The sequence below is a fragment of the Phalacrocorax aristotelis genome, chromosome 3 (genome assembly GCF_949628215.1).
Source record: "Phalacrocorax aristotelis chromosome 3, bGulAri2.1, whole genome shotgun sequence".
Lineage (NCBI taxonomy): Eukaryota > Metazoa > Chordata > Aves > Suliformes > Phalacrocoracidae > Phalacrocorax > Phalacrocorax aristotelis.
In genome coordinates this window covers 92,084,192-92,155,036 of record NC_134278.1, presented here as the reverse complement: position 1 = coordinate 92,155,036, position 70,845 = coordinate 92,084,192, and the positions used below count along the sequence as shown (strand labels likewise).

At 45.1% G+C, this 70,845-nt stretch overlaps 4 protein-coding genes across 4 annotated transcripts in view; all 4 read left to right on the top strand.

The window, feature by feature from the left end:
- Positions 1-1,475, top strand: part of LOC142055659 (uncharacterized) — a 35,656-nt gene extending 34,181 nt beyond the window's left edge. Inside the window, 3 exon segments of the mRNA XM_075089777.1 lie at positions 308-974; positions 976-1,033; positions 1,036-1,475. Coding sequence (XP_074945878.1) covers positions 308-974; positions 976-1,033; positions 1,036-1,475 — 1,165 coding nt within the window.
- Positions 1,476-19,909: 18,434 nt separating this feature from the next.
- On the top strand, positions 19,910-43,424 carry LOC142055658 (syntabulin-like). The gene is given in 9 exon segments (XM_075089776.1): positions 19,910-19,916; positions 21,249-21,348; positions 23,991-24,194; positions 25,189-25,338; positions 26,557-26,594; positions 26,597-27,213; positions 27,215-27,260; positions 27,263-27,662; positions 43,310-43,424. Coding segments are annotated over 9 exon segments (1,677 nt in total).
- A 340-nt stretch (positions 43,425-43,764) lies between these two features.
- Positions 43,765-48,750, top strand: LOC142055657 (myelin and lymphocyte protein-like). Its single transcript, XM_075089774.1, has 4 exons — positions 43,765-43,851; positions 47,283-47,450; positions 47,632-47,766; positions 48,718-48,750. Exons 1-4 carry the CDS (start codon positions 43,765-43,767, stop codon positions 48,748-48,750), a joined length of 423 nt encoding a protein of 140 aa, XP_074945875.1.
- An 8,186-nt stretch (positions 48,751-56,936) lies between these two features.
- Positions 56,937-70,845, top strand: part of LOC142055656 (syntabulin-like) — a 16,565-nt gene continuing 2,656 nt past the window's right edge. The window contains 7 exon segments of the mRNA XM_075089773.1: positions 56,937-56,943; positions 58,276-58,375; positions 61,019-61,222; positions 62,217-62,366; positions 63,590-64,238; positions 64,240-64,297; positions 64,300-64,590. Of these exon segments, the coding sequence (XP_074945874.1) occupies positions 56,937-56,943; positions 58,276-58,375; positions 61,019-61,222; positions 62,217-62,366; positions 63,590-64,238; positions 64,240-64,297; positions 64,300-64,590 (1,459 nt within the window).

The following is a 70,845-nucleotide window of genomic DNA, read 5'->3' as shown; positions in this document are numbered from 1 at the left end:
ACTGGTTGGACCTAACCCAGAGGCCACCACTTTCACCTCAAAGTGTCCAGGATCACAGCATAGCCCACAAGGCTGCTGGCTGTGTGGCAAGGTTGATGACTCCAGCTAGGAATCAGCCAGTGTGTCTTGGCAGCCAGCTGACATCTCTGCCAGTTCTCTCAGAGGTGGCAGCAAACGATGCATGGAGGAATTTGCTTCTTCCTTGGAGCATCTTTGCAGCATAGCCACCCCAGTGAGGTGGAGCCTCACGTTGACTCTTTAACTAGGCAGTCACCAGAAGTGTTACGATATTTTTATTTTGCTCCAGGGAAAGAGAAATCGAAAAGCTCAAAGCTCAGGTGGAACGTATGAAGGACGACTGGATCGAAGACGAGTGTAATCATGTGGAGATGGAGCTGAGCCTCTTGGAAGCAAGGAGGGAAATTAAAGAACTCAAGCAAGTTATTGAGAGCATGAAGAACAGCTTGGCTGAGAAAGACAAAAAATTTCAGAAATACTTCCTAGAAATAAGCATTGAAAACAAGAAACTGGAATCTTTGGTGTCGAGCATGGAGATGGCCCTGAAGAGCTCTGTGAGAGATGAGCAGCGCCCGGAGTACACGTGTGACTCTGAGGGCAAGCCGTTGTGTACCAGACCCAGACCCAGCCGTTGTGTGCCAGACAGCCCCACCACAGAGGACCAAGCTCTGGAGGAGCTGGCAGATAGTGGGCTGTTTCTTCATGAGGACACAGCTAACGGGACTGATTTATTTGAAGAGAGTTTGACCACCACAACCCCTGAGTTGAGTGAGCCAGCTCCCTCCAATTCTACTGTGAATCAAGAGATGCTTGAAAATGTTCTGGATGAAAAACTAACTTTTTCCCAGGAGGAGGAGGAGAAAGTCAGAAACATGATGGTGGAGCAGACCATCCAGACTGATGTGGTGCCATATAGCCTAGAAGGGGAGCAGTTCATTCAAAACATGTTCAGAGCTCAGAGCTCAAGATGCCTGTCCTCTAAGCCCGCCTTCTTCACTGAAGGAATTGGGTCAATTTCTCTTGAAAGCCTCAGTGATTCTGGTATCGTAGTGGACTTAACTCCAGGTGAGCCAAACTCGACCATCCTTTTGTCTCCTGTGACACCTCCATGCAGGAAGGTGGAGCACGGAGTTAATGAAAACCATTTTGTGGAAGAACTTGATTTTACAGAACCTGATGATGATGAAGTCTTTGGGTACGTCAATACTGTTTCTCAGACAGGAATAAAGAAGAGATACTGGAGCAGCAGACTCGCCAGCGATCTGGCTGTAGCAGCCCCTGTTGTAGCAACTATCATGCGGCCTTTCAGTACTCATGGAGCAGGAACAGATCTCATTTACAGTACTAGAGCGTTGTTTTGCAGTTCTGTCCTAGTCCACCGTTTTGCTCTTGACTATTTGATTTGCCCTATAAATCGGTTTGAAAACATGTTACTTGTTTCAGAATGGAAAAGGTAAAGCCTTTCTACAGGATGTTTGTAACTGGCGTTTTTTGAGAGTACTGCTGCCTACAGAAATAGTCCTCCTGCTCCCAGTCACCATGTTCCCCACCCCCCCACCCCACCGTGCTGGTGTCTTTCTGGTGCCAACATATCTGCACAGTGAACATGACCAGGGAGATCAAGGAGAATACAGTGAGTTCTCTTTCATGTTTGTTTGCTGAATGTTAATTTGTTGTTTGTTAAGCTCAATGAGTTTCCCTGGCTGCTTCACTGGGCAAATATACCAGCACTTTGCACTGGCTCAAGAGTAGCGTGAGACATGCACGGGAGCAAACGGCCAGAGAAAGGTGGGCTATTTCTTTAGGCAGCACTAACCTAAAACTTTTGTGAAATTACAGTGTTGAGTGACACGGAGGCTTGTTCCCGCTAAGGATGTCACACATGTATTCCAGAGAGCATGCTAGTGTTATCCATTCGTTGTCCAAAGAGTCAGTTCAATTTAGAGGTAAACCCCCTATTCCCCAGGCAGTTTCCAGCACATTGTTTGTTCCTGTCTTGTGTAGTGTTCTTCTCAGTTGTACAATTGCTTGAGTGTTTCACTGGTCTTGTGTGTTTACAGGGACTGTAACCAAAAAGGTACTTTGTTGAGAGTCTTGAAACGTGTTAGAAAGATAAGTATAGGTGTAGGTACAATTTGAGTGTTAATGTTGTTTTAAAGTTTTAATGTGTTGGAATGTTGTAGTCATATGAGCCCTTTGAAATGTATTGTGCTTTAGCTTATTGTTTATTTAATTGTTTCATTGTAAATTACCTTTATAATCACAAGTTCAATGAAGCCTGTTAGAAATGGTAAATGTGTGAGTGTTTTATTGTAGCAAAGCCATATAAAATAGCCGGTCTCAGCTGAGCTATTGGGCACAGGCAGAGCTGGCGGAGGCACTGTATCAGGGCATAAGGAACCATCAGGACCCAAAGAAGAGAATTCTGCTGAGAAAAACTTCATTACAGCTCCAAGCATAAGCACTCAGGCAGAGAAAAAGGCTCCAGTTGGTCGGTGGACACACATGCCACCTGCATGACTGCACCCATGCTGAGTTAACAAATGCAAGTGCCTAATCTTTAATTCAATGCAATCTTCCAGAAGCTTGTAACTGCTCATTTCTGTGCTGCCAGGAGAGTGTCAGTCTTCCCGGCATTTAACAGAAGTCCAGAATACCTTGTTTAATTAATCTGAGAGCCATGCAGTCTCAGTGTGCCCGCTGAGATGCCACTGTGACCATCAAACCAGAAATTCTTCCTGTCCAAAACTTGAAATCCGTGCATAGTTCAGAGGAGGGCAATGCTAACCAACAGGCGACATAGCGGTGTTTGCCTGCCTCCACCCAACCTTTCAACAACACCTCTGGCCGGTTAAACCTCACTGGCTTCCTGTTCTCCCCTCCAGCAAAGCAAGTGTAATATTTCTCTGTGCAACCCAGAGCAGAAGAAGCCTAGTGAAGCCAGACAACGCCATGCACTGCCCTGCCGCTTTGGGGAAGAATGGAGTTATTAGCCACAAGGAAGGAGGAATAGTTGGCCAGCATGTGGGGAGCATTTGCAACACTCAAGAGGGTGACATGCACCAATGCTTACAGAGGCAATTCAGAGACCTTTTGCATCCTTGTAATGCCTGGGTTCTGAATTACTTGTGTTTGCAACAGATTCCCTAGTGTTCATTAAGCATTTCACTAAGGAAGAGAAATCGAACAGGCATGTTGATGTAACACAGGCTCCAAGAGTTCACAAAGATGAGAACACGAGAGCGCCTTGCTTCCTCTGCCAGCAACTTCCTCTTCCACGCTCACCTACCTTGTTGGGTTCCTGCAGGCCACTTGACTTGCCTTATGACACTACTGCAATACATAGTTGCTGCAAAGTCACTTTCAAAAGCTTTTCTTTTAAGTACCTGGGCACAAGGGCCAAAATTAATAGGTTGGCGGGTGGAGGGGATGGGACTGGAACACATGACACAACATGCCTTATTGCTACTTCAAAGCATGTCTGTTCAAGGCTGAGAGCGCAATATTTTATATGGGATTTTACCATCTTTATCACAATTTTGGGTCTCTCTTTAACAGCCACTATTGTTTAAGTGATCTTTGCTTTGAGCGGTGGTGAAATGGAGCATAGTTTAGAGGACTAGTTTAGATCTTCAGTTCTAGGAGAGAGATTCACCTGTGACTACGTGGGTGTCTTTTGCAGCAAGCAGGCAACAAAGCAGTATGAACCTACACTTACATTTAAAATGTCAATAGGCTGAACTCATTTCAAACCATGTTTTGGACGTGGTCCATGTTTAAGACACAAGGCGCTAACACCAGAATAACGTCAAAATTGCTTCTTGCCCTTAAAAATCTTCTGTCCGCTCAACTCTCGTAAGTTATTTAACTATGCTCAGCAAGAGAGTTCCCGTCACATTCCTGATAGAAGTCCGTGCTCTGATCTCTACCTGAAATACAGCTTGCTTCCAAGCTGCCACCTTTCCTCCTCCATCCTGCAAGCATGTAGACAGCTCAAGGTACCCTTTGTAAGAAGAGGCCTGAAGTACCACGATAAATGCTCCAGTCCCAGACTTTGTGGGACTGGCCTTTGCTCCCCGATCCACAGAGGCTATCCCAGTTGTTGTGACAAATGTACCACCTTGATTTTTCCCCATCTAATATTTGGCTTTACTCTTAGTCATGATTCACCTGGATCCTGCTGCTGCTGTATGGAGCAGCTAGGGGAGGACCATTAGCCTCCAAAGAGTTCAATAAAACCTCCTCCTTTTTCTGAGTTGAGAAATTGTTCATACCATACTGAGGCAAGAATTGAAGTCTTGCCTCAAAGTGTGCAGGTGGGGAGGACAAGCAGGGCATAGGTTAAGGGTCAGGTAGCAGGTGGCTGCTTGAATTCATGCTTACAGGGTAGCATAGGAACCAAGGCGGCTCCTTCCCTGGTTGAAGCAACACCTATTGATAATCCCATTATGCATTTCTCTATTTCTCTTTCTAATCCAGGCTCAAAGAAGCCTTTCTTTAATATTCAGCTGAAGAGGTACCCAACATGCCTCTCAGCTGCTGAAAACACCGAGGCACAGGCACTGCCCACCGCCTCACCAGAGATTCACCTGCATGCTTACTTAGGTCCACCCACTCACAAGGCTCTTCTTCACTTCTGATCACTTCCTCATTTTGCCTTCTTTCCCCCCCCAAATCAACTACCTCACCTAAATCCCAACTGCTAGAAATGCGCTAAAATTGAACCACTGTTTTATTTATGTCCTACATGAGCAGAACAGGGGAGCATTTTCCTCCAAAACCCTTCAGACAAATGAACATGGGGCATTGCAAACACAAGCAACTATAGCGCAGGAAAACATATGAAACCAATGCATGCTGTTTTGACATACAGACTGCTACCTACGAGAGCACTGTACCCTTTCTGGCATTATGTCAGGACTTGGTAGAGTAGATGGGAGCAATTCCTAGAGCAGTTGTGCTCAAGTACAGGCAGGGAAATGGAGGGAAGAACAGCAAAACAGTGTGAGTACGCAGCAGGAGAGGGCAAAGCAACGCAGGAGGGCTGATGTGCAGGAGGTGGCAGCACCTAATCGTTTTTAAAACGGCTGAAGGCTCAAAAAACACGAGCATTCTCATGATGCAGTCAGGGGCTTTGTTTCTAACTTCTTAACTAGCCAATGTTTTGTTATTTTTAATAAATAACATCTATTTGCACCTATTTTACATTGTCTCAGAAATAGCAATAGTAAGCACTAAACTAATTTTTTTAGAAAGATGCGATGTCGCTTCCAACCTAAACTAGGCAACAGGTATTAGGTTTCCCTGCCCTGTGTCAGCAATAGGGAAAGAATTACGACATGTGCCTCCTTGCTTCATCGGTGTGGTTAAAAGGACAGACGCGGATTGCTATTAAAGCTTATTCACAGACTTTCTTCTTATCTCCAATCCACCATCAGATACTTTAGAGGTGTGTACTAGGAGCAGATTTGCTTGCCATACTGCTGTTCAGTCTGGACAGACTGTAGTCATCGATTCTACTCCAGCCAGAACACTTGCGCAGAAGATACACACAAAAGTGCATATTGTTGCTTTCTAAAAGGTATTTTAAAATTTCACATTTCTCAATGACTTCTTTAATGTCTGAAAATTGCTGTCAAATCACTTGGTCTGTGCAAGATTTTAAGCAGCACGACAAGCATACTAAATATTTTTTAAAACTTTTCTCCATGACAAAGGCCATTCAGATTAAGTCTTACTGTCTTTACTTTCTCAAGTGCTTCTCTTTTAAGCAGAACTTGTGTCTTACAACTTAGTTAAAAATTCTATTTTTCGAGGCAGAGGTGATCTAGTCCCCCCGCCCCTTCCCATTCTGTTACAACTTCACAGGACCCTGGATACACAGGGAACCCGTCTCAGGCACAGGATTTGCTGTCCCCACTCATCTGCCACAAGACAGCCCATGAATTCAGGGATAATAGCATCCGCACAGCAGAAGATGCAGGAGGTATTCACTGAAGTTCTGAGCTGCACCTAATAACCACATGGACCCTCCTCCTCCCACACACCTTGCCCTCCAGCAGACATTAACTTTTCTTCTTCATTAAACTACTGTTGTCTTCTACTGCCTATTTACCTTGCACGCTTTTCTGACAGGAATCCCACTGTAAATACATACAGTAAGTGTACAAAAATGGAACCTGAGAAGTGCTGTTAACAAACTGAGAATTTTCACACTTAGATGTATTCACAGGAGGACACCTTTTTTTCAGTTGTACTACCTATGCAACAAGTATACAGCGTGAGATTTTTTTCCCCCTTAATGTAGGAAGTAGAAGAATTTCTGCTAGAAATACAGATTTACCAATACAAGTAAGCGATTGAATTGCTCCCCTACGTTCACAACATTAGCCTTCGTAAGAAAGGAGCAGCACGCACCACTGCTGTGTAGCGATGCCCCTGCTGTTAACCACTGTAGTGTTGTAAAGGGGCAAGGTAGCACAGGGGCTGCAAGTGACAAAGTGACAAGAAATCCACTTTTGTGTTCAGCTGTAACTTGTGCTCTACCAGAGCGTACTCTACCAGGAGTACGTTGAGAGCTGTAGTCACCTTTAACAAGTAATTTTCTTCTGCACGCGTCAATATTATCTCCCATGGAAAAATGTGAAACATTTATAAATACCTTTATGGAAAGGCAAAAGCAGACATTCTCGATCAGGCAGGAAGCAAAGGGTTCTTTAAAACTGTTTAACTACATGTTTCGGGTAAGCATAGACAATACAGGAGATTTACCACACTCTTAGGTATTTCCATTCTTTTCTCTAGGCTTGAACTATTCATTAAGGATGTCTTTCAGTCAACATCCTTGCTCAATCACTTTTGCTGCAAAGAAGGGTGCTGGAATAGGACTATTGCAGGAAACTTCATTCCATCAAGGCATGATTTTCTGTGGGCTTTTTCTCTCCTTTAATAACCACCTACTAGTCGTTGAAGATATTCGGAGAGAACCCTGCCTTCCAAGATGCCCTGAAGAACGTACTGAAACCAAACGGTTGGAGTCCTAGAAATGCTGCAGCCCTAGAAATACTTAAATCAATACCAATATGTATGTTGTAGAGCTGAAATTCTCTTTTTCATTGGCACTGTGCCACTGATGCCTGGCTTGTGTCCGGACACTTCTACATCAGTTTTGTTTTCTTCTTCTTTCATTAGCCTTTGGGCTTCTTCCCCCATTTTCTTTCGTTGCTGCGCTGCTTCTCTTTTTTTTTTTTTCCCCTTTCTGCTACCTGTTGTTGTCTGCAATTAAAGAAAATGTGAACTGCTAAAGAACACGAGTCCAATTTTCAGCATACTTTAAGTTCCTGTCAGAAATGGGTTATAATTAATAATTTGCCCAAATATTTTACAATCTAAAAGCCACTCAGTTCTCAAGGATTCAGTGTGTCAGGGGGAACGTAGGACAGTTGTAAGGCCCAGAGCTATTTAGACAAATCTAATGCTTCAAGTAACAATACTAGCTGTCTTTTTCAAAATCAGACCAAAACAATTTGACTTGCCTAGGACATTGGCTTGTGTCCCTCCTTCCCCTCAGCAGAGGCATCAGAAGCTATCCTCTTTGTAATGCAAGTACTACAAACATTTTCTTCATGATCAGATGAGATGACAACTTCTAATGTTCCTTTTCAGGTATTCAGCATCTGTGTTGTATTCTATTGCTCAGTACAGATAGAAACAATAGCCTTTAAGGAAAAAAATATTAAAGTCTACAGTTGTGTATCCTTTTAGCATTACTTCTTATCACTGCTATAAAACCCCAGACATCATTACCTGCTAGCTCAGAGAATCTGTCGACAGAAATAGGTTTCTAATTTCAACAAATACATGGCTGACTAGAGCAAAGGAAAAAAGTAACCCCCAAATCCACTTGTTTTATTCCCCACTTCAGCTAGAACACATCACTGAGTGGCGCCGGGGCAACAACTGGATCCATACTCCAAGTGGCACGTTGCAGCTCTCTCCTCGATTGCATAAGTAGTAACAGAATGATGTTAGGAGGTTGCTCCGGCTTCGCGTTCAGTTTATTAGATTAGAAAAATCTGTCAAGCTGCTTGCAAGAGGACTTAAAAATAAAAATGAAGCTTCATTAGTTTGAAAAGGTGGAATTTAACACAGATTCGGTAAGAATATAGATGTGCTTATTAAAAGAGAATCAAGAATTCTCATTGACAAGGCCGTAAGGAGTTAACTTTCAACATGCCTAAACTACGCGTGCGCATCCACATAAGTGTGTAAAATGCAGAGAATTAAAAGCTGTCATCATTGGATGCAGCCGTGTCTGGTAGATGCCAACTATGGACAAACTGGGCACACAAAACTTAGAAGTATTTGAGGTACAAAGGCTTCATATTATCTTTGGACTGGGCAGGACAGGAGAGGGACTGCACTTATTCAGTACCTTCACGGTTTCCCTTCATTGATTATTAATGGCCAGAAGTTTCCCTATGCTCTGTTAAGCTGCTCTGCTGTCTGTCATGGAAGAATGAAATTAGTAATTTGCATCAGGATCTACCTCCCAAGTTAACGGAATTCCCAACGGTGTTTTTGAGGTGATGTCCCACTGTTGTACATTCCACCAGAAGGCCAGGTAGGTGACAGTGCTGTCAGTCTAGCATATGCAGAGTAATAATGTTTGCCACTTTACAGTAGCAGATTTTTGTATGTTCCCTGCACCTCTGAACCGATGCAGAAAGGAAGACGGTATATGCGCACTAGCCTGCATGTAAAGGCAGCGGTATTCCAAAAAGCCACATGAGGCGTTAAGCAGTGCTGCTATTCATTTGCAATTCTGAAGCGAGGACAGTCACAGCAGATCATGTTTCTGCCCCACCCTATAAACTGCACAACACACAACTCCTCTGCACAGAGAGGTGGTTTCCATGCACTCCGCTGGCTGAGTAATTTTATTGGACTCCAGTAGCATCCAAATGAGAGGAGACCTTCACATTACCTCAGACAGAGGAACTGAAGTCACTGAAAAATAAATACAAGCAATAAATACAACCACAAAGTGATTACCTTTTCACTGCTCTTTTACTTGGTCATTATTCCAAACATTGATCTCTATTCCAAACTTCCTATGCGTATTCAACATAAAGCTACGACCTTTCAGGCTCAGAAAAGGTTTCGTTTCTCAATAAAGAGGCACCTATGATGAACTACAGCCACAGGTGACTCATTCTTTCTGGGTTCCAAAGCAAGAATTTGAGCGGAGTTTGGATGGAATGATGCAAGCTGTTTAAACCAGGGAAGTATTCATTCCTGATGTCAGCCTTGCTTTGCATTCCTAACACAATTTATGCCCGGAAAAACCCAACTCATTGGTTAACAGAACACTAATTATAATCACTGTTAGCACACTCTTAGCAGACCTTCTTATTCCAGCGTGTTTTTACTTACTGTAGACCTACTGAATAACTGTAAGAAGAACGACTTCATACTATTCTTTTACTTCAACACGATTATAAATGCACAAAAAACATTTTCACACACGAGACATTTTATACAGTGCTGCTTATTCAGCCAAAGAGCATTTAGCTTGACTGTTCCTGTTGGGAAAAAAAATAAATTCGTTGGCATTTAGAAAGTCTAAAGGTGCAGATAGGTATCTACAATTTGCAGAAGCAACCAAGTTCTAACTAAATTCAATTAACTGAAAATCCAGTTTAAAGGAAAATCCCATTTTATCGTCCACTATGTTGATCACTGCCTGGAAAATTTGGGTGCATCTCAGCCCAGAATCTGCTGGGGAGTGGGGAAGAAAGAGACTACAGGAACTTTGCAGGCACTAGTAGCCTACTGCTCAGCACTGTCTTCCAGAACGCTTTGGTGTCCAGGAAGCCATATTGGGCTTATTTCAACTGCTACACATAAATACCAAGCCACCAGAGAAAAGGTCACAGGATATAGTCTTCCCTGTTACTTAACGGAACACAGCCCTCCATTTCTACACAAAAATGATTCCAGTCTAAGACACTTCCAGATATTAACTGAGCACCAATAGGTACCCAGACACAGGCAGCTAAGGGAGATCCTTACTTTTTCTGCACATGGATTTCATTCTCAATAAGCACTGCTGGAGTACAGGCAGCATTAAAACGGCTGAAGGCTCAAAAAAGCATGTATTTTTGTTCTTAAAAACTAGGATCACAGAAACATCTCCTGTGTCTAGTTTAAACGAGTTGAAGATGTTGTTGTGTCAGCTTGAGGGTTTCTAATGTTATTTTTAACTCTTTCAGAGGGAAATGAGCACGCACATGTCGCCCTCCGTGAGCGAGGATGCCGTGCCCAGGCTGAAGCCCGCGCTAACCTCGAAGCTTGCATCCCGGAGTTGAGCACAGAGAGGCGTCACCCTGTGAAGGCTTGGTGTGTTGTAGCAGCTGGTGCTGTGAGGTCTGGCGGCTGGCAGCAGGGGGGAAGCGGCTGCTGGGGGGTTCCCTCATTTGCATAGCCCAGCCCCCTCCGCGTGCATCGGAACGCCTGGGTCCCCCCTGTGGCAGTTTTTGACCGGTCCCTGCCAGTTGGGTCAACGGACCCAGCGCAGGCGGCGGATCCCGCTGGGGCTCCTCTGCCTGGGGTAAATCCCTCGGTATTTGTGATTCAGAAGAGGTGAAAACCGAATCTACGGGTCTCCTTAGACAACCTTCAGGAGCTGTGGGCTGCAGATGGGGGGGTGCCCCCCTTGTCTGCTCCAGTGACTGGTCCCATCGCTGATCAGAAGTGGAACAGCTTGAACAGGTGAATCTGCCATTTCTCTCCTGGCCGTTGTGGGAGCTGTTTCGGGGGTGAGGGAGTACCTTGAACTCACTGGTTATATTGACGAACTCTCGGTTGCCTAAATATGGGACCGAGGCTGGCTCAGACATGGGTGTCTACATTAGAGACATCCATGCTTAGTCAGATGAATCCCACCCCAATCTCCTGTGTTCCTCATCAGGTCTATGACAGCTCTGCTGTTAGCCTTTACTGAAGCCAAGTACGGTTTCTGTCTCTTTTCTTTTTCTTTTTTTTTTTTGTTGTTTTGTTTTGTTTTGTTTAACAGAAAGGAAACCCAGTCTTAGACATTCATTTGCGGAAGAAAGTTTGTGTTTGAAGATCACGCTTGGATCTTCAAGTAAGTCTAATTAGATGCCTCTTCCTCTCCTGTTCATCCCTCATAGGCTTGGGCACTGTCCGTTTGTCCTGTTTCTGAGGACCGCTGCCCAAGGCACCTAGCATTGCACATGGACAGCCTGTATCTCCCGTTGCACCGTGAATTTTGTTAGCAGGAGTGAAGAATTTTTAGGGTATAAGCTAACTGAATTGCACTGAAGTGAAAAAAGTGCTGTATAACTTCCAAGAGATAAGAACGGAATATAATTGGAAGACAAATATTTTCAGCAAAAGATGCTGAAAAAGCATCTTTGAAAAATTATGAGCATAGCGGTATGGTTTTTTATTTAGGATTTTTATATGTTTTAGATTTAGAGTTTGAATTTCAACAAATTGAGTTGAATTGGTGTGGATAACATATTCAAAGGGCCACGTATTTCTTTCAAAGAAGAATAAACAAAGTAGCACCTGCAAAGACTGTTTTGGCTTTCAAGTGTTTTTGTATTTTTGAACCCAAATCTGCAAGTTCCTGTTAAATTAAAGTGTTCTAGAAAAATGTCACAGATTGTATGATCCACCCTTTCTAAAAAATTATTGTTGATGTTGCTTGGTTGGGCTGAGGCCCCTCAAGACATATATCTCCTTTTGTTCAGAAGACTCTCGGGCTGCAGCAGGCACCCAGACATCACAGAGATAATAGAGGATCCCGAAAAGAAGTCAGCAAGTTACAAAGGAGGAATGGGCAAGTAAAAGGCGAAAGCCTGAATCCCATCTGTCCTAAGCAATGATCTGCTCAGCTCTGGGCTGGTGGCACAGGCCACCTACAATTCAGGGTCTCGGGCACAAATCTTGCGCACTTAGGTGCTTATGTCCTTCCTCACAAAGGAAAAGAACATTAAAAGGAGATGCCTGTTACTTAGTTCAGTAAAGGGAAAAGAAACTTCTACTTAGGTCTGTTTGCCTCTTTTGGAGGCTGGACTTGAGCACAAAGGAGACAAGTACCCTAGTAGCAGGCCGCTGAGCAGGCTGAGGGGATGCAGGGAGTCTGCTCCCAGGGAAGCTCTTCCACTTTGTATAATCTAGTTACTCTTGTATTGGGGGTTTGAAGCCAAGTACCCAGCAGGCACACCATAACTCTTCTCTCTCTCTCTCTCTCTCTGGCCCATTAATTGTCCTGATACCACTCCAGATCTCCTGAAAGTGGGACGCCAACTGTTAAAGGGAGATTCTCGCCTCAGGACGCCTGCAACCTCAAGCTCAGCCTCGCGCGTGGTCCGTGAGAAAGCCACGGCTCCAACTGCAAATCTGAGTAAGTAGGGGATGCAGATATGGGACTATTGCAGGGAGCACCTCAGCCGCTGGGCTGTTGGACAAGGTGAGACCTGTGCCAGCCAATTCACCTTTTAGTGCCAAATGCCTTTTGATAGAGATGCAGGTCTCCTGGGGACTGTGGGGACATGCTCCTCCTCCATCTGGAAAAGATGGCTGAGCTCCTGGTGTAAGAAGGGCACTGAGGTTTAGAGGTCAGAGTTGAGGCAGGTATGGAAGATGGCAAGAGCTGTGATCTTTAGTAAAAAAAAAAAAAAGTCTTTTTTATATTTAAGAAGCTTTTTTTCTCTCTTCTGCTCATTCGTTATGGAATATGAGTCAAATAAGAGAAACCGATGCTACACACACTGCACGCTCTTAAGTATTTGTTTTAAAATATGTGTGAGGTCAAGCTGGAGCAGGCTTTGCAGTTTGTGTATCTACTGCAGCAAATGAAGCAAAAGCCAGAATCCTGTGTTGCTGTTAAATGGTTTTCTTTACAGTTTTCCAGCTGTATTCCTCCTCCCCATGATAGAGTGTTGCCAGACTGATTAGAATACACAAATTGTATTCCCTTAATCTTCCTTCATAAACAGTGCCCTGTAATCCTGTCATCATTGTTGTTGACCAAATCAAAACATTAAAGAAAGCCTTTCTCTCAGACTGAACAAAGACAATCTTCAATCTAAAATATTTAGAATGCTTAGAGATATTTTAAGGCTTTAATTAATGTACTTAATTTAATTCAATAAATTTTAAATTTATTTTTAAATTTTAAAATTTATATTTTAAATTTATTTAATTAAATCAATTTATTTAATTTTAATTTTTAAATGTAATTTTTTTAAAATTAAAAAACGGAAAGGATTTAGTTTTAATTAGGAATTAGTTAAATTAAAGCAATAAAAATATCAAAAGACTTGTACCCCTTTTTTAAAAGAAGAAAGGAATTTGACAGTTCTCAAAATTTAAGCATCATTTCAGACAGAAAGTAGAAAATTCTGTTTTTCCATTAGCTGGCCATGTTTGAATTAAAATCAGAAATAGTTTCAGTGCTCTCTGAACTTTGTTTTTTGGTGACCAAATCACTCAGAAATTTTTTTTGTGTGCTTTAGAGTGACATCTTTTAATCCTTTTTGATCAGTATTGAGTGGATATGTCTCTATATTCCTTCTGTTTATACATCTGTATTTGTATGCAGGCATAGAAAGCTAAGGGAACGTCTTTATCTTAGCCATGCAAATCTGACTGATTTGGTTTCACTGTGGTATATGGACATTGGGGAAGTTGGTGGTTAATGGGCTCAACAGTGGAAACTCAGCCATAAACAACTAAGCAGGACCTTGCAGATAGCGGTGGCATTTTGAACATTTGCTTGCTTTTACGTACCTAGCTATATAAATCCTGGGGAAGCTGTGTTTTAGATGCCTTCAATCTCTTTTGGTCCTCACCTGTCGTTATGATTCCGAGATTAGGAAGAGCCTGGAAGAAGGGGGAAATGCATGCCCAGTCCCTGTTCCAATAAATAAACCACAATTATGAAAAGAAAATAAAACCCAGCATCTGATAGAGCAACTAGACAGAGGTTGCCCAACTTTGCCCAAAACTCTAGATTGTAGAACTTACTTTTCTCAGGTGTGTTGGGTGCAGGGGTTAGGCAGGGTCTCCTGATAGAGGCAGGGGAGCTGTGGGAAATTCAGGCCTGTTTGCATTCCACTATGTATGTAGCAACGGGTGACAAAGACGTGCAGGCACCCTAAACTGGGTGAATCTGTGGAGGAGCTGGAGAAGGCCCTGATAAGCTGAGAGGACAGGAACCCCATCTCCTCCCCTGGTTCTTACAGCTGGACGCAGTGCGTGTCCCAGGTGGTGTGATGGGGAGATGATGTGCAGCCTCCTCCCAGTTCAAAGCTAAATCTGGCCCTGCAAATCCCAGGTGGATCCTTTCTCCAGTAAAGCAGAGAGCAGAAGAGAGCTTTGCTTGGGCTGCTTTTGTGTGGACCCTGATGTCTTTTGTGTAGTGTGAAACACCCACCCTGGTCTTTGGAGAGGAGCCAGGCACCGAGCTCTTTTAAAGCTGACCTGCTTCTAGGCATGCCCAGAAACAAGAGTTTCACATAGCTGAGACACTCTGCTGATTGAGAGCGGGACTTCTCAAGTGAGGTGGCAGATAGGGAGAGCACTACTTCCAAAATTCCCCCCGTGGAGCTGGGGCCCTGGCATCCTTTCATAAATCCTGCTCCAGCCGCTGCAAGGTGGACATCGCTTCCCCAAGGAGCTTGAAATATATTACTTTTAATGTGTTGTAACAAAACAGTAGATGTACCTTATAATACCGTATCTTAGGTGTACTGTTATGTAAGTTGTGTTTAAAGGAAATGAAAATTCTGCAGAGTTTGTTTTGTATTTTATTTGGATTACAAGCCTTGTCTTGCTTCCATGTTGAGGCATTTCATTACAGGTCGTCTGTTCCTCCCTTCTGAAATTCTCTAAGTAATAGGAAGTTGTTGGCTTTCGAAGTCTGGGCACCTCGCACGCTGTGAGTCTTTGTTGAAGTTGGCAGAATACGGTGTGACCGCAAACCCTCAAGGATTAATAGGCTGAAAAAGCACAGGCTTCATGTCTGTCCTTAGTGTTCCTTAATGCTAAGAGTGCTACTGGGGGGAAAAACAAGCAAATGACAGCAGTCGTAACTTGACATTCATTGCTTTGAGACCCACCTTGTCTTTCTTTATAACTATAGAAATATAGTTTAGGCAACCTATCAATATACTGGGTAGGGTTTTACTGTTCGTTTCAGTAGATGGCACTTGATCTCTATTAGTTTTTTGTAATAATTTCAAGGTGTGCGTTACAGTAAATGTTTGACTAGCTTTATGACAAATTTTGCTTTTGATCCTGGGATTGCAGGGCTGCTTAGTTAGTTACCTCTCAGATATGTTTCTCATTCTGGTGGTTTTCTCTTCCCTGTTGAAAACATGTAAAACTGATTTAAAATGTTTTATGCACATTAGAATGAAAACCATGTGCCTTATATTAAGGGTGATTGTGCAAAAGCTTTCAGCTGAATCAGGTTGAGCATGTGATTTCGTGCGTTTGCATATATGCTGTGGACACATACCTGCAGCATTTGCTGCTGTGAATGCATGCCTGCGGGGTTTGTTGCTGTGCACCAGCCAGCCTCTCTCCTCCTTGTGCATTGGAACCAGATTTAGGAGATGTGTTGAAGAGGCCTCTGAAAGCCCTTTGTTAAACTTCTGCCACCAACATAACGGGACGGCTGGGATGTTGACCTAGTCTATGACTGAGTTCACTCCCTTTCTGTGTCCTGTTAAGTCATCCCTGCCAAAGATGGTGTTTTCCAGCTTCTAAAAGTACTTCTGACCAGCCTATTCATTTCTATTCAAGCACACCAGGTAGTACTGCCAGGTATATGAGAAAACTCCTGAGGTGACACCACATGCTTCCTTATTAAAGACTTGTCCGTAGGTGGATTTACACATCACGGACGTTTTTCCAAAACTGTCATATACAAGTTGAGTATCATGTTATACATCTATTGGTATTTCTTGAACCTCCAGTCTCAATGTTTCTAATGAGGTTGGAGTAGCAAAGTAGCATCCTTCCATCTCTGATCGAAAGAGCCTTTTGGTTTGAACAGAAAGATAAGTTGTCCAGACTGTTCTCTTCTCCGTGAACATGTGTTCCCCCAACAAAGGTCATTTCAGGATGAGAAGGGAAAATTGCTGGCAGCTGTTCTAAAGTGGTGTTAGAAGAGCTCAAACTGCATATAGAATCACAAAAAATAATTAGGTCAGGCTAATTTCCGTACGAAGAATCTCTGTAAGGTATATAAAGCAGGAAAAAAAACCACCTTGTAATGCTCTTTGTCTGTTCCAACATCTGCTCGTGGCTGCTCTGCAAATCCATGAATTAAAAACAATGAAGAAAAATGCTGGCTCAGGATACAGTGATATGCAGAGTCTACATGATGGCTCTCAGCCAATCTCAGTAATTAGTTTGTAGTGACTGTTTTTAGAGATGAGCTTGACTGACTGTGGTTTCACAGCATACACAAGCCACATTCCATATTTATTTTGAGATCTGCAGTGCTTATACTTTGCATGAATGCAGTTCAGATTACTACCAAAGCTATAGTATTTAGATGAGATTGGAAAACTGCTTAATGAGATAAATTTTGATTATTTGATAACAAACTTTCTTCCAAAGTAAGAAAAGTAGGTGAACTAGATGAGCAAAAATCAAGATACATAATTAGTTTAGGTCACACAACCAGCAGTATGAATTGAGGGGATCAAGTAAAATCAAGTTTAGATCTAAATGCAGGGAAGCAGGATCTGCGTTGAAGTTCTTCCCCAAAGTCTTCTGCCTGGTATTGAGCTGGAAGTCCCCTCACCCAGCAGGTTTGAACAGTTGATGGTCACCCACACTGAAAGTTTTGCTCCACGTCTTCTCTGACTGCATGTTTGCCAGCTGCCAATTTATCAGCTGTTACTGCGCTGTGCAATCAGCTGCAACATGATTAACAGATCTGTCTGATGAGAGAGCACAGGCAAGCAGTCAGGTAGATGTCCACCCAAGAGTGATAAGTGATAGCTTCTTTGGCCAGCGCAGTGGGATAGGGGAGGGGATGCTGATGCCAGGCATTGCTGTGCTCAGGTTCTCACTGTCATTCTGGGAGCACAACTTGCAAGTCTGAGCTTGATGACTAAACTGCATATAAAATAAGAGGGGGTGGTTAGGTACTACAATCCAAGATTCACAGCAGAGAGCATGCCAGGCAGGAACGTACCTCTCCCAGTCCACAGGAGAGGCCAGAGAGGCATGCCCGTCTCCCAGATTTGGCCACCTACTTGTACCCTGCTTGCGCCCATGCACATGCCTCACATTCACTCTGAACCTCTGTACCAGAGCCAGACCACCTCTGTGAGTGCCAGCAACCAGCACGTTTCATTGCTTTGAACTACGGCCAGTACTGGTGCTACCACCCACCCTGTTTTGTGTGGCAGCTGAGCAAGTAGAGCTCGGGGAAAAGATCTGAGTTCAGTGCCCTCCTTAGACCGAAGGAGTTCAAATCCACACCTCTCACAAGAGTTCTCAACCACTGCAACCTACAGAGCATCATCAGCTTCCTCCACTGGCTTTAGACCTCGTGGTAGTAGAGGGTATCTGTCGGACATGGGCAGCGGCAGAGCACGTGGGAGCAGCTTCTCTGTCACACAAAGAATAGAGCAGTCTACGTGGACGAGAGTCCTGATCCTTGCTCCCAGGATTATATCTGCATTTACGCAGTTACTGTTGGATGTGAAATTTATAGCAAAGTGCAAGGCAAGAGTCTCATGTATAGTAATAGTAAATCGCATAGTAAGTCAAAGGCCAGGGACTGGAACAAAAACACGCTGTCAGCTGAGCTTGACACTGTGAATTGAGTACATTCCCTGCTGGCAGCCTTTGCCCTCAACATGGGTCATTTTTTAAAGGGTGTTATCTGAAGAAAAGCCGGAAATGCTGAAGCAAGACTTCATCACTTCTGAGCAGCTTCTTTTTCTTACATTTGTTCGTGCATGTGAGCAGTCTGGTTTTCTTTCCTAGATTGCTTGTGGTGTACAAAAACAATCTTGCAGGAACAACCCCGTATTAAATAGAAAAGAAGTAGCATTAATGTTTCCTAGAAATATTACTGCTTATGCTGTGAAAGATTGAAACTGGAGATGTAGCTGTGAGTTAAAAGTTTTAAGATAAATTAAACTTAGTCTTTTAAAAATACAGATTCTTTCAATAAAGGGCATTACAACTGAATTATCTCTACTTTTCCAGCTGTTTCTAATGGCTTTGCTGGAAGTTCTTATGCAGTCAGGCCCCCTCTCTTCCCTTGGGGTCTCTAAATAAAGCTATCTACAGGGACAGCATGCTACTTATTCCTCTAGCAGCTGCACTGGAGTGGTGAACTTATATTATTTTGTGTTTTTGTCTCTTTGCTGTGTAACAGGATGCTTTTGAAGGCACGGAAGCTCAGCAAATTGAAGTGTTTTACATTCTGAGGACAAGCTGTCTCTGTCAGCGCTGTTTCATTTACAGCTCTGATTCACTGGGTGACTATATGCAAACCTAGCATCAAGAATGATTTTTATATCTATATATACACACACATAGATATATATTAAGAGGTCATGTTTATGGAGTCAGAAGATAGGTAGTTCTGTGGTTTCTATATTTTGGCAGCTATGAAAGAGTGGTGAAGTTGCAAATAAGAAAGGCTTACACAAAAAGACTAAATTAGCTTAAAAGATTTACTAAACTCAGATGCATCCTGAGTTTTAGGAATCCAGTTCTGCTCAGCTGTCAGTGTTCCTGTCACAGGTATTACTTCTTCCTTTTTTCTACGTTGTAACCTTACCATTTAGATAGCACATGGACAATCAAATGCACACAGGAAAGTTTGAGCTTTTTCTTATAGAAGGAAAAATATTACATGCTCAAGTGCAAGCAAAATTTGACTTTTGAGGCCAGAAGACCATGCCACAGGGTATCCAACCATCTGTAATGGCTATAAATAGCAGACTGGGATGCTATACTCCAGGCATGCATGTATGGTTATTGTGTGGATCTGTGTAAGAAATGTATATACTGGCTCCATATACATACATACGTATGTGATGCGGTTGCATACTGTCCTGGCAGACCAAGTATACCTAAGCTGTTCTACCTTGCCCAGCCAATTGCAGTGCTGTGGCAGGACGGTGTTAGCTCCCTAAGCAGTGGTCCTCCAACCCATGGGGCAGATGTGCACACACGTCTGACCTACCGTCACTGCCTTTTCTGCCTCTGCCTGGGTTGTGCCAGCTGGCACTGCCTGCACTCCTCGTCATGGGCAGCACAGCATGCAGTCGTGGGGTTGCAGGCTCCCCTCTCCCCTCCATGTCAGCTAGAGCTAGGTGACTGTAGTGGTGCTGTCAGGGCAGCAAGGAGGCTAAAAGGCAGTGCAGAAAGCATGATGCTGTTTGCAGCACTCTCTTAGCTCAGTGCCGTTGCCCACTGAGCAATAAAGTGCAGGGACAGCACTTGATACTGCACTATTTCACTCCAGTGTCTTGCAGGCAAGAAGCAATCCTGGAAAACGTTGCAGTACTTTGTTGGCCATCACTGTGTTGTTCTTCCCGTTGCACAGAGCGGTGCACAGCTCTGCTCCTAGGGAGTGGGTGTGCTGCTGCTTGTAGCCTGCTGCAAGGTGGGCTGGGGCCAGAGTGACGGGCCTCTCAGTGTTGGATGCCACTACGCGTGGCATGAGCGTTTCCGTCAGAGCATAGTGCCAAGTTGTCTTGCCTGCCAGCACTGTGACACTGAGTGGCTGCAGCATGGAAATATATGTATGAATGAATTTCAACTGAGATACCGCTTAAGCTGATGACTCAATATGTGGTATCCTTTGTGGGAAATGTTGGGTAAGACAATCCTCTTAGTCAGGGGAGTCTCAGATCAGGGCAAAACAAGTGTTATAGCCAGTTGAGACAAAAGAAATGGTTTTTGAGAAATGGCAGCCTCTTTCATGGTTAATGCTGCTTAGGTGGGTTGTTCTGGGACTTAGATGTGTGAGCTTTCGCAATCACATTGTCACAGCGACAAACCTAGTCAACTGGGGTACAAGCCGTGCACATCACCATCAGTTCTGCAAAGGATTTAAGAAAGACTGTGCAGCTGAAGGTTTATCCACCCCAGTGGGGGATGATGGTATCTGCAGATGCATCATGGAAAATATAGCAAAAATGGGGTTCATGGTAAGTCTGCAGCTGCTGGCTGGGGGTGTCTGTGCGTGAGACGGTGCCCAGAAATTCTCAGGTGAGAGATGCTCCCCCCGACCAGCTGCTTAAAGGATGTTGGAAAGTTATTTCCATTCCCTCAGATTAAAGTCATCGTACAATATTGTGGCTTTGCAGTGTAAGGCCCAGATATGGCTTTGGACATCTGCCATTTGAGTGACAGACTGAAAAAAATCCTAACTTTAGGGTGGGTATTTTTCCAGGTGATAAGACTTTCTTAGTAGCTCTACCTACTACTGATTGTAGCAAAATGAAAGCGGTTTTCCCTGTACATGCCAGGGCTTGGGAAATAAAAGCTGTGATCCATAGAAAGTCAGAAATCAGGTAGATGGCTTAACACCCCAGAAGCACTTGAGAGCCGCGCGTGATTATTGGATTGATTTAAGGCTATTAGAACTGCTTTACTGTCCTTCTGTGTGCCACGAGAACCTGCATATGTGTGTACATATGCAGACACATATACCCTATTAGCCTATACACATTTATATGTACATATGCATGTATGTGTACATCGTCTCAGAAACCAAAACGGAAGCGGCTTTTCCCCCAGCGCGTAGTCTTTTCATATGGTTTAAAGCAAGCGAAATCTGCAGTTACAGTTGTGTGCTGCTGCAGGAGCCGTGTGAGCAGCCTGATTCTTGTATTGACGGCTGTAAGAAAGCAAACAGGTTGTCACAACAAATGTTCCTAGCCGTGTCCTAAAAGGGCTTCTTTAGTGTGAGGGGTTTGTGTCCAAATGGTTTTTCTCTGCTCTTGTTTAAGTGCCACTTCTGAAGAAATGTTGCAAATCCAGAACAAATCACGTGCTTGACATCAGGGATGTTGGAAAATTCATGCAACTGCTAAAATTCACACAGGATGGGCAAAGGGATGATGCCTGTTTTTCATTGTGATTTTTAAAACAGCCTTTGAGTTATGATTTCCACTGTGTTTTTACTCGTCCCCTTTCTTTTCCAGGGGTTAAAACCAATTTTAGCTCTTCAAGCAACACAGGCTGTACCTCAGTGCCTGAAGCCCGTGTGTCGGCTGCTGGAAGCAAAAGGTCTTTTTCTCACAAGTAAGCAAAGCAGTTTTTCCTGAAGAGTGAGAGAGTTGCTAGTGCAGAGAGAGACTACTATGTAAGGCCTTGCAGCTAATACATAAAATACCACTAGTGTGAGTTTTGAAACAATTTGGCTAACACTACGCTCTTGGGCAGCACTTACGCTGATGAGAACTGTAATATGAGAAAGGGGAAAAAAAAGCTATATTTTTTGAGACCAAAACATGTCAGTAGGCCAGATCAGCCGACAGGTATTTTTTTGTTGTTTGTTCATAACAAGTATGGGAGATACCCTCAGGTAAGACAGAAAAGACTTCAGTTGGAGTGGAGGAGGAGACAACTGGGTGTATGTTGCTTAACAGCAGTACCTCTAAGAAGTTAACCTTAACCTTTTGGTCTTATCACTGTTTTCTCTTTGTAATAAACTGTCAGCTTGGCATGTCCCTTTCCAGGTCATGACCTTATTTTTTGTAGGAAGAAGTAGACAATATTGCCTTTGATGCTTTTGTATTCAACACCCTTGCCCAACCTTTCTGTAACTAAAACTATACGCAAATAAAAAAAAAAAATATATAGATCAGTTATCTATCTAAACAAATCTTTCAAGAAAGATTTCTGTAAGATTTCTCCCTATCATTTGTGAAGTGCAAATCCAGAGAGCTTGTGAATGCGAGGGTGAGGACATTTGGGTGGAGCAGCACACATTGTGCTCCACCCACAAAATCCCTGCTGGTTACATTTTTTGGAGTAGGTGGAAAGAGTTCAGATTGACAGGACGGGTTTCCTGCCCTTTGTGGAAGTGCTGGCAGGTAGGCCAGGCCGGGACTGGCAGTGGGATACCTCTATGCTTAAGTCACACAGATGTCTCTGAGGTCGGAGTGTGCCCCAGTGCACAGAGATTGGCAGAATGATGCTTAATGAGCAGTTTCCTATCTGTGTCATGAGACTGTTAGAAAAATAAACATTACCTAAGCACTCTCTAGATTAAATCTAACCAGTAAAGGTACTAGCCGGGGGTGTGTGTGTGTGTGTGTGTGAAAAATACTAAGTATAATATGAAGCCCTAAAATCACCTTACTTGCAGTAAGATTCTGTATCATTGCATGTATTTCTGTGCATTTAAATGTAACTTTAAATTAGAGCATCCTGACCCACTTAATTAGACAGAGGTCCTCTGTAATAATGCTCCTTCAATTGCATTGCTGCGTTACGCACAGTCTATGTGAATTCTGCCTCACCCAAGAGTTGATGCTGTACTGTACGAAGTGGAAGGAGAGGTCTCCTTTGCGATATGTTCTCTTTTAACTGTTTGACTCAACTTCCTCTGAAAAATCTCAGTGTTGTCACAAACCACAGTCCAGCACTTCATTGTAAAATAATTATAAAATCACCCAAACCACAGCAGTGTGATGAAGGTTTGCAGCAGCCACCTTCCTTATAAACTGTTCCATTTTCAGAGGAGGGACGAAACCAAGTTAGGGAATCTTGAGAAGAGTTCTTGCTTCATAGTGCTGTGGTATTTAAATTTTTATGTTCAAGCCTCTTTGGTTGGCTGGATTTGCCTTCTTCTTTTCTGAAACCAGCCCGTTCATTACAGTTTAGAAGAACAAATTCCATGAGAGGATGTAGGTAGCAGTGTAGCAGTGCAGGAAGACAAACCAAGTGAGCAAGCGAGGAACCCACCTTGGGAAGCTGTGCTCAGAGCACCTCAGTCCTTTGGCAGTTGCCAGCAGCACAGATACCAGTTGCTTTCAAGCCCACAGTCGACAGTCAGGTTATTTAATAAAGAGTGGGAAAAGAAAGGTAGATACGTATGAGGGAAACTGGAAGGAAGGAAGGAAGGAAGAAAAAAATCTGTGGTTTTCTTTGTCTATTTTAATACTATTTCAGCCTGCTCACAGTAGGGTTTGAACTATATCTAAGCAAATGAATGGTCAGGCATTGGAACAGGCTGCCCAGGGAGGAGGCAGAGTCGCCATTCCTGGAGGTACTTAAAAGATGTGTAGATGTGGCACCTCAGGGCATGGTTTAGGAGACTTGGTGATGTTGGGTTGACAGTTGGACTTGATGATCCTAGGGGTCTTTTCCAACCTTAATGATTCTATGGTTCTCTTCTATGATTCTATGAATAGTTGACAGTGGCAGCTGAAGCACCCTCTATGCCAAAGAGAGAAAGGAACAGTGGCTCAAACAAATCTGTTTTCATCACACACTGTGATCCCTCAGGCTGCTTGCCAAGGAGCATGAAAGCAGTCTTAGAGCAAACCTCCACGAGCAGGCATCTCTCTGCAGGTCTGGCCAGGGAAGGCTGAAGCGTGGTTCTTTTGGCACTAGCCCAGGCTGCAGTCCTCTCATTACTTAATGGAGTCAGAGGTTCAGGGAATGTGGATGATCTGGTGGAGTCAGTGGGGACCGTGCTAGCCACAGAGAAACGTGAAAATGGCCACCGTTTCCCTAGATCACATAATTCAGACTGAGAGCCCCACAGTCAGTGAAAGAGTGTGCAGTGGCTGATGACTTCAGGACTTTCTTCCCGGCCACTCACAGTTATCTACCTGTTTTAGTGTGTAGACAACTTTGTGCGTGAAATAAGACACATAATGAGTTGTGTGATAAAGATAATCCAGTATGCTTTAACCATGTTGGTTCTCCTCCAGTTGTGGCCTTCATGGTCAGAATAATGGATCCTTATCCAACAAGTCCAGACCCAGCCCACCTGCTTCCCGTGAAAAGGCCCCTTTGTCAACACTGAGCAAAAACCAGCCGAGTCCTGCGAACACCCGTCAGAATTATGGGGCTTCTTTAGCCAGCAGAAGCAACTCAGGCTCAAACAAAGGAAGTGACAGCAGCCAAGTGACGAGGCAAGTCTTTATTTCAGCATCCTGGTGTTCAGCACACTGACTTACCTTCTCTGCACTCAAATGGGGCATCAGCTGGTTGTCTGGCTTGCCAAAGGGGTCGTGTTGCTCCTCAGCATGGGTGTGACTCTTCATATTGGTGGCTCGACAATCAACAGTGTGCTCTATCCCATGTAAAAGTTTGACTGTTTCAGTACTGTAAAATTCAAGGTTACTTTTAGTCAAAGCACTTTGTAACTGGTTTTCACTCCAAGGCAGGCTCCTTTCCGTGGTTTTATGCTGTCAGTTCTCATGTGGCTTTCCTGGTTCTTTCACAGAAAGGTCCTTTCTCCTTTGGAGAGAGTTGGGTGGGGTTGTATAGAAAATATTGTATGCTCGGGTGAAAATTCACCCTGCCCGGCCTTAGGTACCTCTGCGTGCAGTTTCCTCTACAGGGAAGAAAACTAATACCTGCGGGAGCGTGCGACACGTATTGCAGAGAAGAAATTGGTTGTTTCTCTCCCTCCCTTTCTCTCTCTTTCCTCCCACCCCAGGCAACTCAACAGCCAAGCATGTCAGATACACACCTAAAGCTAGACAGGATTAATGTAGGTTTCAGGGTGCTCGGCTTCTTAACTCACATGTGGAGCTGAACTCAGTCTGTACGCTTCCTTACCTGGCTGTGTCTGCAGCTGGGTGCCCTTGCCAATGGCCCAGCTGCCTGCTCTTGGGCACCGTTTTGGGTGAGGAGATGGCTAGGTGTTTTAAAGTTAAATGTCTCATTTGAGGTAATGGCACTGAAAACAAGTACGATAAATAGTAAATTTTGTACTATAGCCACAAATCAGCCATTTTCTCAAGTACTTTGATTTGCCAGAGGGAGTCACTTGTGTGGACACTGAGGAGCCCAAAATGAGTCAAGCGCCATATCAGTCTATGGGATGTGTTCCTTTTTGCCAGGACTGAAGAACTGTAGGAGTGATGTTATGTGATGGTGTGATGGTTTTTTTCTTTTCAGGCGATCAGGGAAATCTATTTCTTGTGGTCACAATTGCAGCACTAAGCCAGAAAATCCGGAGCGGTATTTGACTCCTCTGCAGCAGAAAGAAGTTACAATACGGCATTTGAAAAAAAAGCTGAAGGAATCCGAGTGCAAAGTTACAGAAAGGTATATTTCACTTCAGAAATAAGACTGGACAAGATTTATTCAGGAGCATTAAGGGATGGGAGTCCTGATCATTTGTACTCTTTTCTTGACCATGTAAAGTTTTCATTAAGAGATTTGAAATATGATCGGGCTGATTAGGTTGTTTTCAGGTATTTAAGGTTTCATTGTGTGCTCAGTGAATATGTACCGTGCACTTTTGTTACAAATATGGCTGTCTCTTTTTCCCTTTTTTTGAACTTTCCCGATAGAAGACTTTCAAAGGATAGTTCTTCACCAGCCTACTTTAGCACTGAGACCTTTTATACATAAAGTTCCACCTCACTCAGAAAATACGAGGACAAATGTCCCCCTTTTCCCCTAATGAAAGAAAAGCTCTGACACAAACTAGTGTGCCCGCTTGTGGTTTTGTTGCTTAGATATGGACTTTTTTGCAATAGCACTTTGTATGGATGCTAAGCGAAGAAGCAACAATGTACGTTACACAGCAACAGATGTTGTCTCTTTTACTAAAGCTGTGCTCTGAGAACTGGCTTTCCAGCACACACAACCCAAGCGGGCACAAAGGGTTGTTTGAATGGAGCCCCAAGGTAGAGTCCCAGGGACCCCTTGGTCCTGCTTTGGGTGGCCCAACATCTGTACCTGTGAGGGCTGGATCTCACGCAGGGGGCCCTTCTCCCCACTTGCTTGCAAGTGGAGGCAGAAGCCTCTGGATCCATGCTGAGCTGGGGGGGTGCAAAGCAAGCCGGGTGCAAAGCAAGCCAGGTGCCTGCAGCCCTGAGCCATCCTGCTGTCTGAGGCCACTGTTGGCTCTGGCTATACGTGACGAGCTGCTGGCAGGCACAGGGGACACATCCAGGCAGCTGTTTGTCATTTCCTCCAGGGTGAGGCAGTAGATGAGATGTTAAGCGCTGTACTGGTTGGACCTAACCCAGAGGCCACCACTTCACCTCAAAGTGTCCAGGATCACAGCATAGCCCACAAGGCTGCTGGCTGTGTGGCAAGGTTGGTGACTCCAGCTAGGAATCAGCCAGTGTGTCTTGGCAGCCAGCTGACATCTCTGCCAGTTCTCTCAGAGGTGGCAGCAAATGATGCATGGAGGAATTTGCTTCTTCCTTGGAGCATCTTTGCAGCATAGCCACCCCAGTGAGGTGGACCCTCACGTTGACTCTTTAACTAGGCAGTCACCAGAAGTGTTACGATATTTTTATTTTGCTCCAGGGAAAGAGAAATCGAAAAGCTCAAAGCTCAGGTGGAACGTATGAAGACTGGATCGAAGACGAGTGTAATCATGTGGAGATGGAGCTGAGCCTCTTGGAAGCAAGGAGGGAAATTAAAGAACTCAAGCAAGTTATTGAGAGCATGAAGAACAGCTTGGCTGAGAAAGACAAAAAATTTCAGAAATACTTCCTAGAAATAAGCATTGAAAACAAGAAACTGGAATCTTTGGTGTCGAGCATGGAGATGGCCCTGAACAGCTCTGTGAGAGATGAGCAGCGCCCGGAGTACACGTGTGACTCTGAGGGGAAGCCGTTGTGTACCACGATGCCAGACAACCCCACCACAGAGGACCAAGCTCTGGAGGAGCTGGCAGATAGTGGGCTGTTTCTTCATGAGGACACAGCTAACGGGACTGATTTATTTGAAGAGAGTTTGACCACCACAACCCCTGAGTTGAGTGAGCCAGCTCCCTCCAATTCTACTGTGAATCAAGAGATGCTTGAAAATGTTCTGGATGAAAAACTAACTTTTTCCCAGGAGGAGGAGGAGAAAGTCAGAAACATGATGGTGGAGCAGACCATCCACACTGATGTGGTGCCATATAGCCTAGAAGGGGAGCAGTTCATTCAAAACATGTTCAGAGCTCAGAGCTCAAGGTGCCTGTCCTCTAAGCCCGCCTTCTTCACTGAAGGAATTGGGTCAATTTCTCTTGAAAGCCTCAGTGATTCTGGTATCGTAGCGGACTTAACTCCAGGTGAGCCAAATTCGACCATCCTTTTGTCTCCTGTGACACCTCCATGCAGGAAGGTGGAGCACGGAGTTAATGAAAACCATTTTGTGGAAGAACTTGATTTTACAGAACCTGATGATGATGAAGTCTTTGGGTACGTCAATACTGTTTCTCAGACAGGAATAAAGAAGAGATACTGGAGCAGCAGACTCGCCAGCGATCTGGCTGTAGCAGCCCCTGTTGTACCAACTATCATGCGGCCTTTCAGTACTCATGGAGCAGGAACAGATCTCATTTACAGTACTAGAGCGTTGTTTTGCAGTTCTGTCCTAGTCCACCGTTTTGCTCTTGACTCTTTGATTTGCCCTATAAATCGGTTTGAAAACATGTTACTTGTTTCAGAATGGAAAAGGTAAAGCCTTTCTACAGGATGTTTGTAACTGGTGTTTTTTGAGAGTACTGCTGCCTACAGAAATAGTCCTCCTGCTCCCAGTCACCATGTTCCCCACCCCCCCACCCCACCGCGCTGGTGTCTTTCTGGTGCCAACATATCTGCACAGTGACCATGACCAGGGAGATCAAGGAGAATACAGTGAGTTCTCTTTCATGTTTGTTTGCTGAATGTTAATTTGTTGTTTGTTAAGCTCAATGAGTTTCCCTGGCTGCTTCACTGGGCAAATATACCAGCACTTTGCACTGGCTCAAGAGTAGCGTGAGACGTGCACGGGAGCAAACGGCCAGAGAAAGGTGGGCTATTTCTTTAGGCAGCACTAACCTAAAGCTTTTGTGAAATTACAGTGTTGAGTGACACGGAGGCTTGTTCCCGCTAAGGATGTCACACATGTATTCCAGAGAGCATGCTAGTGTTATCCATTCGTTGTCCAAAGAGTCAGTTCAATTTAGAGGTAAACCCCCTATTCCCCAGGCAGTTTCCAGCACATTGTTTGTTCCTGTCTTGTGTAGTGTTCTTCTCAGTTGTACAATTGCTTGAGTGTTTCACCGGTCTTGTGTGTTTACAGGGACTGTAACCAAAAAGGTACTTTGTTGAGAGTCTTGAAACGTGTTAGAAAGATAAGTATAGGTGTAGGTACAATTTGAGTGTTAATGTTGTTTTAAAGTTTTAATGTGTTGGAATGTTGTAGTCATATGAGCCCTTTGAAATGTATTGTGCTTTAGCTTATTGTTTATTTAATTGTTTCAATGTAAATTACCTTTATAATCACAAGTTCAATGAAGCCTGTTAGAAATGGTAAATGTGTGAGTGCTTTATTGTAGCAAAGCCATATAAAATAGCCGGTCTCAGCTGAGCTATTGGGCACAGGCAGAGCTGGCGGAGGCACTGTATCAGGGCATAAGGAACCATCAGGACCCAAAGAAGAGAATTCTGCTGAGAAAAACTTCATTACAGCTCCAAGCATAAGCACTCAGGCAGAGAAAAAGGCTCCAGGTGGTCCGTGGACACACATGCCACCTGCATGACTGCACCCATGCTGAGTTAACAAATGCAAGTGCCTAATCTTTAATTCAATGCAATCTTCCAGAAGCTTGTAACTGCTCATTTCTGTGCTGCCAGGAGAGTGTCAGTCTTCCCGGCATTTAACAGAAGTCCAGAATACCTTGTTTAATTAATCTGAGAGCCATGCAGTCTCAGTGTGCCCGCTGAGATGCCACTGTGACCATCAAACCAGAAATTCTTCCTGTCCAAAACTTGAAATCCGTGCATAGTTCAGAGGAGGGCAATGCTAACCAACAGGCGACATAGCGGTGTTTGCCTGCCTCCACCCAACCTTTCAACAACACCTCTGGCCGGTTAAACCTCACTGGCTTCCAGCAAAGCAAGTGTAATATTTCTCTGTGCAACCCAGAGCAGAAGAAGCCTAGTGAAGCCAGACAACGCCATGCACTGCCCTGCCGCTTTGGGGAAGAATGGAGTTATTAGCCACAAGGAAGGAGGAATAGTTGGCCAGCATGTGGGGAGCATTTGCAACACTCAAGAGGGTGACGTGCACCAATGCTTACAGAGGCAATTCAGAGACCTTTTGCATCCTTGTAATGCGAGGGTTCTGAATTACTTGTGTTTGCAACAGATTCTCTAGTGTTCATTAAGCATTTCACTAAGGAAGAGGAATCAAACAGGCATGTTGATGTAACACAGGCTCCAAGAGTTCACAAAGATGAGAACATGAGAGCGCCTTGCTTCCTCTGCCAGCAACTTCCTCTTCCACGCTCACCTACCTTGTTGGGTTCCTGCAGGCCACTTGACTTGCCTTATGACACTACTGCAATACATAGTTGCTGCAAAGTCACTTTCAAAAGCTTTTCTTTTAAGTACCTGGGCACAAGGGCCAAAATTAATAGGTTGGCGGGTGGAGGGGATGGGACTGGAACACATGACACAACATGCCTTATTGCTACTTCAAAGCATGTCTGTTCAAGGCTGAGAGCGCAATATTTTATATGGGATTTTACCATCTTTATCACAATTTTGGGTCTCTCTTTAACAGCCACTATTGTTTAAGTGATCTTTGCTTTGAGTGGTGGTGAAATGGAGCATAGTTTAGAGGACTAGTTTAGATCTTCAGTTCTAGGAGAGAGATTCACCTGTGACTACGTGGGTGTCTTTTGCAGCAAGCAGGCAACAAAGCAGTATGAACCTACACTTACATTTAAAATGTCAATAGGCTGAACTCATTTCAAACCATGTTTTGGACGTGGTCCATGTTTAACACACAAGGCGCTAACACCAGAATAACGTCAAAATTGCTTCTTGCCCTTAAAAATCTTCTGTCCGCTCAACTCTCATAAATTATTTAACTATGCTCAGCAAGAGAGTTCCCGTCACATTCCTGATAGAAGTCCGTGCTCTGATCTCTACCTGAAATACAGCTCGCTTCCAAGCTGCCACCTTTCCTCCTCCATCCTGCAAGCATGTAGACAGCTCAAGGTACCCTTTGTAAGAAGAGGCCTGAAGTACCACGATAAATGCTCCAGTCCCAGACTTTGTGGGGCTGGCCTTTGCTCCCCGATCCACAGAGGATATCCCAGTTGTTGTGACAAATGTACCACCTTGATTTTTCCCCATCTAATATTTGGCTTTACTCTTAGTCATGATTCACCTGGATCCTGCTGCTGCTGTATGGAGCAGCTAGGGGAGGACCATTAGCCTCCAAAGAGTTCAATAAAACCTCCTCCTTTTTCTGAGTTGAGAAATTGTTCATACCATACTGAGGCAAGAATTGAAGTCTTGCCTCAAAGTGTGCTGGTGGGGAGGACAAGCAGGGCATAGGTTAAGGGTCAGGTAGCAGGTGGCTGCTTGAATTCATGCTTACAGGGTAGCATAGGAACCAAGGCGGCTCCTTCCCTGGTTGAAGCAACACCTATTGATAATCCCATTATGCATTTCTCTATTTCTCTTTCTAATCCAGGCTCAAAGAAGCCTTTCTTTAATATTCAGCTGAAGAGGTACCCAACATGCCTCTCAGCTGCTGAAAACACCGAGGCACAGGCACTGCCCACCGCCTCACCAGAGATTCACCTGCATGCTTACTTAGGTCCACCCACTCACAAGGCTCTTCTTCACTTCTGATCACTTCCTCATTTTGCCTTCTTTCCCCCCCCAAATCAACTACCTCACCTAAATCCCAACCGCTAGAAATGCGCTAAAATTGAACCACTGTTTTATTTATGTCCTACATGAGCAGAACAGGGGAGCATTTTCCTCCAAAACCCTTCAGACAAATGAACATGGGGCATTGCAAACACAAGCAACTATAGCGCAGGAAAACATATGAAACCAATGCATGCTGTTTTGACATACAGACTACTAGCTACGAGAGCACTGTACCCTTTCTGGCATTATGTCAGGACTTGGTAGAGTAGATGGGAGCAATTCCTAGAGCAGTTGTGCTCAAGTACAGGCAGGGAAATGGAGGGAAGAACAGCAAAACAGTGTGAGTACGCAGCAGGAGAGGGCAAAGCAACGCAGGAGGGCTGATGTGCAGGAGGTGGCAGCACCTAATCGTTTTTAAAACGGCTGAAGGCTCAAAAAACACGAGCATTCTCATGACGCAGTCAGGGGCTTTGTTTCTAACTTCTTAACTAGCCAATGTTTTGTTATTTTTAATAAATAACATCTAGTTGCACCTATTTTACATTGTCTCAGAAACAGCAATAGTAAGCACTAAACTAATTTTTTTAGAAAGATGCGATGTCGCTTCCAACCTAAACTAGGCAACAGGTATTAGGTTTCCCTGCCCTGTGTCAGCAATAGGGAAAGAATTATGACATGAGCCTCCTTGCTTCATCGGTGTGGTTAAAAGGACAGACGCGGATTGCTATTAAAGCTTATTCACAGACTTTCTTCTTATCTCCAATCCACCATCAGATACTTTAGAGGTGTGTACTAGGAGCAGATTTGCTTGCCATACTGCTGTTCAGTCTGGACAGACTGCAGTCATCGATTCTATTCCAGCCAGAACACTTGCGCAGAAGATACACACAAAAGTGTATATTGTTGCTTTCTAAAAGGTATTTTAAAATTTCACATTTCTCAATGACTTCTTTAATGTCTAAAAATTGCTGTCAAATCAGTTGGTCTCTGCAAGATTTTAAGCAGCATGACAAGCATACTAAATATTTTTTAAAACTTTTCTCCATGACAAAGGCCATTCAGATTAAGTCTTACTGTCTTTACTTTCTCAAGTACTTCTCTTTTAAGCAGAACTTGTGTCTTACAACTTAGTTAAAAATTCTATTTTTCGAGGCAGAGGTGATCTAGTCCCCCCGCCCCTTCCCATTCTGTTACAACTTCACAGGACCCTGGATACACAGGGAACCCGTCTCAGGCACAGGATTTGCTGTCCTCGCTCATCTGCCACAAGACAGCCCATGAATTCAGGGATAATAGCATCCGCACAGCAGAAGATGCAGGAGGTATTCACTGAAGTTCTGAGCTGCACCTAATAACCACATGGACCCTCCTCCTCCCACACACCTTGCCCTCCAGCAGACATTAACTTTTCTTCTTCATTAAACTACTGTTGTCTTCTACTGCCTATTTACCTTGCACGCTTTTCTGACAGGAATCCCACTGTAAATACATACAGTAAGTGTACAAAAATGGAACCTGAGAAGTGCTGTTAACTGAACTGAGAATTTTCACACTTAGATGTATTCACAGGAGGACACCTTTTTTTCAGTTGTACTACCTATGCAACAAGTATACAGCGTGAGACTTTTTTTTCCCCTTAATGTAGGAACTAGAAGAATTTCTGCTAGAAATACAAATTTACCAATACAAGTAAGCGATTGAATTGCTCCCCTACGTTCACAACATTAGCCTTCATAAGAAAGGAGCAGCACGCACCACTGCTGTGTAGCGATGCCCCTGCTGTTAACCACTGTAGTGTTGTAAAGGGGCAAGGTAGCACAGGGGCTGCAAGTGACAAAGTGACAAGAAATCCACTTTTGTGTTCAGCTGTAACTTGTGCTCTACCAGAGCGTACTCTACCAGGAGTACGTTGAGAGTCGCAGGTCACCTTTAACAAGTAATTTTCTTCTGCACGCGTCAATATTATCTCCCATGGAAAAATGTGAAACATTTATAAATACCTTTATGGAAAGGCAAAAGCAGACATTCTCGATCAGGCAGGAAGCAAAGGGTTCTTTAAAACTGTTTAATTACATGTTTCGGGTAAGCATAGACAATACAGGAGATTTACCACACTCTTAGGTATTTCCATTCTTTTCTCTAGGCTTGAACTATTCATTAAGAATGTCTTTCAGTCAACATCCTTGCTCAATCACTTTTGCTGCAAAGAAGGGTGCTGGAATAGGACTATTGCAGGAAACTTCATTCCATCAAGGCATGATTTTCTGTGGGCTTTTTTTCTCCTTTAATAACCACCTACTAGTCGTTGAAGATATTCGGAGAGAACCCTGCCTTCCAAGATGCCCTGAAGAATGTACTGACACCAAACGGTTGGAGTCCTAGAAATGCTGCAGCCCTAGAAATACTTCAATCAATACCAATATGTATGTTGTAGAGCTTAAATTATCTTTTTCATTGGCACTGTGCCACTGATGCCTGGCTTGTGTCCGGACACTTCTACATCAGTTTTGTTTTCTTCTTCTTTCATTAGCCTTTGGGCTTCTTCCCCCATTTTCTTTCGTTGCTGCGCTGCTTCTCTTTTTTTTTTTTTCCCCTTTCTGCTACCTGTTGTTGTCTGCAATTAAAGAAAATGTGAACTGCTAAAGAACACGAGTCCAATTTTCAGCATACTTTAAGTTCCTGTCAGAAATGGGTTATAATTAATAATTTGCCCAAATATTTTACGATCTAAAAGCCACTCAGTTCTCAAGGATTCAGTGTGTCAGGGAGAACGTAGGACAGTTGTAAGGCCCAGAGCTATTTAGACAAATCTAATGCTTCAAGTAACAATACTAGCTGTCTTTTTCAAAATCAGACCAAAACAATTTGACTTGCCTAGGACATTGGCTTGTGTCCCTCCTTCCCCTCAGTAGAGGCATCAGAAGCTATCCTCTTTGTAATGCAAGTACTACAAACATTTTCTTCATGATCAGATGAGGTGACAACTTCTAATGTTCCTTTTCATGTATTCAGCATCTGTGTTGTATTCTATTGCTCAGTACAGATAGAAACAATAGCCTTTAAGGAAAAAAAAATTAAAGTCTACAGTTGTGTATCCTTTTAGCATTATTTCTTATCACTGCTATAAAACCCCAGACATCACTACCTGCTAGCTCAGAGAATCTGTCGACAGAAATAGGTTTCTAATTTCAACAAATACATGGCTGACTAGAGCAAAGGAAAAAAGTAACCCCCAAATCCACTTGTTTTATTCCCCACTTCAGCTAGAACACATCACTGAGTGGCGCCGGGGCAACAACTGGATCCATACTCCAAGTGGCACGTTGCAGCTCTCTCCTCGATTGCATAAGTAGTAACAGAATGATGTTAGGAGGTTGCTCCGGCTTTGCGTTCAGTTTATTAGATTAGAAAAATCTGTCAAGCTGCTTGCAAGAGGGCTTAAAAATAAAAATGAAGCTTCATTAGTTTGAAAAGGTGAAATTTAACACAGATTCGGTAAGAATAAAGATGTGCTTATTAAAAGAGAATCAAGAATTCTCATTGACAAGGCCGTAAGGAGTTAACTTTCAACATGCCTAAACTACCCGTGCGCATCCACGTAAGTGTGTAAAATGCAGAGAATTAAAAGCTGTCATCATTGGATGCAGCCGTGTCTGGTAGATGCCAACTATGGACAAACTGGGCACACAAAACTTAGAAGTATTTGAGGTACAAAGGCTTCATGTTATCTTTGGACTGGGTAGGACAGGAGAGGGACTGCACTTATTCAGTACCTTCACGGTTTCCCTTCATTGATTATTAATGGCCAGAAGTTTCCCTATGCTCTGTTAAGCTGCTCTGCTGTCTGTCATGGAAGAATGAAATTAGTAATTTGCATCAGGATCTACCTCCCAAGTTAACGGAATTCCCAACGGTGTTTTTGAGGTGATGTCCCACTGTTGTACATTCCACCAGAAGGCCAGGTAGGTGACAGTGCTGTCAGTCTAGCATATGCAGAGTAATAATGTTTGCCACTTTACAGTAGCAGATTTTTGTATGTTCCCTGCACCTCTGAACCGATGCAGAAAGGAAGACGGTATATGCGCACTAGCCTGCATGTAAAGGCAGCGGTATTCCAAAAAGCCACATGAGGCGTTAAGCAGTGCTGCTATTCATTTGCAATTCTGAAGTGAGGACAGTCACAGCAGATCATGTTTCTGCCCCACCCTATAAACTGCACAACACACAACTCCTCTGCACAGAGAGGTGGTTTCCATGCACTCCGCTGGCTGAGTAATTTTATTGGACTCCAGTAGCATCCAAATGAGAGGAGACCTTCACATTACCTCAGACAGAGGAACTGAAGTCACTGAAAAATAAATACAAGCAATAAATACAACCACAAAGTGATTACCTTTTCACTGCTCTTTTACTTGGTCATTATTCCAAACATTGATCTCTATTCCAAACTTCCTATGCGTATTCAACATAAAGCTACGACCTTTCAGGCTCAGAAAAGGTTTCGTTTCTCAATAAAGAGGCACCTATGATGAACTTCAGCCACATGTGACTCATTCTTTCTGGGTTCCAAAGCAAGAATTTGAGCGGAGTTTGGATGGAATGATGCAAGCTGTTTAAACCAGGGAAGTATTCATTCCTGATGTCAGCCTTGCTTTGCATTCCTAACACAATTTATGCCCGGAAAAACCCAACTCATTGGTTAACAGAACACTAATTATAATCACTGTTAGCACACTCTTAGCAGACCTTCTTATTCCAGCGTGTTTTTACTTACTGTAGACCTACTGAATAACTGTAAGAAGAACGACTTCATACTATTCTTTTACTTCAACACGATTATAAATGTACTGTTGCTGTACGCTTCTATGGGAGAACTTATCTTGGGCCGCATATCTCCGGGACACAGGGCTCTACCCACCTTGGGGACAGTGATGCACAGACATCATTATGATGGATACAAAATGTCCGTTTATTTAGCTGCGTCACACGCTTATATAGCTCTTGCGCTTCCTGTTCCTGCCACTCCTATGGGGAGGAGTCTACCTTTCCGTCACAGCCCGTGATCTTCCGGTCGCCGATCCCTGTCTATTCCCCTACATCTCCCCCTCCCCATGCTGCTAAAAGTTCTACAAAGCTACTTGCGTAAGCGGATACATATTGCGGTCAGGTCTATATTCATGTAACTCTTGCAGGCGCTCTTTGATTTGTCTTATAACACAGCATAACAATGGCAGCCCACAAGTAACCATGGTTACTACACACAACAAGATCCCCCCAATTATTACTATCCAGTCCCAGTTCATATCTCTCTTTTGCCGCCCTTTCCCAGTGTCGCTCTCGTTGCAATATTGCTTGCGATCTTGTCAAGGAGCTCATTTCTTTTCCCAATGGTACGGCTAGCATGAGGATCCATGTCTGCAGACCCTGCAAAGAGACAACTCAGAAAGGGATTATTCATTGTACATCCTTGCACAGTTCTGCTTTCACACACTTTGCAGGCACCCATTCTATGCGCCCTTCATTCTCAACCGCGGCGTAGCCCCTCCCCAGGCATCTCAGTTTCCATCCTCTCTCCCATTGCTCACTGCCTGGGAACCTTACTCGTACCTGCGGATAGCGCTCGCCTGCTTGACCTTTGCCAAAGTGCTTCTCCACTGCTGTAACTTGCTCCTGCCCGTGTATAAAATGATTAAGCGAATATGATGCATGCATTAAAATAGTTTGCTGAGCTGCTATGGGTATAGCTCCCTTAATCCCCTCCCCCTCCCCAAGCTGTATTATTTTTGCTTTCAAGGTGCGATGAGCGCGTTCAACTATTGCCTGCCCCGTGCTATTGTAAGCAATGCCGTGTTTTAATACAATATTCCAAGCTTTACACCATTCTTCGGTACTTCAAGCCCAAAAGCGTGGTCCATTGTCTGTTTTTATCTCGGTGGGCTTTCCAAGCCACGCCATTACCGTGGTCCAATGCGCAGTCAACTGCGTTGCGGTCTGCTTCCGATGCTGAGTAGCCATGATGACTCCACTATATGTATCAATTGTAATCGCCAGGTGCCGTCCGGGGGCCAACTGTGGACATTCAGTAAAGTCAGTCTGCCAGATGGCATTTGCTTCCAGTCCTCGAGGGTTGACTCCTGCCTCCCACAATGGCGAGTGCTGACAGTAAGGACAGGTGGCTACTACTTCTCTTGCTGCTTTTATTGAGATGCCACACTCCTTTGCCAAGGCTTTAGCACCCAGGTGCAGTTTTTCATGCAGTTTCTTTGCCTCCGTCAATGTCCAGACTCCCGCGGCTGCCTCATCAGCCATGCGATTCCCCTCAATCAGTGGTCCAGGCCCCGTCTGATGACTGCGAATGTGAATTACTGTCACAGTTGCTCCTCGCTGCGATAAAGCAACCTCTAGCATCAAGGCAATTTCCGGGTGTGGTACACCCTCTCGTTTCATGGACATGAATAGTTTATACACATATAAGGAGTCCGTGCACACATTTATATGCCGATCTATATCCTTTCGCAGGGCCATCTCTAGCGCTTTCGCTTCTAGCCACTGCACACTTTTACCCTGCTCCTCATACGTCTGGCGCATCCAACTATTCTCTTCTTTCCACGCTACCGCCGCTCTGTTCGTCTTTGAGGAAGCGTCTGTGAAATATGTTGGTCCTGGGTGAGGGGTATCCAAAACTCTACTATCCACACTCAAATCCACCACTTTGGCTGTCTCGGCCCACCTCTGTACCGTGCCTGTGACGATTTTCCCTGGGTATGAGTATACTGCCAATTGTATATCCTCTTCACTCTCTACCACCTTCCGCCATTTCTCCCCATTCCACGGCACTGTGAGCTTATCTGGCTCCTTCCCAAAGATTCCCTTGCTCTCCCGTCGCAGACGCCAAATCATTCCCCCGGCTACCTTGACTTTTGTGGAGAACGCATCCTTGGGAACCTTCTGATATACCCATCGCAGTGGCTTTTCTTCCCCTGTCCGTATTTGATATAGCAATCCTAATCCTCCACCGGTGGTCAGAATCCAACCTGCAATTAATTCCTCCTGAGGGTCCCACCGCCATACTCCTTCCGTTTGCATTCGACGTTCTATCACCTGCAACTGCTCGACTGCCTCAGGGTCTAAACTCCTGGGCTCCCATGGGTCGGTCCCTTTCAGCAACACATAGAAAGGTTGCATCTCCTCACCGGTGGTGCTCACGAATGTCCGCAACCACTGCAGTGCTCCTACCAGCTTCTGTACATCGTGTAAATTTTTAACCTTAGGTGTAAGTTTAACAGGCTGAGCTTGTATGCAATCACCTTGTATTCTAGCACCCAGAAATCCACACACTGGTCCTCGCTGTACCTTTGCCTCAGCTACCTTGAGGCCCTGTCCCGCAAGGCCCCTTTGGGTGTCTGAAAAGACTTGTTCACACAATGCCTCGGTGGGCACAGCTATGAGGACGTCATCCATGTAGTGGATCATGTAGATTCTCTCCTGATACTGTTGCCTTACTTGCTGCAATGCAGAAGCCACATACCTCTGGCAGATCGCTGGAGAATTTTTCATCCCCTGCGAAAGTACTCTCCACTGCCATCTACTACCTGGTTCTGCACGGTTCACCGCGGGCAGAGTAAAGGCAAATCTCTTTCTATCATCTGGATGTAGTGCAATACTGAAGAAGCAGTCTTTGAGATCTAAAACAATGACTCGCCATCCTTTCGGGACAGCACTCAGATCTGGTAGGCCAGGTTGGAGAGGCCCCATGTCCTCCATTTGCTGATTTACTGCTCTAAGGTCATGCAGCATCCTCCATTGGTTTTTATCTTTCTTTTTTATAGCAAATATAGGGGTGTTCCACGGGCTCATCGAGGGCTCTAGGTGCCCTGCTTCATGCTCTCGTTTTACTATAGCTCTTACAGCCTCTGTTTTCTCTGTTGTCAGGGGCCACTGCTCCACCCAGACGGGCTGTTCGGTTTTCCACACTAACCTGCGGTGACGAAGCCCCTCTGAGGCAGTGGCCCTTATGCTAAATTTTTCAACCCGATCCCCATCTGGGCAAGGGCGTCTTGCCCCAACAAGGGGCTTGCTACCCCATCTGCTACTAGTATGGTCACTACGGCCGTGAGGAGCTTCCCTGCCTCCTCGTCCATGACTTCGAATTTTACAGGGCAAGTACTAGTCCTCGTCTGTTGTTCTCCTCCTACCCCTATTATACGTTTTCCCATGGCAAGGGGCCAAGTTGGTGGCCACCGTTCGAGTGGCATCACTGTGACATCTGCCCCGGTATCAATTAACATTCCCAGGCATATCCGTGCCGGGCAACTCGGCTCTTGCGGGGTAATCATCACCGTCGCCATGGGTCTCTCGTCACAGCCTATGACCAAGGCCACGCGGGGGCTGCAACCTGCAAATCTTGCTGGTTCTGCTCCCCTGCCTGAAGGTTCACTCCCCCTTGGCCCGCTACGGTGGGCCAAGCTCCTGGCACTGGCACCATGATGGGGGCCATTTGACTCACAGGAGGCGCGAATCCCCCTCGCTTCGCCCTCCTTTGGCCGTTTCCCGGCTTTGTAGTTGGACAATCTCTTGCCAGATGTCCTGGCTTCCCACACACCCAGCACCTCCCTACTGGGCGCGCTCCTCCTCCATTACGTCCCCCCCTTTCCGCTAGCAGGCACCCAGCTTTAAAGTGCCCTTGCTGTCCACACAAGTGACATCTCGGCCCCACCCCGGCCGCTTGCACCATCACCCTTTATTCGCTTCCACAGTCAGGGTTCTGGCAGATGTGCGCTCCCACACCGCCATGCTGATTCAACGCCTCCTGGCGCAAGACATGCCTGATGGTTTGACCCAATGATGCCCCCACCGCCAGGGTGCGGAGGACATCTTGTGTTTGCGGATTTGCTTGATTTCGGAGGCAATCCATAAGGACTGCCTCCTTGGCTGCTTGTGGCAATTCTGATTCTATAATAGCCTTCTGCAACCTGTCACAAAACGTTGTAAATGGCTCTGCTAGTCCTTGCTGTATCTTTTGCCAAGGTTCCGCTTTTTTTTCATACCTGCCCACTTTGCTATACGCTCTGCGGGAACTCTCCGTTACCGCTTGCAGCTCCCTGCCCCTCCTCCAGGAGCTATCCGGACAGGGAATATCCCGGGCATCTCTATCCTTACTCCATCGAGGCTACAATCTCTGGCTATCAGCCGCCAGTTAGGTAACTCGACTGTCGCTGGGGCGCCCCCTTCGTTAAGAGTCCTGTCTGCCTCCCAGTTACTTCCCCTAGTGCGCGCATAGCCTGCTGCAGCGGCCGCAGCACGTCCTCCGCGGACCCCTCCGGAGCTGCAGCGCTCCGGACCTCCCCTTTTGGCGGTCCCTCTCTTCCCTCCTTCTGATTGGTCCTCCGAGGCCCCGCTGCCTTATGCCTCTTTTTTGCGCGCTGCAGGCGATCTGCCCCGTCTTCCCACATGTGGGCATCGGTTTCTCCCCCAACTTCTCATTCGCTGCTACTCGAGGTTGATCTATACCCCCCCCGTCCTCCCCTCCAGGCACCCCAATCCTCCTCCTCCTCGTCCGACTCCCATCTCAAGGGTTGCCCCGGCAGCCAGTCTCGAGGGTCGGGCAGAGGGCGGTGCCGCTGCCGGCGCTGCTTCCGGCGCTGGTCATCTTTCTCCTTCCGCTCCGTCACTCCCGCTGCGTCCGCTGGCACGTCACCCTCCCCGCGCCTGTGCCAAATCGTCCCAGGGGTATGCGGGGGGCGGGGGGCATTCCAAAGGTCCTGCTGGCTCAACAGGGAACACCGCCGCTTCCCGATCCACCTCTTTGGGAGCCTCAGACTGAGTAGTTGGCCAGGCTACTCCGTCCGAACTCTCCGCTTCTTCCGCATCCCCCGCGATGCTTGCCCCTGTCTGCGTCCCCACTGCCGATCCTGGGTCTATTTCCGGGCTACTGTCGCCTGTAGCACCGTGCAGGCACAGCCGCGCCTGCCGCCACGTCTCCTGATCATCCCGAGCTTTCAATAGTAACCGGTGTATCTTTCTCAGAGCTGTATGTACTGCCGTTTTCTCATCATAGCCCTTTCGGCTGACTCCTCTTTAATTCTCACCCAATTATCTTTATTAAATATGTCTGCGGGACTCCGTATGAGCCCCCGCGTAATCATCCATTGGATGGCCTTTGAGGTAGGCGCCTTCGAAATCGAAGTTCCATATTCCTTCCCCAATCCCTTCAGTAACATTACGATTGATTCCATGGCGCGCCCGCCGTCCTGCGGCTCCCCGTCCCACCCCTGCGTGCCCCAAGCTATCTTTTCCCCCCGGCGAACTTGCCATGCCGCCCCGCCGATCACGTCGGGGTCCCCACTTGTTGCTGTACGCTTCTATGGGAGAACTTATCTTGGGCCGCATATCTCCGGGACACAGGGCTCTACCCACCCTGGGGACAGTGATGCACAGACATCAATATGATGGATACAAAATGTCCGTTTATTTAGCTGCGTCACATGCTTATATAGCTCTTGCGCTTCCTGTTCCTGCCACTCCTATGGGGAGGAGTCTACCTTTCCGTCACAGCCCGTGATCTTCCGGCCGCCGATCCCTGTCTATTCCCCTACAATGTACAAAAAACATTTTCACACACGAGACATTTTATACAGTGCTGCTTATTCAGCCAAAGAGCATTTAGCTTGACTGTTCCTGTTGGGAAAAAAAATTAATTCGTTGGCATTTAGAAAGTCTAAAGGTGCAGATAGGTATCTACAATTTGCAGAAGCAACCAAGTTCTAACTAAATTCAATTAACTGAAAATCCAGTTTAAAGGAAAATCCCATTTTATCGTCCACTATGTTGATCACTGCCTGGAAAATTTGGGTGCATCTCAGCCCAGAATCTGCTGGGGAGTGGGGAAGAAAGAGACTACAGGAACTTTGCAGGCACTAGTAGCCTACTGCTCAGCACTGTCTTCCAGAACGCTTTGGTTTCCAGGAAGCCATATTGGGCTTATTTCAACTGCTACACATAAATACCAAGCCACCAGAGAAAAGGTCACAGGATATAGTCTTCCCTGTTACTTAACGGAACACAGCCCTCCATTTCTACACAAAAATGATTCCAGTCTAAGACACTTCCAGATATTAACTGAGCACCAATAGGTACCCAGACACAGGCAGCTAAGGGAGATCCTTACTTTTTCTGCACATGGATTTCATTCTCAATAAGCACTGCTGGAGTACAGTCAGCATTAACACTCCGGAGGGTTTGGGGAGACTTTGTCCCCCATTTAGCTGTCTGAAATCTTCAGATCATTTTGTAGACCAAGAGGCAGTCTTCTAGCATTAAGAGACTACAGATCAGTTCCTTACTACAGTCTCCTGAGAACAGAGGCAGGCGTGCCAAGTACTATGCCGAAATGTTAAATGTCAGAAGTTAATTACACCGCAGATATATACTGCAAGAGAAACTGTAAACCCAGAAGGTATTGCCTATCAACCTTGCTAAAAAAAATCATCTGAGACTTTGTATGGAGTACTTGATTACTGTACTTGTAACAAGTAAGCGTAATACCTTACAAAAAGAATTACACAAAAGAACAAGACAGATCTATGTACATATACTACATCAAGTGTCCTAAACAACTCCACAGCTCAAGAGAAAAAAGCAAAGACAGAGCGCTAAAATATTAATAATTTTTAGATTTCAAAACAAATCCAAAATGCAAATCACGAGTGGGCTTTTCAAAGGTTTACAATCTTAGCCCCTTCAGTATGAAATTGTCCTTAAAAATTAACACAGCACTACTACTCTTCAGCAAGGAAAACCCCAACAATTCTCTCCTCCTTTTTTAACCGTAACATTCAATTTTGAGGTTTCAGACAATTTTTCATGTCAACAACATTTAAGTCAGAACATTTCCAAGCACTTCACCTGCATTATGCAATGTTTGTTCTTCCTAACGATTTACAAATCTAAGAGACATTTTACTGAAGCTGATTTAAAATACCCCCAAAAAACCAAGAAGATGCACGCTTCCAGGGTTGCGCAGTGATGAACTGTCAACAGGTTTCAGTCCCGGTCATTTATTTGTTGGAGCCCTAGCAGGTGAGTGTCCACTTTGTTGCTGGGCTCTGGCAAGGTTGCCACTTACATGGCAAAGCAAGCAGAGAGGCCCAGCGTTGGTGTGGTTGTGAAAGGGCTGCCAAGGGATTGATGTCATGGAAAAAGCCAAATGGCTTGGGAAATCTCTTCATTTTATGTCATTTTTCTTACCTTGGCATATCCAATCTCCCTCTGAGATGATAGAAGTGGTTCATCCTGCAATGCAGCTGCCCTTGTCTTGGGACGCATGTCCATCTGCGAGAGGTTTCTCAGCCCTGCTCTTTGCCAGTAGCTGTCATGTCCTGTCTTGCCCTGTCCACCAGCTGCCCTTGTGGCAGCTGCTGTGGACAGCTCATGTGGGTGGCGGACAAGCTGATTTACTGTGCAAATAAAGGGGATGAGAGGTTGCCTGTCTGGATGTGTACAGGTCTTCCCTACTGCCCTCAGGTATAAGGCAGTGCCACCCACCACCAGCCAGGGACTTGCCCTGCACGCTCAGCTTGTGTACAGACAGCTGTGCTCAAAATGCCTCAGGGCTCCTCACATCTCCTGAAAACCTCCCATGTGGCTCCCATCAGCCACCAAGTAGCCCCTGGTCACAGGGTTTGGCCACACCTGTGCCATTCACAGCTTTCTTCATCTGCCAACAGGAAGGAGTGAGGGCAGGAGGAAGAGCAGGAAGAAGGGGAGGGACAGAAGGAAGGAAAAGAGGGAGGGAAGAAGGTTGCATTTGGCAGCTACCTCCAGCAGCTAGAGCCAGAGCAGCTGACAGTCACCGTGGGAGAGGCTCACAATGTCCTCAGCAACTTCCACCACTTCTTTGCCCAGCGGCCTGGCTGTTCTGACAACTTTTCCAGATGTGCTCTTCATTCCTGAAATTGTGAGTTCTGGCTTCTTCCTGGGGAGGGCAGATCCTGTTTGCAGGGCATCCAGCACGCTTCATGCTGCAGGTGCCTGAGGGATGAGACCTCATACAAAGCATGTGGTTCAGGACCCGTGCCAGGTCTCTGAGCCGTAGGGGTCTGAGGGCAGCCCCTGGTGCCTAGATCACTCTCAGAGAAAAGCACAAGCCCTGAGCTGGGAGCTCTGAAGCTCTCCTTTAGTCTGCAGGGGATTTTTGTGGTGTATCTGTAAACATTTTGTAATCTCCTGCCTAACAAAATGGAAGGGGTTGCTGGTAGGTTTAAACTAGGTTGCCAGTTTGAGCCGATTAATTAATTGGAAGATGATTTTAGCAGCTGAAACAGGCAGAAGATAAACGGTTTGCTTAAAGCAGGGGCTAAAGGCAAGCTGAAGTAATTGTTCACAGCAGCAAAGACTCAAGGCTGCTGAAGCCATTCTGCTCAGCTGCAGTGTTCCAGAGCTGAAGACACAGAGCGCTGGACCTGGGTGCGTGGGCAACAGTGGGTGAGCAAAGAGTGAACAAACACCTTATAACTTCTTCCCATATTGTAGTTTCCTTAAGCAGGAGAAGATCATAATCTTAATAGGTTTGGCACAGGTGATTAAAAGCAGTTGCTGCGAGCACTGACTAGAAGATGGAAAGTTTCAACTAAAGTCTTTTTCCTGTGTCTTCTGCCCATGAAGCCTGCTCTTCTCACAACAGTTTGAGAGGCTTGTTCCAAAGCCTGAGTACTTTCATCCAGCACTGAGGGGCTTGGCTGAGGGTTGTAGAATGGCACTCAGATCACTTAATGCTAAAACTTCAACTTTGCCCTTTGTGACCAAATCCTTCCTTGCCACCCAAGTCAGTCCACACTCCTGGGATTTACAGCAATTACTTCATTCTCCTAGCTGTCGAGCAAAGAAGAATTGGAGTAAAGCAGGCGTTACTGATGTATAAGGAGAAGTTTGCCTCAGCTCCTCCAAATACGCTCTGGGGACTTGGTCTCTGCCCAGGGCCTGAGAGCATGGTCTAGGTTTCCTGCAGCTGCATGAAGGTGGGTACAAAGTCCCTGTGGAGGTTCTGGTGGGGCAGACACTTGCCAGCCACCTCTACCACTGGGTTACGGTGGTCCTGGTGCTGAACATGCTGTTGGCATCAGCATATTACGGTCGTGGCTGTGCCTTGAACTGTTTGTAATCCCTTTCTCCAGGGGATTTGGCAAGGCAGCTTGCTAAATGAGACGAAAATAAGCACCCTATCCTTTGGTTTGGGTAAGATCTGGAAATGTGCATCCTAAAGGCTAAGGAACCACCTGGGAAAGAAGAACGTTGCATAACTGGATTTCTCCATCTCTGGAGGCGTTATGACTCTAGGTCGTCCAGCTGTATTATCTCTGTGTACAAAAGGGGCAGCTGCCTCATATCACAGCATTCAGAAGGACAAAGAGTTTCTCAGTCCGTAGCGGAATCCAAGGTTGCCTGCAGTGGACTAATATGGTAACCACAAAAGTATTTGTCATTTCAATTGCTAAGACAGATGCGAAAAAGCCAGAAGGTCCTGCCCGCAGCTCATACGATTGCCACATCGGGGTGTGCTGATTAAGAGCTACCATTTTTATTCTGTGAGGCTGGGTTTCATTCTTGTAATCTATTTCATTTGAAGAGTCTTCTGCATATCTGGATAGCCAGGCCTAGGTGGAAAAGCTGAAATGAGCTGAAAGCAGATATGTTTGCTTTGTAAAGGCTATTTAAAAGACTTTTTTTCCTCAGACTGTTGTCCCCAACCTGCTGTGTGTTTATTGGAAGCCTCTTGACCCTTTCCTCATTTTTATGACTCTTCTGAACCAAAGCCAGTAATCAAACCACGCAAACATACTTGTCTGAGTGAGAAATCGCATCCTGCAGAAAGGAGAGTTGGGGAGTGGTAAGAAATGAGAAGTGATACTTCTTCCCCCAACCTCTTATCTCACCCCACTTGTGTTGGATTTGAATGGAGCAGCGGTGAGGTTTTCTCCAGGACCTTTAGCTGCAACGCACTCATGGTGTCATTGCACGATTTATTACAGGGACTGGATTAGTTTTCAAGTGTCAGTCTTTGGTTGTTATTAGAGGCAGCAAAACAGCAGCACTTTGGACAACCTATTTGCACTCAGATATTTGCAAGGTCTCAACCGCATCCTTGATTTAATGTATCAATTTGTGTAATGTAACCAATGAACTTTCCTACAAATGTGGGTGACACAAATGATGTAACATTTTCTGAGTATTGTAAATCAGAAACGTTTTTCTCCACTTGCAAAAAGCCTCCAAGGAAATGGAAATGCCGTGACCTGTATGAGTTGGCACTTGGATGGTGGCAAAGGCTGGCCTGGGATACACTGGCGATCAGAATGCTCTTAGAGTCAGTGAGGCTGTCTTACCTCTGGAGATTTGCCTGCGAGCCCAAGACCAGCCAGTGATGAGGGATAGGTCCCCACAGCAGCACCAGTCTCCACGCAGTGTGCGTTCAGCCGAGAAACTCCTCATCATAGGATGCTGCATAGACTAAACTTTGCACAGGTTCAAGAAACAACTGGGCTGATTTGAGGCAGAGAAAAGCTGCTGAGTGTGTTGTAGTGCAAAGACACCGTTTGCAGCTCAACACTCTGCAGCATTGGACATTGTGCTCTCATCCTCTGGTGTAGGAATCTGCTGGTGGAGAAAAGGTAGAGCCTAGATGTAGCTGTCCTTGCGTTCCCCATCCCACCAAAAAACCCAAGGCAAACTCCCAAGCCTGGGTGAGAAGAATGGGGTCCCACCTGCGACTGGAGCAGCAGCTGGTGCATTGTGCAGCTCTGGTGTAGCCAGCGAAGGAAGACCCAAATAGCTGGAGCAGCAATACAAGTCCTCCTTCCCAGGAGAAGCTGGGAGCCCCAACCTTATTTCCCCTACCAGAGAGTAAAACTGGCGGTATTACCTCTCTTCAGCTTGTTCTCTCTCCTTTCAGGGTAACATTTTCACGTGGCCTTCATTAAGGCCATGTCTGTGCTGTTTGTGCAGCTGAGCTGCCTTTGACAGCACTCCTTTCAGGTATCTGCCACACTGGGTGTGAAGCAAACATGCCCTACTGGGATAAGCTTCCCTGTTCATCGACACCAGCCTTCAGAAATGTCTGAACCAGCCTCCTGAGCACACTGATGTGGGGAGGGCATGAATGGCAGTGACACCAGGAGGCAGGGCCACAGGCAGGCTTTTTTTGGGTCAAGATCAGAGGCAGGTGCTCCCAGCTAAATACCCAGTTTCAAGTGGAGGCTGGGAAGAACTCAGAGGTATCCCTGGGCTATTGCCATGTGCAGTGCTAGCGCCAGAGGTGTGCGTGGCCTTTGGCTCTGCCCTGGATAAGCCGATTTACCCCATGCTTGCTTTCTCTCCCACTATCACTTGCAGATCTTTGGGGGCCTTGTCTGGATCCTGGTGGCATCCTCGAAGGTCCAGTTACCCATGCTGCAAGGCTGGGTGATGTTTGTCTCTGTGTTCTGCTTTGTCATGTCCATCACCCTCCTGTGCCTCTACATCTGCGGTGCACATGGGGGCAGTAGCTCCTGGGTCACCTTGGTAAGTGGATGGGACAAACCTCAGGGCCTCTCCCCTCCCTGGTACCACTGGTATACAATGGTCTCCTTTGCTGCTACTGCACACCAAATTGCAGGCTGGGGCTTGCTTGTGTGGGTTCCTTTTTTCCCCCCTTTGCAGTGTGCTCCCTCCTGGGAATGACTGTGTCATCCTTGGTTCTTAGGCTGTCATCTGCCAGGAGACAGCATCTCTGTTCTACCTCAGTATGGCCGTGTTGGAAGCCTACTCCACCTATATCAGCTTTGGTCCTGCCAACGCCGTGATGATGACCGTCTACCAGGAGAACGTTGCTGCTGTGGTGAGTGCCTGGCAAGCAGGGGAAGGAGAGGGCAAAGCAACGCAGCAGGAGAGGGCAAAGCAATGCAGGAGGGCTGATGTGCAGGAGGTGGCAGCACCTAATGGTTTTTAAAACGGCTGAAGGCTCAAAAAAGCATGTATTTTTGTTCTTAAAAACTAGGATCACAGAAACATCTCCTGTGTCTAGTTTAAACGAGTTGAAGATGTTGTTGTGTCAGCTTGAGGGTTTCTAATGTTATTTTTAACTCTTTCAGAGGGAAATGAGCACGCGCATGTCGCCCTCCGTGAGCGAGGATGCCGTGCCCAGGCTGAAGCCCGCGCTAACCTCGAAGCTTGCATCCCGGAGTTGAGCACAGAGAGGCGTCACCCTGTGAAGGCTTGGTGTGTTGTAGCAGCTGGTGCTGTGAGGTCTGGCGGCTGGCAGCAGGGGGGAAGCGGCTGCTGGGGGGTTCCCTCATTTGCATAGCCCAGCCCCCTCCGCGTGCATCGGAACGCCTGGGTCCCCCCTGTGGCAGTTTTTGACCGGTCCCTGCCAGTTGGGTCAACGGACCCAGCGCAGGCGGCGGATCCCGCTGGGGCTCCTCTGCCTGGGGTAAATCCCTCGGTATTTGTGATTCAGAAGAGGTGAAAGCCGAATCTACGGGTCTCCTTAGACAACCTTCAGGAGCTGTGGGCTGCAGATGGGGGGGCGCCCCCCTTGTCTGCTCCAGTGACTGGTCCCATCGCTGGTCAGAAGTGGAACAGCTTGAACAGGTGAATCTGCCATTTCTCTCCTGGCCGTTGTGGGAGCTGTTTCGGGGGTGAGGGAGTACCTTGAACTCACTGGTTATATTGACGAACTCTCGGTTGCCTAAATATGGGACCAAGGCTGGCTCAGACATGGGTGTCTACATTAGAGACATCCATGCTTAGTCAGATGAATCCCACCGCAATCTCCTGTGCTCCTCATCAGGTCTATGACAACTCTGCTGTTAGCCTTTACTGAAGCCAAGTATGGTTTCTGTCTCTTTTTCATTTTCTTTTTTTTGTTTTGTTTTGTTTTGTTTAACAGAAAGGAAACCCAGTCTTAGACATTCATTTGCGGAAGAAAGTTTGTGTTTGAAGATCACACTTGGATCTTCAAGTAAGTCTAATTAGATGCCTCTTCCTCTCCTGTTCATCCCTCATAGGCTTGGGCACTGTCCGTTTGTCCTGTTTCTGAGGACCGCTGCCCAAGGCACCTAGCATTGCACATGGACAGCCTGTATCTCCCGTTGCACCGTGAATTTTGTTAGCAGGAGTGAAGAATTTTTAGGGTATAAGCTAACTGAATTGCACTGAAGTGAAAAAAGTGCTGTATAACTTCCAAGAGATAAGAACGGAATATAATTGGAAGACAAATATTTTCAGCAAAAGATGCTGAAAAAGCATCTTTGAAAAATTATGAGCATAGCGCTATCGTTTTTTATTTAGGATTTTTATATGTTTTAGATTTAGAGTTTGAATTTCAACAAATTGAGTTGAATTGGTGTGGATAACATATTCAAAGGGCCACGTATTTCTTTCAAAGAAGAATAAACAAAGTAGCACCTGCAAAGACTGTTTTGGCTTTTAAGTGTTTTTGTATTTTTGAACCCAAATCTGCAAGTTCCTGTTAAATTAAAGTGTTCTAGAAAAATGTCACAGATTGTATGATCCACCCTTTCTAAAAAATTATTGTTGATGTTGCTTGGTTGGGCTGAGGCCCCTCAAGACATATATCTCCTTTTGTTCAGAAGACTCTCGGGCTGCAGCAGGCACCCAGACATCACAGAGATAATAGAGGATCCCGAAAAGAAGTCAGCAAGTTACAAAGGAGGAATGGGCAAGTAAAAGGCGAAAGCCTGAATCCCATCTGTCCTAAGCAATGATCTGCTCAGCTCTGGGCTGGTGGCACAGGCCACCTACAATTCAGGGTCTCGGGCACAAATCTTGTGCACTTAGGTGCTTATCTCCTTCCTGACAAAGGAAAAGAACATTAAAAGGAGATGCCTGTTACTTAGTTCAGTAAAGGGAAAAGAAACTTCTCCTTAGGTCTGTTTGCCTCTTTTGGAGGCTGGACTTGAGCACAAAGGAGACGAGTGCCCTAGTAGCAGGCCGCTGAGCAGGCTGAGGGGATGCAGGGAGTCTGCTCCCAGGGAAGCTCTTCCACTTTGTATAATCTAGTTACTCTTGTATTGGGGGTTTGAAGCCAAGTACCCAGCAGGCACACCATAACTCTTCTCTCTCTCTCTCTCTCTCTCTCTCTCTGGCCCATTAATTGTCCTGATACCACTCCAGATCTCCTGAAAGTGGGACGCCAACTGTTAAAGGGAGATTCTCGCCTCAGGATGCCTGCAACCTCAAGCTCAGCGTCGCGCGTGGTCCATGAGAAAGCCATGGCTCCAACTGCAAATCTGAGTAAGTAGGGGATGCAGATATGGGACTTTTGCAGGGAGCACCTCAGCCGCTGGGCTGTTGGACAAGGTGAGACCTGTGCCAGCCAATTCACCTTTTAGTGCCAAATGCCTTTTGATAGAGATGCAGGTCTCCTGGGGACTGTGGGGACATGCTCCTCCTCCATCTGGAAAAGGTGGCTGAGCTCCTGGCGTAAGAAGGGCACTGAGGTTTAGAGGTCAGAGTTGAGGCAGGTATGGAAGATGGCAAGAGCTGTGATCTTTAGTAAAAAACAAAAAAGTCTTTTTTATATTTAAGAACCTTTTTTTCTCTCTTCTGCTCATTCATTATGGAATATGAGTCAAATAAGAGAAACCGATGCTATACACACTGCACGCTCTTAAGTATCTGTTTTAAAATATGTGTGAGGTCAAGCTGGAGCAGGCTTTGCAATTTGTGTATCTACTGCAGCAAGTGTTCTGCTCTTTCTGGCTGTTTTCCGTGGTTTTCAGCCCGCTTCACCTGTACGGAAGGAAATACTGTGCCTATGGAAAGGCCATTATAAATCTTCTCTTAGGAGATTTTTTTTTTTTCTTGGTGCTCTGCTTGTAATTTACAACCTGTATTATTTATGCCAATGTTGAAAATAGTTTTCTGATGCCCTGGTTAAAATATTCTGAACATCCTCCAGCTACATTCTACTATGAGCACTTCCACCAAACATCCGTTTTTATTTAAAGTAATTTTTCATGACATAACATGCATCATAGCCAGAATCCTGTGTTGCTGTTCAATGGTTTTCTTTACAGTTTTCCAGCTGTATTCCTCCACCCCATGATAGAGTGTTGCCAGACTGATTAGAATACACAAATTGTATTCCCTTAATCTTCCTTCATAAACAGTGCCCTGTAATCCTGTCATCATTGTTGTTGACCAAATCAAAACATTAAAGAAAGCCTTTCTCTCAGGCTGAACAAAGACAATCTTCAATCTAAAATATTTAGAATGCTTAGAGATATTTTAAGGCTTTAATTAATGTACTTAATTTAATTCAATAAATTTTAAATTTATTTTTAAATTTTAAAATTTATATTTTAAATTTATTTAATTAAATCAATTTATTTAATTTTAATTTTTAAATGTAATTTTTTTAAAATTAAAAAACAGAAAGGATTTAGTTTTAATTAGGAATTAGTTAAATTAAAGCAATAAAAATATCAAAAGACTTGTACCCCTTTTTTAAAAGAAGAAAGGAATTTGACAGTTCTCAAAATTTAAGCATCATTTCAGACAGAAAGTAGAAAATTCTGTTTTTCCACTATCTGGCCATGTTTGAATTAAAATCAGAAATAGTTTCATTGCTCTCTGAACTTTGTTTTTTGGTGACCAAATCACTCAGAAATTTTTTTTTGTGTGCTTTAGAGTGACATCTTTTAATTCTTTTTGAGCAGTATTGAGTGGATATGTCTCTATATTCCTTCTGTTTATACATCTGTATTTGTATGCAGGCATAGAAAGCTAAGGGAACGTCTTTATCTTAGCCATGCAAATCTGACTGATTTGGTTTCACTGTGGTATATGGACATTGGGGAAGTTGGTGGTTAATGGGCTCAACAGTGGAAACTCAGCCATAAACAACTAAGCAGGACCTTGCAGATAGCGGTGGCATTTTGAACATTTGCTTGCTTTTACGTACCTAGCTATATAAATCCTGGGGAAGCTGTGTTTTAGATGCCTTCAATCTCTTTTGGTCCTCACCTGTCGTTATGATTCCGAGATTAGGAAGAGCCTGGAAGAAGGGGGAAATGCATGCCCAGTCCCTGTTCCAATAAATAAACCACAATTATGAAAAGAAAATAAAACCCAGCATCTGATAGAGCAACTGGACAGAGGTTGCCCAACTTTGCCCAAAACTCTAGATTGTAGAACTTACTTTTCTCAGGTGTGTTGGCTGCAGGGGTTAGGCAGGGTCTCCTGATGGAGGCAGGGGAGCTGTGGGAAATTCAGGCCTGTTTGGATTCCACTATGTATGTAGCAACGGGTGACAAAGACGTGCAGGCACCCTAAACTGGGTGAATCTGTGGAGGAGCTGGAGAAGGCCCTGATAAGCTGAGAGGACAGGAACCCCATCTCCTCCCCTGGTTCTTACAGCTGGACGCAGTGCGTGTCCCAGGTGGTGTGATGGGGAGATGATGTGCAGCCTCCTCCCAGTTCAAAGCTAAATCTGGCCCTGCAAATCCCAGGTGGATCCTTTCTCCAGTAAAGCAGAGAGCAGAAGAGAGCTTTGCTTGGGCTGCTTTTGTGTGGACCCTGATGTCTTTTGTGTAGTGTGAAACACCCACCCTGGTCTTTGGAGAGGAGCCAGGCACCGAGCTCTTTTAAAGCTGACCTGCTTCTAGGCATGCCCAGAAACAAGAGTTTCACATAGCTGAGACACTCTGCTGATTGAGAGCGGGATTTCTCAAGTGAGGTGGCAGATAGGGAGAGCGCTACTTCCAAAATTCCCCCCGTGGAGCTGGGGCCCTGGCATCCTTTCATAAATCCTGCTCCAGCCACTGCAAGGTGGACATCGCTTCCCCAAGGAGCTTGAAATATATTACTTTTAATGTGTTGTAACAAAACAGTAGATGTACCTTATAATACCGTATCTTAGGTGTACTGTTATGTAAGTTGTGTTTAAAGGAAATGAAAATTCTGCAGTTTGTTTTGTATTTTATTTGGATTACAAGCCTCGTCTTGCTTCCATGTTGAGGCATTTCATTACAGGTCGTCTGTTCCTCCCTTCTGAAATTCTGTAAGTAATAGGAAGTTGTTGACTTTCGAAGTCTGGGCACCTGGCACGCTGTGAGTCTTTGTTCAAGTTGGCAGAATACGGTGTGACCGCAAACCCTCAAGGATTAATAGGCTGAAAAAGCACAGGCTTCATGTCTGTCCTTAGTGTTCCTTAATGCTAAGAGTGCTACTGGGGGGAAAAACAAGCAAATGACAGCAGTCGTAACTTGACATTCATTGCTTTGAGACCCACCTTGTCTTTCTTTATAACTATAGAAATATAGTTTAGGCAACCAATCAATATACTGGGTAGGGTTTTACTGTTCGTTTCAGTAGATGGCACTTGATCTCTATTAGTTTTTTGTAATAATTTCAAGGTGTGCGTTACAGTAAATGTTTGACTAGCTTTATGACAAATTTTGCTTTTGATCCTGGGATTGCAGGGCTGCTTAGTTAGTTACCTCTCAGATATGTTTCTCATTCTGGTGGTTTTCTCTTCCCTGTTGAAAACATGTAAAACTGATTTAAAATGTTTTATGCACATTAGAATGAAAACCATGTGCCTTATATTAAGGGTGATTGTGCAAAAGCTTTCAGCTGAATCAGGTTGAGCATGTGATTTCGTGCGTTTGCATATATGCTGTGGACACATACCTGCAGCATTTGCTGCTGTGAATGCATGCCTGCGGGGTTTGTTGCTGTGCACCAGCCAGCCTCTCTCCTCCTTGTGCATTGGACCCAGATTTAGGAGATGTGTTGAAGAGGCCTCTGAAAGCCCTTTGTTAAACTTCTGCCACCAACATAACGGGACGGCTGGGATGTTGACCTAGTCTATGACGGAGTTCACTCCCTTTCTGTGTCCTGTTAAGTCATCCCTGCCAAAGATTATGTTTTCCAGCTTCTAAAAGTACTTCTGACCAGCCTATTCATTTCTATTCAAGCACACCAGGTAGTACTGCCAGGCATATGAGAAAACTCCTGAGGTGACACCACATGCTTCCTTGTTAAAGACTTGTCCGTAGGTGGATTTACACATCACGGAGGTTTTTCCAAAACTGTCATATACAAGTTGAGTATCATGTTATACATCTATTGGTATTTCTTGAACCTCCAGTCTCAATGTTTCTAATGAGGTTGGAGTAGCAAAGTAGCATCCTTCCATCTCTGACCGAAAGAGCCTTTTGGTTTGAACAGAAAGATAAGTTGTCCAGACTGTTCTCTTCTCCGTGAACATGTGTTCCCCCAACAAAGGTCATTTCAGGATGAGAAGGGAAAATTGCTGGCAGCTGTTCTAAATTGGTGTTAGAAGAGCTCAAACTGCATATAGAATCACAAAAAATAATTAGGTCAGGCTAATTTCCGTACGAAGAATCTCTGTAAGGTATATAAAGCAGGAAAAAAACCCACCTTGTAATGCTCTTTGTCTGTTCCAACATCTGCTCGTGGCTGCTCTGCAAATCCATGAATTAAAAACAATGAAGAAAAATGCTGGCTCAGGATACAGTGATATGCAGAGTCTACATGATGGCTCTCAGCCAATCTCAGTAATTAGTTTGTAGTGACTGTTTTTAGAGATGAGCTTGACTGACTGTGGTTTCACAGCATACACAAGCCACATTCCATATTTATTTTGAGATCTGCAGTGCTTATACTTTGCATGAATGCAGTTCAGATTACTACCAAAGCTATAGTATTTAGATGAGATTGGAAAACTGCTTAATGAGATAAATTTTGATTATTTGATAACAAACTTTCTTCCAAAGTAAGAAAAGTAGGTGAACTAGATGAGCAAAAATCAAGATACATAATTAGTTTAGGTCACACAACCAGCAGTATGAATTGAGGGGATCAAGTAAAATCAAGTTTAGATCTAAATGCAGGGAAGCAGGATCTGCGTTGAAGTTCTTCCCCAAAGTCTTCTGCCTGGTATTGAGCTGGAAGTCCCCTCACCCAGCAGGTTTGAACGGTTGATGGTCACCCACACTGAAAGTTTTGCTCCACGTCTTCTCTGACTGCATGTTTGCCAGCTGCCAATTTATCAGCTGTTACTGCGCTGTGCAATCAGCTGCAACATGATTAACAGATCTGTCTGATGAGAGAGCACAGGCAAGCAGTCAGGTAGATGTCCACCCAAGAGTGATAAGTGATAGCTTCTTTGGCCAGCGCAGTGGGATAGGGGAGGGGATGCTGATGCCAGGCATTGCTGTGCTCAGGTTCTCACTGTCATTCTGGGAGCACAACTTGCAAGTCTGAGCTTGATGACTAAACTGCATATAAAATAAGAGGGGGTGGTTAGGTACTACAATCCAAGATTCACAGCAGAGAGCATGCCAGGCAGGAACGTACCTCTCCCAGTCCACAGGAGAGGCCAGAGAGGCGTGCCCGTCTCCCAGATTTGGCCACCTACTTGTACCCTGCTTGCGCCCATGCACATGCCTCACATTCACTCTGAACCTCTGTACCAGAGCCAGACCACCTCTGTGAGTGCCAGCAACCAGCACGTTTCATTGCTTTGAACTACGGCCAGCACTGGTGCTACCACCCACCCTGTTTTGTGTGGCAGCTGAGCAAGTAGAGCTCGGGGAAAAGATCTGAGTTCAGTGCCCTCCTTAGACCGAAGGAGTTCAAATCCACACCTCTCACAAGAGTTCTCAACCACTGCAACCTACAGAGCATCATCAGCTTCCTCCACTGGCTTTAGACCTCGTGGTAGTAGAGGGTATCTGTCAGACGTGGGCAGCGGCAGAGCACATGGGAACAGCTTCTCTGTCACACAAAGAATAGAGCAGTCTACGTGGAGGAGAGTCCTGATCCTTGCTCCCAGGATTATATCTGCATTTACGCAGTTACTGTTGGATGTGAAATTTATAGCAAAGTGCAAGGCAAGAGTCTCATGTATAGTAATAGTAAATCGCATAGTAAGTCAAAGGCCAGGGACTGGAACAAAAACACGCTGTCAGCTGAGCTTGACACTGTGAATTGAGTACATTCCCTGCTGGCAGCCTTTGCCCTCAACATGGGTCATTTTTTAAAGGGTGTTATCTGAAGAAAAGCCGGAAATGCTGAAGCAAGACTTCATCACTTCTGTGCAGCTTCTTTTTCTTACATTTGTTCGTGCATGTGAGCAGTCTGGTTTTCTTTCCTAGATTGCTTGTGGTGTATGGTTATTGTGTGGATCTGTGTAAGAAATGTATATACTGGCTCCATATACATACGTACGTATGTGATGTGGTTGCATACTGTCCTGGCAGACCAAGTATACCTAAGCTGTTCTACCTTGCCCAGCCAATTGCAGTGCTGTGGCAGGACGGTGTTAGCTCCCTAAGCAGTGGTCCTCCAACCCATGGGGCAGATGTGCACACACGTCTGGCGTACCGTCACTGCCTTTTCTGCCTCTGCCTGGGTTGTGCCAGCTGGCACTGCCTGCACTCCTCGTCATGGGCAGCACAGCATGCAGTCGTGGGGTTGCAGGCTCCCCTCTCCCCTCCATGTCAGCTAGAGCTAGGTGACTGTAGTGGTGCTGTCAGGGCAGCAAGGAGGCTAAAAGGCAGTGCAGAAAGCATGATGCTGTTTGCAGCACTCTCTTAGCTCAGTGCCGTTGCCCACTGAGCAATAAAGTGCAGGGACAGCGCTTGATACTGCACTATTTCACTCCAGTGTCTTGCAGGCAAGAAGCAATCCTGGAAAACGTTGCAGTACTTTGCTGGCCATCACTGTGTTGTTCTTCCCGTTGCACAGAGCGGTGCACAGCTCTGCTCCTAGGGAGTGGGTGTGCTGCTGCTTGTAGCCTGCTGCAAGGTGGGCTGGGGCCAGAGTGACGGGCCTCTCAGTGTTGGATGCCACTACGCGTGGCATGAGCGTTTCCATCAGAGCATAGTGCCAAGTTGTCTTGCCTGCCAGCACTGTGACACTGAGTGGCTGCAGCATGGAAATATATGTATGAATGAATTTCAACTGAGATCCCGCTTAAGCTGATGACTCAATATGTGGTATCCTTTGTGGGAAATGTTGGGTAAGACAATCCTCTTAGTCAGGGGAGTCTCAGATCAGGGCAAAACAAGTGTTATAGCCAATTCAGACAAAAGAAATGGTTTTTGAGAAATGGCAGCCTCTTTCATGGTTAATGCTGCTTAGGTGGGTTGTTCTGGGACTTAGATGTGTGAGCTTTCGCAATCACATTGTCACAGCGACAAACCTAGTCAACTGGGGTACAAGCCGTGCACATCACCATCAGTTCTGCAAAGGATTTAAGAAAGACTGTGCAGCTGAAGGTTTATCCACCCCAGTGGGGGATGATGGTATCTGCAGATGCATCATGGAAAATATAGCAAAAATGGGGTTCATGGAAAGTCTGCAGCTGCTGGCTGGGGGTGTCTGTGCGTGAGACGGCGCCCAGAAATTCTCAGGTGAGAGATGCTCACCCCGACCAGCTGTTTAAAGGATGTTGGAAAGTTATTTCCATTCCCTCAGAATAAAGTCATCGTACAATATTGTGGCTTTGCAGTGTAAGGCCCAGATATGGCTTTGGACATCTGCCATTTGAGTGACAGACTGAAAAAAATCCTAACTTTAGGGTGGGTATTTTTCCAGGTGATAAGACTTTCTTAGTAGCTCTACCTACTACTGATTGTAGCAAAATGAAAGCGGTTTTCCCTGTACATGCCAGGGCTTGGGAAATAAAAGCTGTGATCCATAGAAAGTCAGAAATCAGGTAGATGGCTTAACACCCCAGAAGCACTTGAGAGCCGTGCATGATTATTGGATTGATTTAAGGCTATTAGAACTGCTTTACTGTCCTTCTGTGTGCCACGAGAACCTGCATATGTGTGTACATACGCAGACACATATACCCTATTAGCCTATACACATTTATATGTACATACGCATGTATGTGCACATCGTCTCAGAAACCAAAACGGAAGCGGCTTTTCCCCCAGCGCGTAGTCTTTTCATATGGTTTAAAGCAAGCGAAATCTGCAGTTACAGTTGTGTGCTGCTGCAGGAGCTGTGTGAGCAGCCTGATTCTTGTATTGACGGCTGTAAGAAAGCAAACAGGTTGTCACAACAAATGTTCCTAGCCGTGTCCTAAAAGGGCTTCTTTAGTGTGAGGGGTTTGTGTCCAAATGGTTTTTCTCTGCTCTTGTTTAAGTGCCACTTCTGAAGAAATGTTGCAAATCCAGAACAAATCATGTGCTTGACATCAGGGATGTTGGAAAATTCACGCAACTGCTAAAATTCACACAGGATGGGCAAAGGGATGATGCCTGTTGTTCATTGTGATTTTTAAAACAGCCTTTGAGTTATGATTTCCACTGTGTTTTTACTCATCCCTTTTCTTTTCCAGGGATTAAAACCAATTTTAGCTCTTCAAGCAACACAGGCTGTACCTCAGTGCCTGAAGCCCGTGTGTCGGCTGCTGGAAGCAAAAGGTCTTTTTCTCACAAGTAAGCAAAGCAGTTTTTCCTGAAGAGTGAGAGAGTTGCTAGTGCAGAGAGAGACTACTATGTAAGGTCTTGCAGCTAATACATAAAATACCACTAGTGTGAGTTTTGAAACAATTTGGCTAACACTATGCTCTTGGGCAGCACTTACGCTGATGAGAACTGTAATATGAGAAAGGGGAAAAAAAAGCTATATTTTTTGAGACCAAAACATGTCAGTAGGCCAGATCAGCCGACAGGTATTTTTTTTGTTGTTTGTTCATAACAAGTATGGGAGATACCCTCAGGTAAGACAGAAAAGACTTCAGCTGGAGTGGAGGAGGAGACAACTGGGTATATGTTGCTTAACAGCAGTACCTCTAAGAAGTTAACCTTAACCTTTTGGTCTTATCACTGTTTTCTCTTTGTAATAAACTGTCAGCTTGGCATGTCCCTTTCCAGGTCATGACCTTATTTTTTGTAGGAAGAAGTAGACAATATTGCCTTTGATGCTTTTGTATTCAACACCCTTGCCCAACCTTTCTGTAACTAAAACTATATGCAAATAAAAAAAAAAAATATAAATCAGTTATCTATCTAAACAAATCTTTCAAGAAAGATTTCTGTAAGATTTCTCCCTATCATTTGTGAAGTGCAAATCCAGAGAGCTTGTGAATGCGAGGGTGAGGACATTTGGGTGGAGCAGCGCACATTGTGCTCCACCCACAAAATCCCTGCTGGTTACATTTGTTGGAGTAGGTGCAAAGAGTTCAGATTGACAGGACGGGTTTCCTGCCCTTTGTGGAAGTGCTGGCAGGTAGGCCAGGCCGGGACTGGCAGTGGGATACCTCTATGCTTAAGTCACACAGATGTCTCTGAGGTCGGAGTGTGCCCCAGTGCACAGAGATCGGTAGAATGATGCTTAATGAGCAGTTTCCTATCTGTGTCATGAGACTGTTAGAAAAATAAACATTACCTAAGCACTCTCTAGATTAAATCTAACAGGTAAAGGTACTGGACAGGGGGGTGTGTGTGTGTGTGTGTGTGAAAAATACTAAGTATAATATGAAGCCCTAAAATCACCTTACTTGCAGTAAGATTCTGTATCATTGCATGTATTTCTGTGCATTTAAATGTAACTTTAAATTAGAGCATCCTGACCCACTTAATTAGACAGAAGTCCTCTGTAATAATGCTCCTTCAATTGCATTGCTGCGTTACGCACAGTCTATGTGAATTCTGCCTCACCCAAGAGTTGATGCTGTACTGTACGAAGTGGAAGGAGAGGTCTCCTTTGCGATATGTTCTCTTTTAACTGTTTGACTCAACTTCCTCTGAAAAATCTCAGTGTTGTCACAAACCACAGTCCAGCACTTCATTGTAAAATAATTATAAAATCACCCAAACCACAGCAGTGTGATGAAGGTTTGCAGCAGCCACCTTCCTTATAAACTGTTCCATTTTCAGAGGAGGGACGAAACCAAGTTAGGGAATCTTGAGGAGAGTTCTTGCTTCATAGTGCTGTGGTATTTAAATTTTTATGTTCAAGCCTCTTTGGTTGGCTGGATTTGCCTTTTTCTTTTCTGAAACCAGCCCGTTCATTACAGTTTAGAAGAACAAATTCCATGAGAGGATGTAGGTAGCAGTGTAGCAGTGCAGGAAGACAAACCAAGTGAGCAAGCGAGGAACCCACCTTGGGAAGCTGTGCTCAGAGCACCTCAGTCCTTTGGCAGTTGCCAGCAGCACAGATACCAGTTGCTTTCAAGCCCACAGTCGACAGTCAGGTTATTTAATAAAGAGTGGGAAAAGAAAGGTAGATACGTATGAGGGAAACTGGAAGGAAGGAAGGAAGGAAGAAAAAAATCTGTGGTTTTCTTTGTCTATTTTAATACTATTTCAGCCTGCTCACAGTAGGGTTTGAACTATATCTAAGCAAATGAATGGTCAGGCATTGGAACAGGCTGCCCAGGGAGGTGGTAGAGTCGCCATTCCTGGAGGTACTTAAAAGATGTGTAGATGTGGCACCTCAGGGCATGGTTTAGGAGACTTGGTGATGTTGGGTTGACAGTTGGACTTGATGATCCTAGGGGTCTTTTCCAACCTTAATGATTCTATGGTTCTCTTCTATGATTCTATGAATAGTTGACAGTGGCAGCTGAAGCACCCTCTATGCCAAAGAGAGAAAGGAACAGTGGCTCAAACAAATCTGTTTTCATCACACACTGTGATCCCTCAGGCTGCTTGCCAAGGAGCATGAAAGCAGTCTTAGAGCAAACCTCCACGAGCAGGCATCTCTCTGCAGGTCTGGCCAGGGAAGGCTGAAGCGTGGTTCTTTTGGCACTAGCCCAGGCTGCAGTCCTCTCATTACTTAATGGAGTCAGAGGTTCAGGGAATGTGGATGATCTGGTGGAGTCAGTGGGGACCGTGCTAGCCACAGAGAAACGTGAAAATGGCCACCGTTTCCCTAGATCACATAATTCAGACTGAGAGCCCCACAGTCAGTGAAAGAGTGTGCAGTGGCTGATGACTTCAGGACTTTCTTCCCGGCCACTCACAGTTATCTACCTGTTTTAGTGTGTAGACAACTTTGTGCATGAAATAAGACACATAATGAGTTGTGTGATAAAGATAATCCAGTATGCTTTAACCATGTTGGTTCTCCTCCAGTTGTGGCCTTCATGGTCAGAATAATGGATCCTTATCCAACAAGTCCAGACCCAGCCCACCTGCTTCCCGTGAAAAGGCCCCTTTGTCAACACTGAGCAAAAACCAGCCGAGTCCTGCGAACACCCGTCAGAATTATGGGGCTTCTTTAGCCAGCAGAAGCAACTCAGGCTCAAACAAAGGAAGTGACAGCAGCCAAGTGACGAGGCAAGTCTTTATTTCAGCATCCTGGTGTTCAGCACACTGACTTACCTTCTCTGCACTCAAATGGGGCATCAGCTGGTTGTCTGGCTTGCCAAAGGGGTCGTGTTGCTCCTCAGCATGGGTGTGACTCTTCATATTGGTGGCTCGACAATCAACAGTGTGCTCTATCCCATGTAAAAGTTTTACTGTTTCAGTACTGTAAAATTCAAGGTTACTTTTAGTCAAAGCACTTTGTAGCTGGTTTTCACTCCAAGGCAGGCTCCTTTCCGTGGTTTTATGCTGTCAGTTCTCATGTGGCTTTCCTGGTTCTTTCACAGAAAGGTCCTTTCTCCTTTGGAGAGAGTTGGGTGGGGTTGTATAGAAAATATTGTATGCTCGGGTGAAAATTCACCCTGCCCGGCCTTAGGTACCTCTGTGTGCAGTTTCCTCTACAGGGAAGAAAACTAATACCTGCGGGAGCGTGCGACACGTATTGCAGAGAAGAAATTGGTTGTTTCTCTCCCTCCCTTTCTCTCTCTTTCCTCCCACCCCAGGCAACTCAACAGCCAAGCATGTCAGATACACACCTAAAGCTAGACAGGATTAATGTAGGTTTCAGGGTGCTCAGCTTCTTAACTCACATGTGGAGCTGAACTCAGTCTGTACGCTTCCTTACCTGGCTGTGTCTGCAGCTGGGTGCCCTTGCCAATGGCCCAGCTGCCTGCTCTTGGGCACCGTTTTGGGTGAGGAGATGGCTAGGTGTTTTAAAGTTAAATGTCTCATTTGAGGTAATGGCACTGAAAACAAGTATGATAAATAGTAAATTTTGTACTATAGCCACAAATCAGCCATTTTCTCAAGTACTTTGATTTGCCAGAGGGAGTCACTTGTGTGGACACTGAGGAGCCCAAAATGAGTCAAGCGCCATATCAGTCTATGGGATGTGTTCCTTTTTGCCAGGACTGAAGAACTGTAGGAGTGATGTTATGTGATGGTGTGATGGTTTTTTTCTTTTCAGGCGATCAGGGAAATCTATTTCTTGTGGTCACAATTGCAGCACTAAGCCAGAAAATCCGGAGCGGTATTTGACTCCTCTGCAGCAGAAAGAAGTTACAATACGGCATTTGAAAAAAAAGCTGAAGGAATCCGAGTGCAAAGTTACAGAAAGGTATATTTCACTTCAGAAATAAGACTGGACAAGATTTATTCAGGAGCATTAAGGGATGGGAGTCCTGATCATTTGTACTCTTTTCTTGACCATGTAAAGTTTTCATTAAGAGATTTGAAATATGATCGGGCTGATTAGGTTGTTCTCAGGTATTTAAGGTTTCATTGTGTGCTCAGTGAATATGTACCGTGCACTTTCATTACAAATATGGCTGTCTCTTTTTCCCTTTTTTTGAACTTTCCCGATAGAAGACTTTCAAAGGATAGTTCTTCACCAGCCTACTTTAGCACTGACACCTTTTATACATAAAAAAAGTTCCACCTCACTCAGAAAATATGACGACAAATGTCCCCCTTTTCCCCTAATGAAAGAAAAGCTCTGACACAAACTAGTGTGCCCGCTTGTGGTTTTGTTGCTTAGATATGGACTTTTTTGCAATAGCACTTTGTATGGATGCTAAGCGAAGAAGCAACAATGTACATTACACAGCAACAGATGTTCTCTCTTTTATTAAAGCTGTGCTCTGAGAACTGGCTTTCCAGCACACACAACCCAAGCGGGCACAACGGGTTGTTTGAATGGAGCCCCAAGGTAGAGTCCCAGGGACCCCTTGGTCCTGCTTTGGGTGGCCCAACATCTGTACCTGTGAGGGCTGGATCTCACGCAGGGCGCCCTTCTCCCCACTTGCTTGCAAGTGAAGGCAGAAGCCTCTGGATCCATGCTGAGCTGGGGGGGTGCAAAGCAAGCCGGGTGCAAAGCAAGCCAGGTGCCTGCAGCCCTGAGCCATCCTGCTGTCTGAGGCCACTGTTGGCTCTGGCTATACGTGACGAGCTGCTGGCAGGCACAGGGGACACATCCAGGCAGCTGTTTGTCATTTCCTCCAGGGTGAGGCAGTAGATGAGATGTTAAGCGCTGTACTGGTTGGACCTAACCCAGAGGCCACCACTTTCACCTCAAAGTGTCCAGGATCACAGCATAGCCCACAAGGCTGCTGGCTGTGTGGCAAGGTTGGTGACTCCAGCTAGGAATCAGCCAGTGTGTCTTGGCAGCCAGCTGACATCTCTGCCAGTTCTCCCAGAGGTGGCAGCAAACGATGCATGGAGGAATTTGCTTCTTCCTTGGAGCATCTTTGCAGCATAGCCACCCCAGTGAGGTGGAGCCTCACGTTGACTCTTTAACTAGGCAGTCACCAGAAGTGTTACGATATTTTTATTTTGCTCCAGGGAAAGAGAAATCGAAAAGCTCAAAGCTCAGGTGGAACGTATGAAGGAAGACTGGATCGAAGACGAGTGTAATCATGTGGAGATGGAGCTGAGCCTCTTGGAAGCAAGGAGGGAAATTAAAGAACTCAAGCAAGTTATTGAGAGCATGAAGAACAGCTTGGCTGAGAAAGACAAAAAATTTCAGAAATACTTCCTAGAAATAAGCATTGAGAACAAGAAACTGGAATCTTTGGTGTCGAGCATGGAGATGGCCCTGAAGAGCTCTGTGAGAGATGAGCAGCGCCCGGAGTACACATGTGACTCTGAGGGGAAGCCGTTGTGTACCACGATGCCAGACAGCCCCACCACAGAGGACCAAGCTCTGGAGGAGCTGGCAGATAGTGGGCTGTTTCTTCATGAGGACACAGCTAACGGGACTGATTTATTTGAAGAGAGTTTGACCACCACAACCCCTGAGTTGAGTGAGCCAGCTCCCTCCAATTCTACTGTGAATCAAGAGATGCTTGAAAATGTTCTGGATGAAAAACTAACTTTTTCCCAGGAGGAGGAGGAGAAAGTCAGAAACATGATGGTGGAGCAGACCATCCAGACTGATGTGGTGCCATATAGCCTAGAAGGGGAGCAGTTCATTCAAAACATGTTCAGAGCTCAGAGCTCAAGATGCCTGTCCTCTAAGCCTGCCTTCTTCACTGAAGGAATTGGGTCAATTTCTCTTGAAAGCCTCAGTGATTCTGGTATCGTAGTGGACTTAACTCCAGGTGAGCCAAACTCGACCATCCTTTTGTCTCCTGTGACACCTCCATGCAGGAAGGTGGAGCACGGAGTTAATGAAAACCATTTTGTGAAAGAACTTGATTTTACAGAACCTCATGATGATGAAGTCTTTGGGTACGTCAATACTGTTTCTCAGACAGGAATAAAGAAGAGATACTGGAGCAGCAGACTCGCCAGCGATCTGGCTGTAGCAGCCCCTGTTGTACCAACTATCATGCGGCCTTTCAGTACTCATGGAGCAGGAACAGATCTCATTTACAGTACTAGACCATTGTTTTGCAGTTCTGTCCTAGTCCACCGTTTTGCTCTTGACTATTTGATTTGCCCTATAAATTGGTTTGAAAACATGTTACTTGTTTCAGAATGGAAAAGGTAAAGCCTTTCTACAGGATGTTTGTAACTGGTGTTTTTTGAGAGTACTGCTGCCTACAGAAATAGTCCTCCTGCTCCCAGTCACCATGTTCCCCACCCCCCCACCCCACCGCGCTGGTGTCTTTCTGGTGCCAACATATCTGCACAGTGACCATGACCAGGGAGATCAAGGAGAATACAGTGAGTTCTCTTTCATGTTTGTTTGCTGAATGTTAATTTGTTGTTTGTTAAGCTCAATGAGTTTCCCTGGCTGCTTCACTGGGCAAATATACCAGCACTTTGCACTGGCTCAAGAGTAGCGTGAGACGTGCACGGGAGCAAACGGCCAGAGAAAGGTGGGCTATTTCTTTAGGCAGCACTAACCTAAAACTTTTGTGAAATTACAGTGTTGAGTGACACGGAGGCTTGTTCCCGCTAAGGATGTCACACATGTATTCCAGAGAGCATGCTAGTGTTATCCATTCGTTGTCCAAAGAGTCAGTTCAATTTAGAGGTAAACCCCCTATTCCCCAGGCAATTTCCAGCACATTGTTTGTTCCTGTCTTGTGTAGTGTTCTTCTCAGTTGTACAATTGCTTGAGTGTTTCACTGGTCTTGTGTGTTTACAGGGACTGTAACCAAAAAGGTACTTTGTTGAGAGTCTTGAAACGTGTTAGAAAGATAAGTATAGGTGTAGGTACAATTTGAGTGTTAATGTTGTTTTAAAGTTTTAATGTGTTGGAATGTTGTAGTCATATGAGCCCTTTGAAATGTATTGTGCTTTAGCTTATTGTTTATTTAATTGTTTCATTGTAAATTACCTTTATAATCACAAGTTCAATGAAGCCTGTTAGAAATGGTAAATGTGTGAGTGTTTTATTGTAGCAAAGCCATATAAAATAGCCGGTCTCAGCTGAGCTATTGGGCACAGGCAGAGCTGGCGGAGGCACTGTATCAGGGCATAAGGAACCATCAGGACCCAAAGAAGAGAATTCTGCTGAGAAAAACTTCATTACAGCTCCAAGCATAAGCACTCAGGCAGAGAAAAAGGCTCCAGCTGGTCCGTGGACACACATGCCACCTGCATGACTGCACCCATGCTGAGCTAACAAATGCAAGTGCCTAATCTTTAATTCAATGCAATCTTCCAGAAGCTTGTAACTGCTCATTTCTGTGCTGCCAGGAGAGTGTCAGTCTTCCCGGCATTTAACAGAAGTCCAGAATACCTTGTTTAATTAATCTGAGAGCCATGCAATCTCAGTGTGCCCACCGAGATGCCACTGTGACCATCAAACCAGAAATTCTTCCTGTCCAAAACTTGAAATCCGTGCATAGTTCAGAGGAGGGCAATGCTAACCAACAGGCGACATAGCGGTGTTTGCCTGCCTCCACCCAACCTTTCAACAACACCTCTGGCCGGTTAAACCTCACTGGCTTCCTGTTCTCCCCTCCAGCAAAGCAAGTGTAATATTTCTCTGTGCAACCCAGAGCAGAAGAAGCCTAGTGAAGCCAGACAACGCCATGCACTGCCCTGCCGCTTTGGGGAAGAATGGAGTTATTAGCCACAAGGAAGGAGGAATAGTTGGCCAGCATGTGGGGAGCATTTGCAACACTCAAGAGGGTGACATGCACCGATGCTTACAGAGGCAATTCAGAGACCTTTTGCATCCTTGTAATGCCTGGGTTCTGAATTACTTGTGTTTGCAACAGATTCCCTAGTGTTCATTAAGCATTTCACTAAGGAAGAGAAATCGAACAGGCATGTTGATGTAACACAGGCTCCAAGAGTTCACAAAGATGAGAACATGAGAGCGTCTTGCTTCCTCTGCCAGCAACTTCCTCTTCCACGCTCACCTACCTTGTTGGGTTCCTGCAGGCCACTTGACTTGCCTTATGACACTACTGCAATACATATTTGCTGCAAAGTCACTTTCAAAAGCTTTTCTTTTAAGTACCTGGGCACAAGGGCCAAAATTAATAGGTTGGCGGGTGGAGGGGATGGGACTGGAACACATGACACAACATGCCTTATTGCTACTTCAAAGCATGTCTGTTCAAGGCTGAGAGCGCAATATTTTATATGGGATTTTACCATCTTTATCACAATTTTGGGTTTCTCTTTAACAGCCACTATTGTTTAAGTGATCTTTGCTTTGAGCGGTGGTGAAATGGAGCATAGTTTAGAGGACTAGTTTAGATCTTCAGTTCTAGGAGAGAGATTCACCTGTGACTACGTGGGTGTCTTTTGCAGCAAGCAGGCAACAAAGCAGTATGAACCTACACTTACATTTAAAATGTCAATAGGCTGAACTCATTTCAAACCATGTTTTGGACGTGGTCCATGTTTAAGACACAAGGCGCTAACACCAGAATAACGTCAAAATTGCTTCTTGCCCTTAAAAATCTTCTGTCCGCTCAACTCTCATAAGTTATTTAACTATGCTCAGCAAGAGAGTTCCCGTCACATTCCTGATAGAAGTCCGTGCTCTGATCTCTACCTGAAATACAGCTCGCTTCCAAGCTGCCACCTTTCCTCCTCCATCCTGCAAGCATGTAGACAGCTCAAGGTACCCTTTGAAAGAAGAGGCCTGAAGTACCACGATAAATGCTCCAGTCCCAGACTTTGTGGGACTGGCCTTTGCTCCCCGATCCACAGAGGATATCCCAGTTGTTGTGACAAATGTACCACCTTGATTTTTCCCCATCTAATATTTGGCTTTACTCTTAGTCATGATTCACCTGGATCCTGCTGCTGCTGTATGGAGCAGCTAGGGGAGGACCATTAGCCTCCAAAGAGTTCAATAAAACCTCCTCCTTTTTCTGAGTTGAGAAATTGTTCATACCATACTGAGGCAAGAATTGAAGTCTTGCCTCAAAGTGTGCAGGTGGGGAGGACAAGCAGGGCATAGGTTAAGGGTCAGGTAGCAGGTGGCTGCTTGAATTCATGCTTACAGGGTAGCATAGGAACCAAGGCGGCTCCTTCCCTGGTTGAAGCAACACCTATTGATAATCCCATTATGCATTTCTCTATTTCTCTTTCTAATCCAGGCTCAAAGAAGCCTTTCTTTAATATTCAGCTGAAGAGGTACCCAACATGCCTCTCAGCTGCTGAAAACACCGAGGCACAGGCACTGCCCACCGCCTCACCAGAGATTCACCTGCATGCTTACTTAGGTCCACCCACTCACAAGGCTCTTCTTCACTTCTGATCCCTTCTTCATTTTGCCTTCTTTCCCCCCCCAAATCAACTACCTCACCTAAATCCCAACCGCTAGAAATGCGCTAAAATTGAACCACTGTTTTATTTATGTCCTACATGAGCAGAACAGGGGAGCATTTTCCTCCAAAACCCTTCAGACAAATGAACATGGGGCATTGCAGACACAAGCAACTATAGCGCAGGAAAACATATGAAACCAATGCATGCTGTTTTGACATACAGACTGCTACCTACGAGAGCACTGTACCCTTTCTGGCATTATGTCAGGACTTGGTAGAGTAGATGGGAGCAATTCCTAGAGCAGTTGTGCTCAAGTACAGGCAGGGAAATGGAGGGAAGAACAGCAAAACAGTGTGAGTACGCAGCAGGAGAGGGCAAAGCAACGCAGGAGGGCTGATGTGCAGGAGGTGGCAGCACCTAATCGTTTTTAAAACGGCTGAAGGCTCAAAAAACACGAGCATTCTCATGACGCAGTCAGGGGCTTTGTTTCTAACTTCTTAACTAGCCAATGTTTTGTTATTTTTAATAAATAACATCTAGTTGCACCTATTTTACATTGTCTCAAAAATAGCAATAGTAAGCACTAAACTAATTTTTTTAGAAAGATGCGATGTCGCTTCCAACCTAAACTAGGCAACAGGTATTAGGTTTCCCTGCCCTGTGTCAGCAATAGGGAAAGAATTACGACATGTGCCTCCTTGCTTCATCGGTGTGGTTAAAAGGACAGACGCGGATTGCTATTAAAGCTTATTCACAGACTTTCTTCTTATCTCCAATCCACCATCAGATACTTTAGAGGTGTGTACTAGGAGCAGATTTGCTTGCCATACTGCTGTTCAGTCTGGACAGACTGTCGTCATCGATTCTACTCCAGCCAGAACACTTGCGCAGAAGATACACACAAAAGTGCATATTGTTGCTTTCTAAAAGGTATTTTAAAATTTCACATTTCTCAATGACTTCTTTAATGTCTAAAAATTGCTGTCAAATCAGTTGGTCTGTGCAAGGTTTTAAGCAGCATGACAAGCATACTAAATATTTTTTAAAACTTTTCTCCATGACAAAGGCCATTCAGAGTAAGTCTTACTGTCTTTACTTTCTCAAGTACTTCTCTTTTAAGCAGAACTTGTGTCTTACAACTTAGTTAAAAATTCTATTTTTCGAGGCAGAGGTGATCTAGTCCCCCCGCCCCTTCCCATTCTGTTACAACTTCACAGGACCCTGGATACACAGGGAACCCGTCTCAGGCACAGGATTTGCTGTCCTCACTCATCTGCCACAAGACAGCCCATGAATTCAGGGATAATAGCATCCGCACAGCAGAAGATGCAGGAGGTATTCACTGAAGTTCTGAGCTGCACCTAATAACCACATGGACCCTCCTCCTCCCACACACCTTGCCCTCCAGCAGACATTAACTTTTCTTCTTCATTAAACTACTGTTGTCTTCTACTGCCTATTTACCTTGCACGCTTTTCTGACAGGAATCCCACTGTAAATACATACAGTAAGTGTACAAAAATGGAACCTGAGAAGTGCTGTTAACTGAACTGAGAATTTTCACACTTAGATGTATTCACAGGAGGACACCTTTTTTTCAGTTGTACTACCTATGCAACAAGTATACAGCGTGAGACTTTTTTTTCCCCTTAATGTAGGAAGTAGAAGAATTTCTGCTAGAAATACAAATTTACCAATACAAGTAAGCAATTGAATTGCTCCCCTACGTTCACAACATTAGCCTTCATAAGAAAGGAGCAGCACGCACCACTGCTGTGTAGCGATGCCCCTGCTGTTAACCACTGTAGTGTTGTAAAGGGGCATGGTAGCACAGGGGCTGCAAGTGACAAAGTGACAAGAAATCCACTTTTGTGTTCAGCTGCAACTTGTGCTCTACCAGAGCGTACTCTACCAGGAGTACGTTGAGAGTCGTGGGTCACCTTTAACAAGTAATTTTCTTCTGCACGCGTCAATATTATCTCCCATGGAAAAATGTGAAACATTTATAAATACCTTTATGGAAAGGCAAAAGCAGACATTCTCGATCAGGCAGGAAGCAAAGGGTTCTTTAAAACTGTTTAATTACATGTTTCGGGTAAGCACAGACAATACAGGAGATTTACCACACTCTTAGGTATTTCCATTCTTTTCTCTAGGCTTGAACTATTCATTAAGGATGTCTTTCAGTCAACATCCTTGCTCAATCACTTTTGCTGCAAAGAAGGGTGCTGGAATAGGACTATTGCAGGAAACTTCATTCCATCAAGGCATGATTTTCTGTGGGCTTTTTTTCTCCTTTAATAACCACCTACTAGTCGTTGAAGATATTCGGAGAGAACCCTGCCTTCCAAGATGCCCTGAAGAATGTACTGAAACCAAACGGTTGGAGTCCTAGAAACTCTGAAGCCCTAGAAATACTTAAATCAATACCAATATGTATGTTGTAGAGCTGAAATTCTCTTTTTCATTGGCACTGTGCCACTGATGCCTGGCTTGTGTCCGGACACTTCTACATCAGTTTTGTTTTCTTCTTCTTTCATTAGCCTTTGGGCTTCTTCCCCCATTTTCTTTCGTTGCTGCGCTGCTTCTCTTTTATTTTTCTCCCTTTCTGCTACCTGTTGTTGTCTGCAATTAAAGAAAATGTGAACTGCTAAAGAACACGAGTCCAATTTTCAGCATACTTTAAGTTCCTGTCAGAAATGGGTTATAATTAAGAATTTGCCCAAATATTTTGCAATCTAAAAGCCACTCAGTTCTCAAGGATTCAGTGTGTCAGGGAGAACGTAGGACAGTTGTAAGGCCCAGAGCTATTTAGACAAATCTAATGCTTCAAGCAACAATACTAGCTGTCTTTTTCAAAATCAGACCAGAACAATTTGACTTGCCTAGGACATTGGCTTGTGTCCCTCCTT

Bases quoted from the DNA above. Each gene is read 5' to 3' on its own strand.
- LOC142055657 (XM_075089774.1), top strand. From the start codon at position 43,765: ATGTCCTCAGCAACTTCCACCACTTCTTTGCCCAGCGGCCTGGCTGTT. The intron at 43,852-47,282 runs GTGAGTTCTGGC...TATCACTTGCAG, and splicing joins TGCTCTTCATTCCTGAAATT to ATCTTTGGGGGCCTTGTCTG. The intron at 47,451-47,631 runs GTAAGTGGATGG...CTTGGTTCTTAG, and splicing joins GTAGCTCCTGGGTCACCTTG to GCTGTCATCTGCCAGGAGAC.